Genomic DNA, 72,089 nt, shown 5'->3' with positions numbered 1-72,089 from the left:
CAGACAGAGGAGAGGAGGAGATGAAAAAAAATGAAAACCAAGTAAAAACGTAACACAAAATTAACTTGGACTCTCCTGTACCGTTGCCCAGGAGTAGAACATTCAAAGCTGCTCTAAGTGGTCACCCTGGACACCGATACACTGGTGCACTCGTTGAATGAAAGAATTATTTACTGCTTCCAGTGTTGCCTGCTGAAGAGAATTACAAGCAAGCACGATACGTTCCTGCATGTCCTCTGGAGTTGTTGGAATAGCGACAGAAAACGTCTTTAAGACATCCCCAAAGAAGAAAGTCCAGAGGATTTAAATCATTAGACTTAGCAGGCCAAGTAACTGTTTCTCCTCCACAAATCCATCTGACAGGTTACCTTCGGTTCAGAACAGAACGTGTACACCAATCATTATGTGTTGGACATCCATCGTGTTGATATCGCATAAGCATTCTGGTTCTTAGTGGCACTTCACCCAGAGGAGGAGGAAGAATTCGTCTGAGGACGTTGGCGTACGCTGTGCCGTTTAGACTACCATTGATGAAATAAGTGCCAATAATTGTAGTACCAAGCATACGACACCAGACGTTAACTCTCCATTGACGCTGATGATCCGCATGTGTTCGGGTTGGTGAGTATTTGCTGCTGGGTCCACTGACAGAACTGTACACGATTCTGGAAATCATTGTCATGCAATTCTTGATGCAGGTGTACACGGTAAGGATGGAACCGGTGAAGTTGACTGGTTTTAGGAATGCCAATCTCGTGTTCAGGAACAGTAGTTTCGGCAGCTCCGTATGTGCGAGTGTTAGACGATTGTGTTGTCGTGGGTTGAAACTTCCCATTTCCTGAAACGTCGCAACAAGACGAGAAAACATCCGTTGGGAAGGTGAGTTCTTGTAAGGATGTCACTCTCTGTACAGTTCCGCTGCCTTCGTAGCATTTCGGATACCTTCAACAACAACAAAAAGAAACGTTTTGTCGTTGCAGTTTGTAGGAAGGACAGCCTTTACTGTACGCCTACTCTACACAACAGTGAAAGGACTAAACTACTGTACTAAATATACCCATACATAAGAAAACAGTATTGCAAATTACTGTTCTGCTAATTTATAATCCCCATAGATGAGTAGCATTTCTACCTTCTCTTCGTTGGTGAACATTCTACTCACACAATTCTTCAACTGAATATGTTTGACGGAATGACGGGCGTGCATTCTACATATGCTTACATTTGTCCTCTGTCAACGTCAGCACGTGGATGAGTTCCATTACCCCGAGTACCTGCACTAAGCGCTGCGAGCGTCAACGTCAATGTTGTGTTATGTAATTAATAATTTGTGCACTGTGATACATTTTTGAGGAGATAAAATGAATTACCGAATAAAAAATACTGCGTGCCATTTAAAAAGTTCATACCGCTGTTCATATCTTTGTAAAAAAAAAAAAAAAAAAAAAAAAAAAAAACAAGGCTACAACGAAGGCAATCATGCTGAGTGATGTCTCCCTGACGGCTAAAGAGCATTTGCTCGAAACATTTTGTAATTTGCATCTGGACACAGTTATTTAGGGTAGTCGAGATAAATGGGACACCCTGTATATAAGCGATTGTGATGGAATAAATATTATACAAACAATGTGTGTTGTTCCTACTATACCGTGTGTACGGATAATAAGTAAAATTTCGTTAAATCCTATCGTTGTTGGTGTAGTTTCTACGGGCCATCAGTGTAGATCGATCCGAAGGGCATAAGAGATACGCGGACATTAGAGGCCGAGAGGAGGTGAGGATGGCGCGGCGCCTAAAATATCTGGCGCTCGGGTGTCCAAACGGTGGGCCGGCAGGCGCCTCCTCAAAGCGGCGCCGAACAAAAGCGGCAGTTGCGCGGGCCGAGGCGGCGGCCGCGACAAATTGGGCGATGGCGGGGCGGAGCCACGGCCTGCCGTGCTGCGGCACCGGCGCAGCCCGGCCGACGGCGCCGGGAACAATGCGCCGGCTGAGAGCAGCGCCGCCCCTGCTTCACGGCTTAAAGTGGACGCCCGCACACCGGCGCCCCGCTGCGCACTCCTACGCCACAGCTTCCGCTTCCGCTACCCACGAGTGGCAGGCCGTTCCAGTAGCAGATCCTACACAATACTTTCTATCGATTACATTAACTTTATCAGTACCTCGACGACTTCAGAAGTAACGATAACAGGCGTGACGTGAAATAAGACGTACGTACCAATTTTTAAGCAATTTCACGGCTGTATCTGTCTTATTACGTATGCTATAAAAATATATGCAGGCCACAGGTTGTGCGGTAACTACTTTCTTTAATTACACGTCAATTTAACGTCATCATCAGATAAATCTGGAAAAAAAATTCACAAGGAGCCAAAATTAATACGTAGTACATAATAGTAGTTACTGATCACTAAAAATCAACTGGGAATACGCCAGATTACTGTGTGAAAGCAAAACCTAGATTTGGGTGAACACAGCATACATAGGTAAGGAGTCATCCATCCTATCCATAAGACAATACGAAACTGAATCAGTACGGCACTTGCACCGGTCAGGAAGGCAGCTAGGTGACCAGGAGGCAGTACTGATGAGCATCAAACTTAAGACGTAAATACAGTTATTAGAATCGCATGAAAATGATGAAGATCGCAAACAACCACAAAAAAGAAAAATATCAAAAAACATAAAATAACAACTATATTAGACACAAAATCAAATCCATGTAGTAGAGAAGGTTAACATATGTGTATTTTAATATGTCTGTTTCTTTCATAAGTGTTTCGCAATAAAAAGTTTATTCGCATAATAAAATGAAACACGTGCAGCAGTCGTTTTGATGTCATTATACTGTAACCAGTTTGGGTGCCTCAAAACACCATCTTAGGCGTTTAACTGGATCTCCAGTTCGAACCTTCGTCATTTTCAATGGGATTATAACAACTGTATGTAAGTGTTCAGTATCAGTGCCCACTAGTACTGCCACCTCGTCCCATAGTAGTCTTCCTGAGCGGCTTAAGTGCAAATGGTTCAAATGGCTCTGAGCACTATGGGACTTAACATCTATAGTCATCAGTCCCCTAGAACTTAGAACTACTTAAACCTAACTAACCTATGGACATCACACAACCCCCAGTCTTCACGAGGCAGAGAAAATCCCTGACCCCGCCGGGAGCGGCGTATGTGCCGCACTGATTCAGTTTCGTATTATCTTATGGTAATATAGATGACACCATACCTATCTATGACATGTTCACCCAAACCTTGGTATATTTTCACATTGCGTTTTGATATACACACATCAATAAAAGTTTTACATCACCTGGGTTCATAGAGTTCCGGAACGTGCACAGAAAATTGGAATAGAGATCAACATAAAAATCATTTTCGCCCTTTTTATTGCTCATGTAAGCCACACATTGTATGCTGTACCACCATACGGTGAGATCTTCAGAGCTGCTGGTCCAGATTGCTGTACACACCGATATCTCTAATACCCAGTAGCACGTCCTCTTGCATTGATGCATGCCTGTATTCGTCGTGGCATACTATCCACAAGTTCATCAAGGCACTGTTGATCCAGATTGTCCCATTCCTCAACGGCAATTCGGAGTAGATCCCTCAGTGTGGTTGGTGGGTCACGTCGTCCATACACAGCCCTTTTCGATCTACCCCAGGAATGTTCGATAGGGTTCATCTCTGCAGAACACACTAGCCACTCTAGTCGAGCGATGTCGTTATCCTAAAGGAAGTCATTGATAAGATGTGCACGATGGGGGCGCGAACTGTCGTCCATGAAGATGAATACCTCGTCAATATGCTGCCCATATGGTTGCACTATCGGTCGGAGGATGGAATTCACGTATCGTACAGCAGTTACGGCGCCTCCCATGACCACCAGCGGCGTACGTCGGTCCCACGTAATGCCACCCCAAAACAGCAGCGAACCTCCACCTCGCTGTATTCGCTGGACAATGTGTCTAAGGGGTTCAGCCTTCAAACACGTCTCCGACGATTGTGTGGTTGAAGGCATATGCGACACTCATCGGTGAAGGGAACGTGATGTCAGTCCTGAGCGGTCCACTCGGCATGTTGTTCAAATGGTTCAAATGGCTCTGAGCACTATGGGACTCAACTGCTGTGGTCATCATTCCCCTATAACTTAGAACTAATTCAACCTAACTAACCTAAGGACATCACACACATCCATGCCCGAGGCAGGATTCGAACTTGCGACCGTAGCAGTCGCACGGTTCCGGACTGCGCCCCTAGAACCGCGAGACCACCGCGGCCGGCGGCATGTTGTTGGACCCATCTGTACCGCGCTGCATGGTGCCACTGTTGCAAAGATGGAGCTCTCCATGGGCGTCGGGAGTGAAGCTGCGCATCGTGCAGCCTATTACCACCGTTTGAGTCATAGCACGATGTCCTGTGGGTGTACGAAAAGCATTATTCAACATGGTGGTATCTGTCTCTGAATCTCCTCAATGTTCTAACATCACTTCGATTCGCTCCCATACGCCTGGATACTCCCCGTATTTAGAGCCCTTCCTGGCAAAAAATAACAATGGGAACGCGATCGAACTGCTGAATTCGCCGTCTAGGCATGGTTGAACTACAGACAACACGAGCCGTGTACCTCCTTCCTGGTGAAATGAATGATCGACTGTTAGACCCCTCCACCTTATAGGCGCTGCTCATGCATTGTTGTTTACATTTTTGGGCAGGTTTTGTGACATCTCTGAACAGTAAAAGAGATTATGTCTGTGATACAATATCCACAGTCAACGTTCGTCTTCAGAAGTCCTGGGAACTGGAGTGATGCAAAACTTTTTTTGGTGTGTGTATTTCCTATGTGTTTTTAGTGTTATGCACTATGTATTATTTGTGGTTCTTTGCGGATTTTTTCAGATTTTTCTGAAGATAATGTAAAAATCGAATTGTGTAATTAATGAAAGTAGTGACTTCACCATATGTGTCTAGCATGCATTTTTGTAGCGTCCCTAATACAACTTTCAAAAGGTATCGACACCAACACATTCTCAAAATACTGCCTGCTTCTGCATTTTTAAGCTTTCCTTGTAGACAGCAGGTCTTACTTAAACTTATGGAAACTGAATGTGTTAGACAATGAACTGCCTGAGCAAGAGCAACCAAACTGATACAGCAATACTTGTATGCCTGGGGAATGGGTTGATTAAAGTTTCATACCTAAGCTAGCTTGTTTTTCCACAGAAACAAGCCATTCCTGTAGTTGAGTGTTGTCGATACTTGATGTCTATGAGGTGTGTCCAACTTAACTCGAATTTGTCTCAGTGCAGCAGACGTGTACCTGTCTCTTATCCCATGTTCTGGACATTGACAGTGTGTCATCTCTATTCTTTTGGCAATACATTGCTGGAAGATCAGTTGAGATGTGAAGCTGCCATTCGTCGTTTATCGATGACTCTGTACAACAGACAACAGAGACTTGAGTGCTGCAGAGGTGACTTGTCCAGGAGTTGGCTGTAGCCTGCATCACATGGGACGGCGCTTCCGCACGTAGAAGCGGAGCCGTAAGGAAGCGTGGAAGAATGAGATCTGCGCATGTGCGGCAGCCGAGAGCGGGCAAAGTGAGTCCAGGTTGCCGGACTGTATTGCTGCGGACAATAGTCAGGCTCATTTGGCTACGCTACATCGTATTATACGTTCAGATCTATGAGGGAAATAGTTAATATTCTAACCAATTTAAATCAATCGTCATGAGAGAAATATTATTTCACATTTTGACAAAACTGTATCCACTACTCCACAGATTTACTCAGCGTGACGTTGGGTGGCGACAACAGCTGACACAAGTTTGTGAAGACGTGAAGTACCATTATTCTCGAAATGACAATTGTCTAACGACAAGATCTGTTTGCAATAATTATCATTTATTGAGATTTGAACTGTATCATAAGTAAAAATTTAATACTCAAGGAAATTAACTTCAAGCACAAACTTAAATCATTATCAGGAATGAGATTTTCACTCTGAGGCGTAGTGTACGCTGATACGAAACTTCTTGGCAGATTAAAACTGTGTGCCAGGAAGTTTTTAATCATTATATTTGAATGACAACTGCTTCTACTCAACAGAATTTTTAAAAACGTGTATAAGGTGCGTGTGTAGATGTGTTTCACTGTATTTAAGTGTAATCACTGTGCATTAAAGAATTAGTGGTAGAAAAGACTAATGTAAAAGACTATCATAAAAAATGGTCAGAAAGTTGTCATATTTTCGCTGTTAATGAGCATTACGAGTGTAAACTAACTCGTTTGACATTACTGTGAAAGACCGCATTTATGTATAATCCATTGAACAAGCAAACAATTAACCATCATCTGCAAATAACTCCAGGGAATGCTGACCGATAACATCGGAAACCACCTATATGTCACTAGTAACAGTAGGGCCTTATCCAGTTCGTGCCTGGAAAATGACAGAGGAGGAAATATCGGACTTTTGACGAATTTGTACGACTGCATTCTTGCATGTTATCGGAACATACAACATGGTGGGAGAAGCTTAACTTCTCCTTGGGCAATACGTTGAACATTATGGTCTGCATAATTCAAAGGACAGAAAGTCCTAATCAAAAAGGCTAGGAGGTTCTCATTATTATGTATGCAACTGATACGTTGACAAACACATTTTTTAAATCAAAGGTGTTTAAAACTAAAAAATATTATTATTTTGTTCCAAAGTCTACATCGTAATACTATTGTCACATCTATTTGAGTCTATTTCCGAACGATCTGATTGTAAATTTACGATGATGGGTCAAGGCTTATACCCGTCATCACTTCCCTGTCAAAGTCTTCTTTCTGATTCTTTTCAGCATGCCGCACAAACTGTGCACGCACTACAGGTGGGCCGTTGTCAACTGCTTCATGCACAAGCGATCCAGTGTGTGTTAACTTGAATATTGAGTTTTTTCTCTCACATAGCCTTAACCCTTTGCCCAAATCAATTCTACGGGGCTACACTGACGGTGACACGCGATTAAATGCAAAACTGTGTGACCTCATTGACGTGCAAGGAATGTTTGTTCGCTCTGTACCGTGACTTGTGTAAATTAACGAGCTGCAGGAGATCGGTACGAGTCTGGTTTAGACTGCGCTTAATCGGTGTTGTTATTTTGCTTAATCGAAGTATGTGAATTACCAGTTTGCATGCACACTTAACATTTGTGCGCAATCAGTTTTTAAACCACTTACAGGGGATAACTGTTCAATTAAATTACAGGGTCAGCACCCAAACCCTTCCTAACATACAAGCAAAGACTCAACTTGAAATTACCGGACAACCTGTTCAAAGGAAAAGATAATAAAATTTCAACTGAAGTGGACTCGATAAAAACCAGAGTTCATAATACTGTTAAGTAAACTCGAGTAATTAATCAGTCACGTGTAAATTTGGCACATTAGGACTATGCGCTTCCTCTCTCTGGGACTATTTCTTTGATACCATTGACCATTTGTGCATCGTGTAAAACGAGGCTAATATTTAAACGAACAAAAGCTGCAAGTCGGGTAGCTATTTGGTCTGCTATAGCGAAGGTAACAGGACACACGGTAGGAGCTTTCACTAAACATACTTATTCAAAGACAGAAACTAAGAATTATGGTTGGACATCCTTTCAATATTCTTAACTTGTAAGTGAACATGAAATTATCTTTTTTGATACGATGAAGTTACTTTGCACAATTTAACTACGCGTACGTGAAGGAAAGGAAAGGATAAAGAACAGTAAACACACAACTTCGTTCATCCGGTCTAGATCCATGCGAAAAAGATGAAGTTCATGGGAATAAACCACCACTATTGCACTAGCCGCAAAGAGGTTTATACAGACTGCACCATCCTGTTAGCATAAATACACTACATGAAAATTCGCGCACAGAACATGAAAGAACCGAACTGACTACGTGGTGGATTGAGAAGCACGTCTAACAGTTCCAAGTAGAAATAAATGAAAATCACCAAATGTATAGGAACAATGAGGGAACAAGTTTACAAGAATGAATAGATCAAGAACCACCGGGAACTGATACCAAACCAGAAAGGCGGAAAGCTCCAGTGGTTCAACGAACGCGTGGTCCTGACTAAACAAGGGCAGTTACTAAATGTTCCCAAAAAAAGGCGAAAATGCTATAGCTCAGTTAATTCATCTTGCACTGATCAGTTAAACTATACGGATTCCTTATTGAGGTGTAGTAATGGAACGGAAGCCTCACAGAATAAAGAACACGTAGTGGGACAACATGACAACAAAGCAAACAATAGAACAGGTGAAAGAGAAGTACAGTAAAGGATAAGAAATCACTCTCTCTCTCTCTCTCTCTCTCTCTCTCTCTCTCTCTCTCTCTCTCTCTCTCTCACACACACACACACACACACACACAAAGACACAATTGCTTTCGCATTCCTGCAACTTTAAAAGCAGTTAGTCTGAGCCTAACTATATTTCTAGGAGCTCACTCCACAGCACAATGTTCCTAAGGATCAATGCAGACTACGACCACTGATAAAATCATAAACGTTCGTGAGCAATGCATAGCACATCTCAAAGAAGTTAGGCTGAAGAACTTAAGTATTCTCGACCACCTAACGCATAAAGACGACGGTTAAAGCTACGACCTATCTCATCACTGGTAGCAAAAGATTTACGTAAAGAGCTAGGAAGCACGGCTATCAAAAGCCAGCAGCAGAATGCTGGTTCACTCAGAGCAGCCAGAAAACCCACAGGTGAGTGGTCGTTTCCGCCGCCAACCTAACAACCAAGCAACTCACATAGGACATACAAAATTGGTTATCCTGTGCTCCCAGCATACGGAAAGCAACCCAACTACCAAACACAAGGCAGACTGGAAATGACACATAAAAACACCCATTCACTCACATTCTAACACACACAAGGTAAGATAAAGGGGATTACACGTGGAAAACAAACGGATCATATAAAGTGTTGACATGCTGATAGGAGACACAAGTTGCTTGCATTTAACGTCAGATAAACACTGAATTTTAATCAACTCCACTGCTCACTCCTCAGGGAGAGTTAACAGAACCGTACTACAGACAAGCTGTGCAGAGAATGATCACATGGGACAACAGATTTATAAAGCGACTCTGCGGTGACGTTTCACAGTTAGAACGACACACACACTGTGTGACAGGCAGTTGCGTGACAAACTTCACAATGAAGTAAGTCTCATAAGCTTGTATGGAAATTCTCCTCAACATACATTTCTACGACGTTACAAGTTTTTAGCTACCATCATGTCGATGTTTAGACCAGGGTACGTGTGCCAGTAACATTCTTTTGCAATGAAGATAAGGAAATCTACCCACAGAAGCTCACTCGCAGATTTGCACTTAAAAGTGTAAATAGGCTGTTTAGGTTTTTTTATTGGTAACGCCACGTAGCGCTCTGTATGAAGATCACTGGCTGTGCTGTGTGCAGTGTGTGGCTGGTTGACATTGTTGTAATACTCGCCATTGTAGCGTTGGGCAGATGGATGTTAACAACGCGTAGCGTTGCGCAGTTGGAGGTGAGCCGCCAGCAGTGGTGGATGTGGGGAGAGAGATGGCGGAGTTTTGAAATTTGTAAGACTGGATGTCATGAACTGCTATATACATTATGACTTTTAACACTAGTAAGGTAAATACATTGTTTGTTCTCTATCAAAATCTTTCATTTGCTAACTATGCCTATCAGTAGTTAGTGCCTTCCGTAGTTTGAATCTTTTATTTAGCTGGCAGTAGTGGTGCTCGCTGTATTGCAGTAGTTCGAGTAACCAAGATTTTTGTGAGGTAAGTGAATTGTGAAACGTATAGGTTAATGCTAGTCAGGGCCATTCTTTTGTAGGGATTTTTGAAAGGCAGATTGCGTTGCGCTAAAAATATTGTGTGTCAGTTTAAGCACAGTCTTGTATAATTTTTCTAAGGGGACGTTTCAAAAGCTTATCTTCGAATTAGCGTTGTCATGTAATGGTACCAGATGTTGACGCTTTAGTGAAAAGCAAAAAGAGAAGCATTCATTGACATGTTTCACTTGTGAATAAAATAGTTACAAGTTGATGTCAATTTCAACCTTCCAATAAGCGCTCGTATGTGTCAGAAACGCAGCGGCAGTGTTTCTTACCTCTTTTTGGAAAGCGGGAGGGAGTGACCCCCCCCCCCCTTTGCTCTAGCCTTTTCATTCCACCCCACCCTACTTCAGTCCTGGTAGCTGCCTGCTACAGTAAACAGCAAGCTAGTAACACGTGTTTCGTATCTGAGGAATACGCGCGACCCACCGTGTAAGTTTTAACTTTTCATTTTCCATTATTTATTGTTAAATGTTTAATGCATACTAGTAATATAAAGTAGCGTACAGGGTGAATTTACATGTGTGTCGAATCAACAATGAAATTAAACTAAATTGTATGTGTCAGATACTTTCAATGCTTGTTCATGTTATTTATTCAGTTTCATTTCACATTTATTTCTTAGATACTATGGGGGACAAAGAGATGTATAATTTAAACAATCCTTTGGGTGTTGAAGCTGTGATAAATGCAATTCTACGTGATACCGAAGATGAGGATGAACAGTACAACAGTTTTGTAGAGGGCAGTGACACTGATGAAGAAGAGCACGTATCGGAAAGAGATGGAGATTCTGATACGGAACTGAATGCTCAGTCCAGCTCAGAAGATGACGAAGATGAGAGCACCAAATCGACATTTCAAGCTGTTCAGAGAAAAAATTTAAAAAAAAATCGAATTTTGATCATGACAAAAAAAGTCAAGGAACAGGCAAAGTCGAGCTAAAAATAAATATTTTACTTCATTTGCCCGAAGTAATCGGACCTGCGAAAATCGTGGCTAATATTCTAGATTCAGGGAGAAGCCTAATTTCTGACACAATGATTCAACGTATTGTAGAAAATACAAACAAATTTAGTCTTACAATACAGGATAACTATTCTCGTTCAAGGGACGCTCAACAGACAGACACAGTGGAAATGAAAGCCTTATTCGGGCTGCTTTCTCTCGCTGGGGTGTACCACACGAATCGTCTGAATTTCGACGACTTATGGCGGATGGATGACTTCCTAACCGTCGTGAGTATAAAAAGATTTCAGTTTTTAATGCGATCTACTCGTTTTGATGATTTGGAAGCAAGAGGAGAACGAAGAACTGACCACCTAGCTCCTATAAGAATTAGTTTTGAAGAATTCGTTGTGAACAGCCAAAATTGCTATTCACTTGTTGAAAATATCACAATCGATGAAAAACTCGAGGCTTTTGGAGGCAGATGCGGTTTCATACAATATATGCAACAAAAAAATCAAGCAAGTATAGCATAAAAATTTATGCTATAGTCGACTCTTGGCTATTTTATGCATATACTATGGAAATATACGCTGGAACCCAACCAGAAGGTCCCTTTAGTGTAAGTGTTAAACCTTCCGACTTCCGAAAAGGTTAGCAGCATCCATTTTCTGCAATGGGAGAAATATCGAGGCCGGCAATTGGTTTACAGATTACGATTTGGTAAAGGAATTGGCACAAAGAAAATTTTTAATACGTTGGCAGTTACGTAAAAATAAGCCTCAAATTCCTCCGGAATTCACAGCGACCAGAAAACGAGAGCCCCGCTCAAGTATGTTTGGTTTTTGTAAAGACGCAATGCTTGTTTCATACGCGCCAAAAAGTGCAAGACTGTTTTGTTGATATCCAGCCTTCACAATGATGGAAAAATCGATAAACGAACAGGTGATCTCAAGAAACCAGAAATTATAACTTTTCATAATCACACAAAAGGAGGCGTTGACACGATAGACAAATTTTTTGGGTCTTTCACCGTTGTGACAAACACAAAGTGATGGCCTCTGGTGGTGGGTTTTTTTTTTTCGATGATGAACGTTGCTGCCTTAAATTTATTTATAATCTGGAAAGGAAACACCAGCAATAATCTCATGAGAACAAAATATCTCAGATATCTTTCGAACGAACTTGTGCAGGAACATGTAAAAGGAGCATTACTAAAGTAACTGGGGATCTTCGTGCAAAAGTTTTAAATGTGTTGCACACAGAAGACGAACACCAACAGCAACAAGAGAATAAGATCAACCTCAGGAACCTGTCAAAGAGAAAGATATAAGCCATGTTTAGTCATTAAGAAAACGGGAATCACCCGTTTCAAATGTGAAATATGTGGACAGTTTCTTTGTTTACAGTACTTAAGAAATGTTTGCAATGATCGTATTTCAGCTTCTAAATAATCACCTGTTTCAAATGTGATATATATATATATATATATATATATATATATATATATATATATATATATATATATATATATATATAGGGTATGTTTTGTATACGTCATTCAAGAAATGTTTGTATTGATTGTATTTCAACTTCCAAATAACTTAAGTATATTGAGAAACCCAAGTTTCAAGCACAATCCTACATAAATTAGACATTCATACATGGAAAGTAATTATTAGTACCTCGAGAAGCTGTGGGAAGAAAATGTGTGTCTTGAAACATAACTTTATTTTTAAATAAATTTTTTACCTTGCTTTCGTTTGCATAACCCATGAATAATACCTAATATTACTTTTATAATAAAATTTGATGTTTAAAAAGACAAAGTTTATTAACAACAAAAGGTACCTGCGAGATACGCGCGACCATCCTTGTCTGACTAGAAGGTGTGCCTGTCGGAAGGTTGACTACGTTCCATCCGGTAACGACTTCATCCAGAAACGATATACATCATAAGGTTGCATTAATCATAACAAATACCATTTTTTATACTTAGTGCTGATGTTCTCCACTTCATTTCATTGTTATTACTCATCAATGTAACAAAAATAAATTTGCCACGAAAGGCATTAATTATCCACCATGAAGCGATACATCTCCGCAGAACTAACATTAGTGACCGTAGAATAGTTAGAGTGACAACAGTTTCCCGTGAGAACCTGTCCTTACTTCCCACTCCGAAACTGTTAAGCGCTGTGAACAGGACGGTTGTTCACAGCTGTGACGTGAGCTCGAGCCAAGTAAGGGCTAAGTGGGACATGGAGCAGTAACCTCTGGTATTCAGTGATGTTTTCGTTCTGTTTGTAGCGGTCGCATCGGTGCCAACGTGTCCGTACATGATGTGCTCAAAGGTCGCACGAAGTACCGATTATCGAAACCCATACCTCTCCAGTTCCCGAAATCATGGTTTGGGGAGCTACTGGATATGACAACAAAGCTGATTTGGTAATGGTTAAAGGGAGGCTGAAAGCTCACCAGACTGGTGACCCTTCGGGTCAGATCTGCGAAAAAGTGTTCATAATACAAAAAATGTTCCGAGTTAAGAAGTTTCGTTTAACGGGCTGGTTAGAATAACGTTGGGGCTATTGAATCCCGGACTTACAAGCGGCCAACCGTTTCTTCCAAAGAATGACTTTTGTTCGCATGAAATATTTTTGCTCAGCGAAATCATATCGATTTTTTTTTTCAAATGGACGCTATTCCAGAAAGTATTTACTTAATTGCAAATACTTATTTCATTATTTAATCTGTAATTACCAACTGGAATTCGTTTACTAATTTCTTAACGGAATGTAAGCAAAAAATTTGTAGAGCGCGGTCGACGAAAAGAGACACGTTTTAAATTCCGCGACATTTCGCTTATCTTTCATTCCGTCCTTAAGAATGTACTATTATCTTCCATTATCAGCTTTAAAATGCAGCTACTAGCCGTAACTGCAGTTTTCAACTGTTTTTTAACCGACAGCTGCAAAATGCAACTATTTACGTTGGGAAAATTGAATTAAAAATTTTACTAAAATATAAATAAAGCAGATATGCACACATAATAAACCAGTGGATATTTCTATAATATTGGTGAAATGAAATGATGGTCTGGCATTGATGACCAGGAGTCCCCGCTCTTGGAAGATCGTCCGACGACTTGTAAGTCTCTTCAGTTGACGCCACGTTGGGTGACATGTGTATCAATGATGATGAAATTATGATCAGCACAAAACAACACGCAATCCTCGAGCGGAGAAAATCTTCGAACTAACCGGAAATCGAACCCGGGCCCATTTCGTTTCAGTTAGACAGGCTGATAACACTGCTAATAATCGATCACAAAATAAAAATATAATTACTAAACGTAAAAATATATATTTGGAATATATTAAAAACATAAAAAATTCTAATTAAATGATTATTCTATTTCACATCAGTAAACTCTTCCTTGATGAACTTCATTTTTAAAAATTATATTTTACTATTAGATATTTCTTCTTTGCGAATATCATATCTGAGGAAAGTGAAAAAAATTTGCCGTCGGAAGCTATTGTCCTTGTGGTACCTGCTGCAGAGGGTTACGAGGAATCGGATGCTGAGGATGACGAAGAGGACACAAGATCGGTGTGGAAGAAAATGAGGTAAATACAGATAAAGAGACAAGAAGCACAAGAGGGAGAAGACTACAGACAGTTGTAAACCTTTCAGTGTTTGTTACTAATTTGTTATTAATTTTCTGTAATGAAGACAATAATAGAGGCAGTTTTGTAATAAATTTTACCATTAATATTTTAAATGTTCATCGAAAGCGCTTTTTTTTCTTGTTTGGTCCACTTCATCAATTTTTTCCAGATTATTTTCGCCGTATTGGATCCGCCATTTTGAATTTTTCAGTTGTGATACAAATATCGTTACCAGAAGGGTCAGAAATGTTTATACCCATTTTTGGACATATTGGAGCAGATTCTGCAATTTCGACCTGGTTTTCAGGCTTCTGGACTACTGTGGACCATAACGGCTGAGATCGCACACGTCTTGCTGATACACAACGAAACGGAAACTTAATAACATAATTTCGTTCCGTGATGAAAGTCTCCTCAAAGTTGGATAAATAACTGGCTATTAATTTATGGTGTAAAATTCTCAGTAGCTTTCGGTGTAGAGGACGTGGTGAAAAATGGAAATTATGGTTTGTTTCCATGAACCGTCTTGAGAATAAATACATAAATAAGGACTAAAGAGCAAATATTCCAAAGACCAGCAATCTGTAGGCGTTGACATTAATTTTTATTTTACTCATCCACGCATACCATTATTATAGGGTATAATAACAAATCTTCTTAAGATAAATGACCTATAATAAGCTTTTACTATTCTGAATACTTGGCAAAATAAGGAAATTATGCTATGTTCCATGATCCATTTTGATTATGTAAGTAGCTCTGTTCCCCCTCTTTCCGTGCCTCCCCCTTTTTCCCGTCCTCTTCCACTGAACTTGCAAACGTCGTTTCGTCCGTGTGCCAGAGCTAGCGCGGCGAGACTCCATGCACTGCTGACAAAGTGCGCACCGCGTGGCCAATTACACGAGACACGCCGCTACACGGATTTAATCGGAATATTTTATTAGTGGACACGGCTATGTAACATCAGGATAAATAAGGGTCTTCCATGGTGAATCGATCCGCTCCTGATTTTATAGTCAAATCTCTTATTTGGATAGAATCATACAGATGCCCTGATTTCAGTAAATAGATTCCTTGGAACAGTCATGTAAAAAAAATCCACCAAATTTATTAAGTAGAGTGTGAGACACCAGTGGGTGAGGCATGAAAAGATTCTTCGAGTTAACCAGTATCACACCGAGTGTAAGTGAATAGCCCGTGCATGTCGTGGGCGTCCAGATAGAACGGTCAACACACTGCCTCACGGACCGCTATGCGACCCCTCCCTACACTGTACTGATTGCGGCAACCAAATCAATTCATCTGTTGTACGGACACAAGTGTGTGTAGTCGCTGCAACACGCATATTTATGTAAACCTTTTTTTTTTTACTTGACGTGCCTATATATCACAGTCTTCATGTTCCTGGAATGACTTTTACGATCTGACACGGGGTGCTGTATATATGATCGAGATGAACTTAGGTGTATTTGTGGAAGATCCGAAGATGGCTATATAGACTGCCACTGTCGAAACCGATCATCAAAATAGAGTTGGATTTAACGATCTTAGATGTATGAAGTTTTTACTTCTATACTTCATATTACACAAAAATGTAGAAAATCATATTCTTTTGTTAAATCAAAAAACAAACCTTTTGGTTTCAAATTATCATTTTGCACTGCTGGTGCATCACGCTATGGCAATTCTCCAGAGTCACTCGTCGGGAGTATTGCCTTTCTCTGTGATACCACAGATGGCACGTAAATGTCCCCATCTCTACTGGAGTAACAGTACGTGCAAGGGGCAACAAAGAAAAACGCAGAATTTTTCATATGTCTGCCAACCTGTGATGCCGTCGTCCCAGCACACAGGTAGCATGCAGATCCTGACTTGGCTTCCATTTGCTGCGGTGTTTTATTGGAAGTGCCGCGAAACGCTACGGGTCTCTCTTACGAAATAACGAAGTTCGTAGTTTCTTGGTATGCCAGCTATGTCTTTTATTGTGCACATATCTTGTGTTAAAATAATAAACTGGACAATAACATTGCATGGTAATTCGTGCGCCTACAGTAATCACACTCAAAGTTATAATCATTATTACTTGTCAAAATACAGTTCTTTTTCACTTCCAAACTCAGTAGTAAATATTATTAACATTTCACTTCAATTTCCTAGACTTAATAATAATCTGAATTTCTTACGAATTCCCAATCTAACACGTGTGTTGTAATCCATACAAATTAATGGTGCTCCCTTCAACTTAAAAGTGAACAGTTTGGCGTGAATCACCTCACTAATCGGTCATCCGACGTGAAGCCGACAGCCCCTGAAGTGATTCGCCTATTTTTAGTTATTCGTGTGATATTTAGAAGTTCATAGTAAACCAGCCAAGTATTAACATGTTCTCCATATTATTACAAATAAAATCCAACTGTTAATTTACACTTGATTCAATTTTATTTTTCTCGATCCCTTTACTTGTATGTGACGTAATTGCCTCTGAACACCGACTTTTGAACGTTCAGCTTTGTATTAACTTGGCAACTATCGCAAGTCATCCTTATTAAATGTTTAGGACAATTCTGCTGTATCACTAGCTTCACTCTCCAAAAGAACAAATCTGATATGGTGAGCATCCACTGACAGTCTGATGACATCTGATGCAGCACTCTGTCGCTCACCTCTCCCTACCGTTGCGTACGAAGTAGTGCGCAACGAACGGTGTTTATACGTACTGGTGTTCACAGGAACAGGGTTTAAAGCTGGCATAGTTAATAGGTAATTTTTAAACCGCTGGAGACCCAATGAGGAATGGTTTCTGAAACAAACAAAAAAACAACAACAAAAAACAGACCACTTCCTCTCGCATATTTGTCCAGGCCAAGCTTCTGCTGCTTCTCTAATCACCTCAACATAGACGACACGCTATGCACCGACAATCCTTCCCTATTCCCAATGGGTTTCTACGATTTGTTCATTTATATTTTACGATAGCAAAATAACGTATGTAGCTGAGAGTGTTTGGGAAGACATACAAGAAAAGCGTTTCTTCACAGCTGTCAACTGTTCTACAGACACGGAAAATAATCTAATTATTACAACTTAGGTTTCATGAATGTAAACTGCAGTATCACAAGAAAAAAAATTACACAATTACTAGCCGTAGCAAGAACAAGCACACGTTTCGTGAAATGTATAAAGGAAAAATAATTTTATACTATTTTTATCACGTTTTGAGGTCACAGTCTTCTAGTACTTTTCAAATGAAAGCAGACTAAACGATCTGGACGGTCAAATGAAGAACTTTTATTTAAAACGTATTACATGCCTATGGCTCGAAACCGTTGTTAAATTATCAACAGTTTGCCTGGTTCTCAGTTTCCAACGTACGAAAAGAAAACTGATTAAAACGACTGAATGTATTAAGTTTAACGTGCAGGACTAATATCATCTTCCCGAACGACATGTAGATTATATCTACTTCAGGACCAGAAAAACTTGCTTTTGACTGAGGCACATAAAAATGGCGAGAGGCCGAAATCACGACTGTACAGTAGAATAAACGATACATACAGTCAAAAGATGGAACTTCAGTTTAAAATGTATTATACTAAAGGCAGCACACTTGATCAGATGGAATATGTTCTTGATACTGAATACAACACTGTTACTAATGACAAGGAAGTTAAGTTACTTTGTAAAAACTTGCATCTCTGTACAGACCAGCATTTTTACAACACCTCTATGCGACATGTGAACCGTTATTTATAACTAGCTTGCCATTAGTCATTATCCCTGCAATAACGAAGCATAGCACTACCGCTACACAAGTATCGTATTACGTATCCCAGTAGATGAAAAATAATTTAAAATAATGTGTATAGAATAAAAATAACTACATAAACAGCTTCAATCATACAACTTCTTTCCAGTTTTTCAAATTTGATTCCACTCTGTTAAAAATATGAAATAGATTACCAACTGAATCATGTGCTCTTTTGTTCGAACCCCTGAACAAACTGAAAAACTGACTGAATTGTTTTCAATATTTCTCTTGAAATTGCCGACAATTCTTACTTTTTACACTTACCGTTTTGTCCCTGAACCCCTACTACAACTACAGCTACCTTAAAACATCCGAGTCTCTGTAGCATTCGTTAAATTGAGTGCCTCTCTTAATTTGCTGCAGTCTCAGTAGCTCGACAGAAACGCTGCTCGGATCTCCTAACTGGTTTTACATTTATGTCTCAGCCACCCTTCCGCCCCAACCTCACCCCTCGCACGATCCGTCCTAATTTCTCGTCGCCAATTCAGTCCAGCATTCAGAACAGGCAGAATGATTGAGTTCATTTTTCAAATTAATACTAAGTTCTTTCTAGCGATGTTAGGGATGCAATATTCTAATTCTTCCATAACACAAAAGAAGAGGAATACACTGGAATCAAAAGAACAAGCAGTTCTGCTGTGTGTGTGTGTGTGTGTGTGTGTGTGTGTGTGTGTGTGTGTGTGTACGGGTGAATATGTGTGTATCTGTGTATGTATTTTTCTTTGTACACGGATTATCGATTGCCTGCATATCTCCGTGCAGGTCAGCATTTTTACGATAACACTTCTACACCATATCTAAGCCGTCTTTCCGGACTATAAACGATTTTCTCATGGTGCAACAAAGCTTTCTGTGTCGTTATTGGTACTGTATCCACCACAGCCTTCTGAGTAACAATATTGTTACACATCTTCGAGATCTCCTCCAGTTTATAAGCTGTTGTTACTTGAGTCAATGGTTGTATAGCGTTCTTGGCGCTTTTTGCAATATCTGATTTATGGAGCAACAATGCAGTGTGCTAGTTTGCAGGAAATAGAGGAAATCTGGTTCAAATTTCTGAACTAGCAAGCATGCACGTACGATACTTTAGCTGAACGCTGTGATACGATTCATTATCCGATTCAAAAGTAATAGTCAGTCAATTGAAGATTTCCCTTGACCAAGAAGGCTGTGGACATAAAATGGTGGCTGTCACATTCAGAAAGCAGTCTGAAGCGCAACAACTATCGGCTGACTGCAAGAGTACTTGCTGGAGAAGTCAGAGTCTCAATTCACCCGTATCAGATTTTAATCGAAAAACTGAACATGTGTCGATTTGTAAGGGGAGTTCCCCTTAAGATAACCAAGGATTATTAGGGACATCCCATAGTCTGAAAGGAATTCTTTTAACAATTTTCCGACCGTCAAATATTTTTGCAAAGTTTCATAGCAGATGACAGACGGGCACTAAGTTTGCGGCTATAACATATTCTGAGAGGAACGCTTTGTCATCATAGCTTGTTGGCAAATTATCTTCACGCTCAGAAACGAACGCCACTGTCGATCGAGTGTTACACTGATGGTAATGTCTTTTTCCATGTCAGTCAACAAATAGCCATAATGGATATTTTTAAAGTTTTCTTTTCGGCCGGGCCTGCAGCATAGAATGCATCATAATATGACATTTTATAATGAATAATTCCACGTAAGCTGCAATACTTTAATTAGTATTGTTTCTTCTTTACTACAATTTTGTTTTGGCTGTAGCGGCATTCTCAAATAAACCTATAGATGCTACATTTGGTGATGTGAGTGCTCTTACGTTTATGAGAGGTGTCGATAAAGATCAGTTAACATAAACACTTACTTCTAGTTGGAATAGATACCCATATTGCACCACTGAGTAAAATGTCGACTGTCCACTTGTTGCTAGATTGTTAGAGTCAGAGAAGTTATATTCATGCAGAATATTTTCGTGAAGTACTTTTGGCACCTAGATTGTCAGTTTATTCTCGTTGATGATGTATGTTTAGAGTGTAATCTTTGCTGGTCAGTGATGTTAGTTGTTTCCTTGTTATTACAGTTTTGTTATGATTTGTATCTAAGATTGTCTTTTATTTTTTGATTACTGTGTTTGTAGTGTTGGGCAGCGGCAGATGGATGCTAACAGCGCGTAGCGTCGCGCAGTTGGAGGTGAGCCGCCAGCAGTGGTGGACATGGGGAGAGAGATGGCGGAGTTTTGAAATTTGTAAAAATGGATGTCATGAACTGATATATATACTATTAAGGTAAATACTTTGTTTGTTCTCTATTAAAATCTTTCATTTGCTAACTATGCCTATCAGTAGTTAGTGCCTTCTGTAGTTTGAATCTTTCATTTAGCTGGCAGTAGTGGCGCTCGCTGTATTGCAGTAGCTTGAGTAACGAAGATTTTTGGTGAGGTAAGTGATTTGTGAAAGGTATAGGTTAATGTCAGTCAGGGCCATTCTTTTGTAGGGATTATTGAAAGTCAGACTGCGTTGCGCTAAAAATATTGTGTGTCAGTTTAAGAACAGTTCTGTATAATTGTTCAAAGGGGACCACTGGAATCTTCAGATTTTTTCTTGAATTTGTGCAATTAGTGTAGCGATTGTTTATTGTTAGCGCGTAATTGTAGAGAGAATCTCCTTTGTAGTTGCAGTCTTTCATTGTTGTACAGTAAAACAGTTGTGGCATGCATGTAGATTTGCACCAAGTATTTCGCAGCTGCACTTGCTGTTAACTAGATACTATTTTCAGTGCTATGTTAATGTGTTCTCTTATTTTTGCTCTTCAAATTGTAGTTTTCTGTGTTATCGTGTGAAATATTGTGACAATAATGGCGTGTGAAAAACGTAACACTAGGCTCCAAAGTAAACTGAGAAATAATAGTGACGACAAGCGTAGCTTACCAGGAGCACTGTGTAATGAATTAACAGACATTCAAAGTAGTAATTTGGTAACTACGCATAGGGAAATGGAGCGGGCTGCAAATAATGGTGTAGGCAGTGAAAGAATTAGCGAACAGAGAAGCATTATCATTCGATCGGTCGGCAACAGCTCGCCTCAGGATTCCGAAATGACAGGACACAATCTTGCAAATACTGTAGATTCAGATTTGGCGCCCTCACCGTTTTCTCAAATAAGTCAAGACACATTTTCTGCTTTTCAAACTGGGAATATTGCCGGTTCAAATGCATTGCCGAATAGCACTGAGGAACATGTTTCAGACACCAGTGCATTGTTATTACAATTAATGCAACAAATGGGACAAAAGCTTCAAAATTTAGACACAATGGAACAACACCAGAGACAAACACAGCAACAGTTAGACACAATGGAACAAAATCTTCAAAAGTTAGACACAATGGAACAAAATTAGACACCACGCTTGAACAAACACGTGAAGATTTAACAAATGAGTTACATAACATTGAATCGAAATGTCAAAAAGTCTGTAACGACGTAAAAACACAAATTTGTGAGCATTTTCAACCTATTTTTTTGCGGCATGAAAATGCATTACAGAATCACAAAGCAGCCATAAAAGAACGGCAAACTATTGTTCATGAAAATCATCAGACCTTGCAAGCTAAAATTGACTCAGTTGCATCTACCGATTCGGTTACGCAACTTGCAAAAACTCAGGAAAACTTAAAGGACACAGTAGATACGATTTCAACACAAATGGACACCCTGAAACTTGGTTCAGAAAAACACACAGAGGAAATAATTTCACTATCTGATAAAGTAGCTGAACTTTCAGATCAGTTCACTAACTTATCTACAAAGGTAGATGATGATCTGAATGACACAAAACCTGTAGCCTTCACTGACACTGAAGAGTATGAACAAATTAGAAAATTCAAACAGAATGAAAATCAAATCAACACACAATACAAAAGAGAAATGCGGGAAGTACAAGAACAGTTGTCTCAAGTAATACAAGAATTACATATTTCAGAGGACACTCGCGCCCCAGTACGGGAAGAGGGACATAGAAATACAGAACAACCACAAAATAATAACACAGGACATTTCGGAAATCATGAAAGAAATTGGCAAGGTACACTGAATTTTGAGATGGAACCGCCGAAACTATGTATCAATGACCGACAAGCGACTCGCCGACATGATGATTTTAACTATAAGCTGTTCATTACTACACGTAAATTCAAAACATTTAAGAATTCTGGCAACGTCATTCATCCACAGGCGTGGCTTCATCAATTCTCTCATTGTTTTCCTCCCAACTGGTCATTAGAGCACAGATTAGAATTTATGTGTGGCTACTTGGAGAATGAACCATCTGTAAGAATGCGATCGGTCATTCACAATTGTCACAGTGAAAGAGAATTTTATCATGCCTTCCTCTCAGCATATTGGTCTCAAGCTACACAAGACCTAGTAAAACATAACATCATTATGATGAAACACTTTGAACAATCTGAATTTTCCAGTCTTGTGAAATATTTTGAAGACATGTTGCACAATAATCAGTACCTGTCAAACCCATACAGCCCCTCAGAACTCATCCGCATTTGCTTAATCAAATTACCTGAACATTTACGACATATTATTTTGGCAGGACGTTGCAAAGACGACATTGAAGCTTTTCAGGGACTGTTAGAAGAACTGGAAACTGACACTGACAATCGCGGAACGCGAAAACAGGAGCACAACAATTACAGGCCACACTTGTCACAATTCCGCGATGACAGAAATAATACACGACAAGGCTATTCTTACAATGTAAATCGTGACCAAAACAGACACCACCCGTATGACAACCGTTGGCAGAGTAGTAATAATTACAGAGAAAGATCGCATCTCCGTAATAATGAATATGACAGAGAAAACCAGGGAAACAGACAATATGAAAACCAAAATAATTATTATCACGGGAGACAGAATAACTTCAGGCGCAACGGTCCACCGCGCAGTTACGATTCAGGGAGAAATTGTCCACCATGTGACCGACAAGAAAGAAACTATGGAATCTATCGACATGACGACAGACGATATGATCGTAACGACAGGCCTGAATTGCAGCAGAACTGGCGGGATTCAAACAAAGCATGGCCCTTTCGACAAGGTGAATTTGTAGGTCACCAAATCCCAATAACGACGCACGCCAACAAGGAGATAGCAGACAATGACTAGCACTGCAAGCAGCCACGTGCGCCGGCTGGCTCAGAGAGAAATAACATAGACGCTAACCTTGAGCAAATTTTAGCATTCCTTATCGACGTATACAACATGATAATTGCTTCGAAGTTGAAACTTTGCATACTAGGAAGAGTAAAGGTTTAAACCACATTTCACATGTAAAACCGTTTATTGAAAGATAATCTGCTTTTTAACTTTGTCTTTGCCATAAAACTTTTCACTTCATGTTACTAGTATGCGTTGTCACACTTTGAAACTGTTATCATGCAACAATGTGTTGAAGTTAACTATCCAGTCTAGAACCTACGGAACATACAGTAATTACCACTGCATTGTGATAGTGAACAGAGGACACAGTGTTACTGTGTGTGTACATTCTTGCTTGATAGTTGCACGATTACGAACGACTATAAGGCTTACACACTTAGAACATATACTGCTAATGAGATTTTAATGCAACATTTTGGTTTACTTGAAAAGACATTCCTTATTTCAAGAAGTTTTTGTGGCATTCAAGATGACTTAGTATTTGGTTTATTTGACAGCTTCACGATTTTATCACGACGCTACTAATGAGTGACCATTAACAACGTTGCTTTTGCGGTGTTTCTGTTTTATATCTGCACAGTTTTTCTGAATTCTCCTGGAAAGGAAAACATATTCTAGTAGTAACTTTTGTGGTATACCTACAATAAGACGGCCTTTTTCGTAGCACAACAATACGTTACAGCACAGTACTTTCTTCATCACGGCAATAAGCGTAATAACTAAGATATTTGTACGCAAAGCATGTCACTTCTGTTTATCATGAGGTAAGTACATTGACTTCTGCAGAACTTAGCTATCGGAGGACGATAACTACGACACTTCCACAGAGATTATATTACAACAAAAGGCACAGTTTAGCGCTACAGTACACGCATTTGAGTGATTAATGTTGTACTTAAAACATTTATTTTTAAAGATATTTGAAGTACAATGATACAAAGGTATTCCGTGATACATTTCATTCCATTGCTGTAATTTGTAACACCTGAGGATATAATTACATTAATCCTCAGGGGGTACATGATTACTTTGTGTACCAAGTGTGTGGCAAGCACAAGGAGCCCTAGCTAATATGGTATTTGCTTATACAACTTTACACATCGATACCATATTTCTCTAACACAGAATTACACAGCTATCTGATCATTTAACAGAAACAAACATTTTTTTACTACGTCAGTGACAGATGTTTACGTAATTACACAGTTGGATAACTTCACACTTACGAAATTGTATTTTGTCTGTACTTTGTGAAATGTTCATATTTTTTCAGAACCATTGTGATACTATGAGAGCTTTGAATGATGTGTTTGGTATGGGATCATGATTTTTAAAGTACGTTTGAGCAGATGACACTTTTGACATGAGCAGAGCAATTTTTTTTAGGTTTTGAAATTATTGGAGGAAGTTACGACGATTTTGAGAGTTGACTGAGGTGTTATGATGTTATTATTACGATGACTATGTGTATTATGCTGCTGAGGTATGTTTATGATCAATAAGCTGATGCTATATGAGTTATTTGATTATGCTACTTATTTGTTATGATGAAATATTGAAGAAGTGTCGACGAATATGTATATGTGTAATAAGGTAAGGAATAATGAGTAGTGGTTAGGGACTCTGGTTTGTGAAAAAGGTGGTTGGAAACCAAGAATCGTACTTTAAGAGATGAAATGTATGTAAATGCGTGAATGTATTACAATGGTGACGGAACTTTTTTGGACACTGTTATATCAATAGGATTTTGTTTCTACAGATTAGTAACGCAAATTCTTGACCTGTGAACTTTCTTATATGAGACTGCCACTGTAGCGGAAACTGGTGTCGTAAATATTTCGGTAAGAAAGTTAAGTGACCACCTGCACGTAATGCGTCGTGGGCACCCAGATGTGCGACAGCCACCTGAAAACAAGCCATTAGTGTGTGCCTTTCTGAGGCACAAGGAAAAAAGGGCCATTATCCCCGCTATTGACATTTCTTTGTAGAAAGCGTCGCAAATACGACACGTTCAAACTTGAAAACATATGATTACACTTTGGAGTTCTTAATTTATGATATTTACTGAAATGAAATGATGAGAAACATTTCATGTCTATTGTCTTGCTAGTTGGAAGATTGTTTACTGTATTATGAAATGACTTATAGCTAGCGAATGGCGTTTCACGCCTTGCTTTGCCTATTTTGTTTAATATCTAGTTTCTAGCTGTACTGCAACATGGGTTACAGTAAAATTTAATGGATGTACTAATATAGATATTTATGCCTACAGATCCAGTAAATAATAACTTTATGATGTACTTAAAAAGGAGCACAAAGACTTCCCTTCACAGGAACTGCATACATAATTTTCTTTTCAAGTACATGGTAATTTTTATGGTAGAATAACTTCTTGTGGTGCACCACTTTAATGACATAGATATTAATATGTGAATAGACATTTCCCTTTTCTGCATTGTTGTCTTTACTGTAATATTTTTTTCTGCTTGAGCTTTGTCATGTTCAGTTATAAGCTATTGCATTTGCTGCTGCTGTGTGCCAGGCCTAATGTTACTGAATTTGACTTTGTATTACTCTGTTAAGCCAGTTTTACCATGGATTTATTTTTCTTGTTTGCTGCGCATTGCCTTATATTAGTTTTAATAATGCTGCTTGCTTTGACAACTTCCATTTTTTTCTTTGTTGTTTGCATTAATTGTTTTGTGATGCTGCATTGCCTCGTCCCTTAGTTTAGCATCTGAGCTCAGTAGCTTTAAGTTAGCTTAAGGTGGGGTTGGCTATAAAAGAGAATGAGTTGTGATGAATTGGAAGAAATGCATTGAGAAGCTATAAGAAATGATTTGGCCAAAAAAGTAGTGTACAGTGGAGAAAAACTATTTTTGAAAGAGGATGTAAACAAAATACAGAAAGCATGCTTGGATAGGATATTTTTGGTGGAAACAAATGTTGAGATATGACGAAAGATCTACAGAATGAAGTTTTGGGTTGGACTGCAGTACCAAATGTTACACTGAAAACAAACCCTGTCCTTTCCTTCTGTTATCCCACTATATGTTTGTGTACCCGTGTGTATTTATGTTCTACTAGTCTTTATATGTTTATCTGATAAGACTTATGTTGCAGAATTTTTCTAATACTCAGCTACATGAACTATGATGAGGAATACTGTTGTCCTCAAATATAATTTACATTAATAATATGTTATTTACTTTGAGTTCTGATCTGTTTTAATGCTCATGTGTGAAGTTTATGTTTCAAAAGTTATTCTGATCTTTATGTATGTACTTATGTCATAAGTTTTGTAACACTGATGTGCATGTTTATTTCTATTCTTTTGTAAAGCCTGTTTTACTACAAAAGTTATCTGTACTGTTATGTTCCTTAATGCTGTATTTTGTGCCTCTGTAATTGTATTTTTATGTTTTAAATTTATAATTGTATAGACACCACTTCTTCAAATTAAGTATCATTTCACTGCACACATTTCTGTTGGTCATAGTATATGGATAATATGTGAGAAGTAGGGACTGTTAGTGTTTGCACATGTGCTGATAATTCAGCAAGGGACTGGTTAACAGCATTGCTGGTTCTAAGGACAATTCCAAAAACTTTGTGCGTGTACAAGTGGTGGTTGATGGACTTGCTATATTCTCTGCAAGACTCTTCGATAGTGATTGTGCACCTGCACAGTCGCAACAGATGGCTGCTGGCTATCTCTACAAGGACTGCAGTGGGTCTGCACCTCTGGTGGCCCACAAATACCATAATCTCTACCACGACTACAATGGGTCTACTCTGTGTTGACCTACCTACCAATATTCTTCAAATCTTCGACTGACTCTGCTGTGGGTTTGCTCTGTTGTGGCCCATTACCTGTCTGCATGTCAAGAGTCAGCACTGTCTTTCCGTTGGAAGGACAACACTACTTCTTCAAGACTGCATGGAAATCCACTACTTCTGTGTGCATTTTCTTTTACTAGTCAGACTTTGAGAAAAACACTGCAATTTTACTTTGATGAATGATCAGAACTGTCTTTATGGACTGTGAGAAAATTTTAGCTTTTGACCAACATTGTATCGGTAAGTGTGTACATTTCATTTCTTTGTTATTGTAATTATGAAAAAAAATTTCAAATCTGTATTGGCCACTGCCCAAAACAATTTGTAAATTTTTGTGGGGAGCATTGGGAATATGTAAGTAGGCTGTTCAGGTTTTTTTATTGGTAACGCCGCCGCCACGTAGCGCTCTGTATGAAAATCACTGGCTGTGCCGTGTGCAGTCCATGGCTGGTTTGCATTGTTGTCTGCCATTGTAGTGTTGGGCAGCGGCAGCAGGATGCTAACAGCGCGTAGCGTTGCGCAGTTGGAGGTGAGCCGCCAGCAGTGGTGGATGTGGGGAGAGAGATGGCAGAGTTTTGAAATTTGTAAGAATGGATGTCATGAACTGATATATATATATTATGACTATTAAGGTAAATACATTGTTTGTTCTCTATTAAAATCTTTCATTTGCTAACTATGCCTATCAGTAGTTAGTGTCTTCTGTAGTTTGAATCTTTTATTTTGCTGGCAGTAGTGGCGCTCGCTGTATTGCAATAGTTTGAGTAACAAAGATTTTTGGTGAGCTAAGTGATTTGTGAAAGGTATAGGTTAATGTTAGTCAGGGCCATTCTTTTGTAGGGATTATTGAAAGTCAAATTGCGTTGCGCTAAAAAATATTGTGTGTCATTTAAGCACAGTTCTGTATATTTGTTCAATGGGGACGTTGGGACGTTTCATGTCAATAAAATTTTCTACATAATTTTTATGTTTGAACCGGTTTGTTCATTAAGAATATCGTATAGATGACCTTCTGTGTGTTTATATATTTCTGACCCTTCCAAAATGTTCCTGGCATGTCCCATTGACATTCTGTGTAGAACTGTAGCACATGTTTGATATGTTCTGTTTCGTCGGTTTCGTTTTTGAGATGCAAGTAAAACTTGGTTGAGTGCTGTCGCAATAGCTAATGCTTTCTTTGAACCTAATGCTAAAATTTTTTCCCGTTCGATGGATAAAGAATTTTGGGTGGTCGTTACAAAATTTTGTATATACCTGTCTTGAAAACTCAATCTGGAAAAACCAGAATCCTGGCTTTTGTCAACCCAGGCATATACTAAAATTTGTGTAATGAGTGCGCAAAATTCTACATCGATCAAATGGGACGAAATTTTGGTATTAGATTCAAAGGACACAACAAGAAATTCCAACAAAGTCAATCAAGCTTTTACCTGCGTCTCAAAAATTAAAACCACAAAGCAGAATGTATCGAAAATGCCTTACAATTTCTACACAGAATACCAAAAGAACATGCCATGAACATCTTAGCAAAATTAGAAATATAAAAGCACAGAAAAGAGATCCAAATTATATTCTTAATGAACAAACTGATCCCAAACGTAAAAATGTTTAAAAAAGTTTTTGACGTTTTGGAAAACGAGAAAGGACAAAAAACACATTTAAAAAAAAGATGACTATACATACAAATCATAACCAAATTACACGGAAATGCCAAAGAAACCGGTGGTGACACCCAGATTCAACTACAAAATGGTTCAAATGGCTCTGAGCACTATGCGACTTAACTCCTGAGGTCATCAGTCGCCTAGAACTTAGAACTGATTAAACCTAACTAACCTAAGGAAATCACACACATCCATGCCCGAGGCAGGATTCGAACCTGCGACCGTAGCGGTCGCTCGGCTCCAGACTGTAGCGCCTAGAACCGCACTAGAACCGGCCGATTCAACTACAGAGATGTGTAAACAGGCAGAATACTGCGGTGCGGTCGGCAACGGGTATATACGACAGCAAGTGTCTGGCGCAGTTGTTCGGTCGGTTATTGCTGCTACAATAGCAGGGTGTCAAGATTTAAGTGAGTTTCAACGTGGTGTTATAGCCGGCGCACGAGCGATGGGACACACCATCTCCGAGGTACGGATGGAGAGGGTATTTTCCCTTACGACCATTTCACGACTGCACCTTGAATATTAGGAATCCCTTAAAACATCAAATCTCCGACAGCGCTGCGGCCGGGAAAAGATCCTGCAAGAACGGGAACAACGACGACTTAAGATAATCCTTCAACGTGATAGAAATTGCTGCAGACTTCAATGCTGGGCCATCAACAAGTGTCAGTGTGCTAATCATTCAACGAAACATCATCGATATGGGCTTTCGGAGCCGAAGGCCCACTCGTGAACCCTTGATAACTGCATCACACAAAGCCTTACACCTCACGTGGGCCCGTCAACATCGACATTAGTCTGTTCATGAGGTCGGACGAGTCTCGTCTCAAATTATATGGAGCGGATGAACGTGTACGGGTGTGGAGACAACCTGGTGAATTCAATGTCCCTGCATGTCAGCAGGGTACTGTTCAAGCTGGTGGTGGCTCTATAATGATGTGGCCTGTGTGCAGTTAGACTGATATGGGACCCCTGACACGTCTAGATACGACTCTGACAGGTGACACGTAGGTAAGCATCCCTTCATGTTCATTGTGTATTCCGACGGACTTGGAGAATTCTGTCTGAACTATCGACACCCCCACACGTCTAGAATTGCTACAGAGTGGCTCCAGGAACACTCTTCTATGTTTAAACACTTCCGCTGCCCATCAATCTCCCCACACATGAACATTATTAAGCATATCTGGGATGCCTTGCAACGTGCTGAAGAGGTCTCCTCCCCCTCGTACTCTTACGAATTTACGAAAAAGTCAATTCCCTCCAGCATTACTTCAGACATTAGTCGAGTTCATGGCAGTTAGTGTTGTGGCCCTACAAGATATTAGGCAAATGTACCAGTTTCTTTGGCTCTTCAGCGCATATCAACGAATCACAAGTAACATCACTGACTAGCAAAGATTACGCTGTAAAAATGAAGCATCAACGAGAATAAACTGTCAGTCCTGTTGTCAAATGCATTTCTTGAAAATGTCAAATAGAAATAAAACTTACCTGAAGATGATAATCTAGCAACAAATAGACAGCCGACAGTTTATTCACTGATGTAGTATGGGCATCTTTCCAACTAGTTGTAAGTATATATTTAAACTGACCTTTATATACAACTTTCATAATTGTAAGTAGGTTCACCACACCAAATGTAACGTCTGCAGGTGTACATGAGAATGCCTCTATAGTCAAAACGAGGTAGTAGTAAAGAAGTAACAATACTAATTAAACTTTTGCAGGTTATAGGGAATTATTCACAGTTTTGCATGAAAAGTGTACCACGTTGGTCAACTGAAAACTCATGTATCTGACACCCCTCTTCTTTCGTTGTACATCTTGATCTGACGTCTGTGCAGCTACTTTCCTGGACGTTTCTCGACGGCACAATTCAAGGCGACAAAAATGGTGTTATACATTGAAGTGTACCATTGTAATCAACCAATGACGAGCCCAGAGCTGGTTTAAGACTTAAGGGACACGAGCCTCCACTTGGGCGCCATGCCGAGAGGGATACCAGAGGCGTCCACAACTGTGAGGTTTCTATACAAGAAGTAAAGTATCACGATTAGTGGGGTGCAAAGATGAGAGCGGCACCCAAGTGCAAGATTTGCATGCATATCGTAATTAGGATCGAAAACTGGCACGGATGAAAGTGTAAAAGGAGAAAGAGAGGGAGGGGGGAGGGGGGGGGGGGCGGAAAATGGTAAGTCACCTGTGTGAACAAATGTTCTCGAACCAGCCTTGGGTGAATCGAACCACTTGACTTCCCCTCACGGCGATAATGGATTCCGCCTTGTGTAATTGCGAGCACATGACGCGATAAATAAAGAATACAACCGTAGCAGAGGCGAATTGAAAATCGTTATAGCGACAACATTGGGGGTAAATGCAGAAATCCACTAACCTAATTGACAAAGAGCAGGTTGTTATTTACCGGCACAAGGGAACTCCAGTACGGCACTCGTGGCTGCCGCATCGCGGTCGCGAAGTGGGGCCGAGGCAGTTTCAGATAAGGTTTTTTCAGTCTGACGATAATTTATGGATCTGTAGTTTTAGCTTGACGATGTCCACTATGGACAAATGCAGTTACTGTTATTCTGAAGAAGGTTGGGTTATCCCGACTGAAACCTAGGTAAATTCTAGGTAAACGGTGCAACTGAGGCTACTGATTATTAAAATTAAAATTAATATGTATAGAGTTGCTGACAGGGCCGCGGAATGTTGAAGAAATATTAAAGCATTTTTGTACCTTGAGTGCGCTTTCAGCATTCTCTGTCTTCTGCCCGGCTAGTAGTCTGCGCTGTTGAAATTGTTTAGCACACGCCCACCAACTCACTGAGCCTTACCGCGAAGATCGATAGCTCGCGCCACGCTCCTGGAGTCGAAAGATTTTATTTCCGAGAGCGTCGCTCGCGAGGTGGCCCGCATGGCACGCCGGGCTCGCTCTGCGTGACTGCAGACCGCGCGAAGTGGACAGTCTAGAGTAGAGCACGCCGGCTTCAAGTCTGCAGTACACCTTTATCAGCCCAGCTGGGACAACGGACAGGTGTTCGAACACGGATGACCACATCGGCGCGTATCGGGCCAGATCCCAAAAGTGGTCACAAAGAAAAGTTCGGAGTTAAGAAGTTTCGTTTAATAGAGTAATTTTGGTGACTATTGAATCTGGTGTTAAGAGCGGCCAGCTGTTTCTTCCTAGTGTTGAATTTCACGTCGAATGCGGCCTTTATTTCTGAGCCACGCGCCGAGCAGACAGGACTGTAAAAGTACTGTTCCGTTCGCATGAAGTACTTTTGTTCAGAGGAATCAGATCGATTTTTTAAATAAAATTGCAGAATCTACATACTTAATTACGAACACTTATTCCATTATTTAATCATTAATTAACAATTTATTTCTGTTAATTTACTTCCTGCTGGAAGCGAGCAAGAGAATTGTAAAACGCGATCGACAAAGAGTAATAAGTTTTACGTTCCACTAAACACCGACGTGTTTTCATTCCATCTTTTAGTATGTACCATTTTCTTCGCGAATCAGCCTTAAAATCCAACTCCTAGCCGCAACTCCCGCTTTGGGACATTATGTCAAATGGTTCAAATGGCTCTGAGCACTATGGGACTTAACATCTGAGGTCATCAGTCCCTAGGGCTTAGAACTACTTAAACCTAACTAACCTAAGGACATCACACACATCCATGCCCAAGGCAGGGTTCGAACCTGCGACCGTAGCAGTCTCGCGGTTCCGGACTGAAGCGCCTAGAACCACTCGGCCACAGCGGCCGGCCAGACATTATGTCAAAGAGTACTCACGGTACAATATGCCAAGAAGAGTCAACAGGCTAATGATCCCTGGACTGAACACAATTGCTTTTATATTTTTAGCAATCGGTCAGCTACGGAAGACGCTCAGGAATCAACAAACAGGTTAATGAGGCAAATATCTCCTAAGCTTTGCCCGAAGGTCATCTCGAGTGAAAAATATGGAGGTTGTGTTCTGGTAACTTCTGGCAACAACTGATCCCTATATTCCATCTTTGGGGAAAGCATACCTGAGGAAAGCGAAAACTTTGTCGACGGAAACTCTTGCCCTCTTGGTATCTGCCGTTGAGGGTTACGAGGAATCTGGATGCAGAGGATGATGAAGAGGATACAAATATCGGTGAGGAAGAAGATGACGAAGGAAATGAAGATGAAGAGCAAGAAGCAAAAGAGGAATAAGATTAAGAAGACTTAAAAAATCAGTTTTTGTTACAAATATGTATTTTCTGTAATAAAGACAAGTAATAAAAAGTAATAGAGACAGTTTAGTAATAAATTTTACCATGAAAATTATAAATGTTCACCGAAAACATTTTTTGTCCACTCGATCAATTTTTTCCGGGTTATTCTCCATGTTGGATCCGCCATTTTGAATTTTTCAGTTTTGATATAAAAATCGTTATCAGAGGGGTCAGAAACCCCATTACACGCCGTCTGGGGAAATTTTTAAATTTTGGTCAGGCTTTCATGATTCTGGGCCCCTGTACATCGCGTGAACAGCACCCCTCAGCCGAAGAGCGGACAGGAAGCCATGTGGATAGCTACCCACAGAGGAGGGAACCGTCGAAAGTGAGAGTACGGTGTCGACACATAATACGAGTTTGCTACCATCAGGAAGGAACCTGCCAAAAGGCTGTAAGGTGTGAGTGCGTTTTTCAGGAAATTTAAAATCGCGGTTGGTCAGCAGCATTGTGCGAACTGTAACGAAATGGGCAGGTCCAGATACCTCGTTTGCCGGGGATCTAATGCTGCGTTTAGCTGCGGCCTTGTGTGCTGTTTGGTTAGCCCTGTGGTAATTTGAAACTCTTAGAAATTCAATGTCTTGATCAGCGGTACAGCTCAATCTCCCATGGTGTGCATTTATTAAGAAATTTCAATCCTGTTCTCTGTATTAAATAAGTTTTTCGCGGTGATCTAAATCAGTATCGTGTCCCAAATGTTACCTGGTCTTTTTCATGCAGTTTTTGCTTCCTGCTAGGTACGCTTCGCTTATCACTGAATAGAGTGCCTGCTCTGCACAAAGAAATCTGCAGAATGTTTGACTCCACCTCACATTTTACTGAACTGTTATAGTGCATTCATTGAACTATGGCGAGGGGGAGCGTTCCCCTGCTACTCGGCACCTGACTATTATTTGAATACTACTATATAATATTGTTTGGGGAGATGTTTATATCTTAATCTGTGTTGCTGTTTTAAGCCTTGAAGTTGTTTTAAACCTTGGATTGAAGGATAACTGACCGCTCTTTCTGAATTGTTTGATCTCTAAGTAGTGAGTGTTTTCAGGTGTATTTGTACTTGTTACGTATGTTTTACGATACAAGAGAAGATCGGAAAGTGATGCACAAAAATGTTATTACCAAACAGTTTAACAGGTAAGAAGACAAAAAATAAAAAAAACACACACACGAACTTGCACCCATTACCTACTTTTCTACATAGTCATCAACGTTCTTATCTCTCATTGTGGTACCAGTTTCACTATGCCCTGCTCGCAGAAGTCTGGTAGGAGTAGAGCCATCTGCGGACTGCTGGTTTCACTTCCGCATCTGTCACAAAGCGTTGGACGGCCAGGAATTTCTTCAAGGGACCAAACAGATTGAAGTCCAACGGTGCAAGGTCCCGACTGTATGGTGGATGCTGGAGCGCATCCCATCCAAATTTGGCGACTTCCTTAAGAACAGGAGCAGCAACATGGGAACGAGAATTGCCAGGAAGTAGTTTGACTCCATCAGTATTAATGTTGTGGTGTTAGTCACGAAGGACACGACGCAATTTAACTCAAGTTTTAATGTAGGGTGCAATATTCTCAGTGCTCCCGTCTTCAGCAAAGTTCACCAGTAACACACCATGCTTATCCCAGACCACTGTTACATGCACTTTCCTAGCAGAATGAGTAACTCTGACCAGCATGTTTCCACTCCATAGAGGCCTGCTTGGTTTCGGGCGTGTAGTGGTACGGCCATGACTTATCACCACGGAAGTTTCACCCTTCTGTAGTGTAACGCTTGAAGTGACCCCCGCTTTTCATCGTTTGCTTGCCCTTGTGGTTGTCTGTCAGGTGCCTGGGCTCCCACCGAGCACTAAATTTGCGAAATGTAAAATTGTCGTGAACAATATCCTGCACCGCATAATAGGAAATGTTGAACTGTTGCAATTTCACACGCCGGTCGTTCAAAATTTCTGCCTCAATGGCTGCTACCGCCCGCCGAAGCGTAGCGAATCGCCTAGGTTCACATGACCCTCTTGGGAGAACACACAGTAGGCTACCTTCTTGTGGTCCATAAAGTCAATACACGCAGCGCATGGTCCTGTACATATCCCTCGATTTATGCCGTTTGGCCCACAAATATCGAATTACACTTCATTGCTCTTCACACGTTGACTACAGTAAAATGCGCGCCATGTTTGTTTCGTAGTTCAGGTTTCTCTCGCAAGAGCTGCGCATGAAAGCAAAATAACTTCTGTGGAGCAAACTTCAAGCTATATCGTCATGAAATTTCAACATTCCAGCAGCAACACCAGAAGTGAAATAAGTTACTATGCCTTTCTTTCCGATCCTTCCTCGTATTTCGTATATGTGTTTTAGAAGTGTCCAATGCTAAGATTAGTGTCTCCATGCATGTGGCATTGCGTCCAGACTAGTGGCTTCGCGGGGGTTTGAGTCCTGTCCCCCTATGTGCTGCTAGGTAGCGGGTAGAATGTAACGCACCAAGCCACCTAATTTGCTAACTGTATTGTTGTGATTTTTATATTATTTACCAACGTATCGCAATACGGTGGCGCTTGATAAAATGTGTTTTCGTTACGAATGATCTCAATTTCCCATTACCCGGTCCTTCTACTCCCAGAGCAATACTGACGGCTGACCACGTATCACTTTTCCTCGAGATTCCTCCTATGAGACGAGCCACGCGGTGGCGAATGGTTAGACTGAGCCTTTCGTTTCCGTTTTCTCTCCGTCGTTCTGTGGTTTACTACGTACTTTACTTGATTTTGTGGTGTGTAGTTCTTTGTGTTCACGTTCTTCATCCTCCGCGTTCTCTCTCAGTCTGAGTTAGCGTTTAGATCTGCCAGATCTCGGCCCTGTGCCATCTTGCGCGATTACTGTATCTCTCAAGCGCCAGTGGACGTGGAATTCTCTGTTCGTGGACGAGAGGCGCACTCTCGGCCGGCAAAGAAGCTGGACTTCTTTTTGTCATATCTCTCCGGTCATTCAGTTCTTCGGATGTAGTTTGGCTCTGAGCACTATGGGACTTAACTACTCTGGTCATCAGTCCCCTAGAACTTAGAACTACTTAAACCTAACTAACCTAAGGACATCACACACAGCCATGCCCGAGGCAGGATTCGAACCTGCGACCGTAGCAGTCGCGCGGTTCCCGACTGCGCGCCTAGAACCGCTAGACCACCGCGGGCGGCGGATGTAGTTTCTTTCGGTATTGGGCTTGCGCTTTCTTTTGACATTGTAGTATCATATCAATGGACCTTTCAGGCTAGTAGTTAATTTCACCTACTATCCGCAATTTTCCGCTCACTGACAGACGACTCTCCTGGTTGTTGCCTATTAGGAGTGATTCGTTGCTGTTGCCTGCCGATGAAGACAACGAAATTGTTGGTGTGGAAGTGGACTGAAGACTGGTACCTTATCTGCGTAATTCAGGAGTTGTATAATATTTTCTGCCACATTAATATGAATCCGGTCCCTGGTCATTACCCACGGGCACTTTGTATGCAGTGTCCCATTGTTCACAAACTGCACACTTGTGCGGCTGCTCTTTGTATATTAATAACGCTTTGGGCCCTTGGATGTATGCGCTTTTGTAAATAGATACGGGCAGTTTGAAGCGCAATTTTTATGTAGAAATAGCTATTTATTTGTCGTTTGAAATCTGCAAAAACATGCCATATGCAGCGAATGGTGCCTGAATTACTTCGAATGAGAGATAATCTATGCGCTGTGTGCACAGTCGTATAGTAGCTTGATTAACGGAAACCCTGCTGATTACTTCTGAGGTAGTTTTAAAATCAGCGACGGTACTGCATTCTGTGACAACACACTCACTGACGTCTTCAGATGTCAATTTGACGTAAATTACTTTGCCTACAAAATCGTACTGAAGACTGAACATTTCGTTTTCGCATAAACATGAATCAGTTCCAAAGACTTTGAAGCGTTGCTGACCATATGGGTAGCCAAAATGCAGAGTCCATCTCGATCGCTGCGGCCATAACTGTTGTTGCGTACTTAGCGGATCTATGCTCACCTTCTGCCTTTCTGTCTGACACCGCTGCCACAGCAGCCGAGAGTTGGCGCGGCGCTATAAACAGGGACCTGCTTTTCCGCTCGCCCGCTGCCTTCGAAAGCTGACAAACACGTCCACTCGCGGCGGCGGCTAGAACTCAACTGTGCGTTATCGACCTTCATTCCATAAATGTGTAAACATAATATTTTTAGTGTTTACACTGCAATGGTACGTTCAGGAAAAAAGCTGTTGCACGTCGTACGTTCAGTGTACCACTACACGCCCGCTTGCCGTCTCCTATGCTAGTATCGGAAATAACCGCAATGAGCCCAATACTCGGAGCCTCTAGCGCCAGGCAACCGGTCCTGCTGATCAGCTGTAGTTAGCAGTGACGATTAAAAGTAGATGATGTTGTGGATATATTGCGTGCCATGGGAGCGTCCTTACTATTCCGCCTGAAAATGAGGTATGAGAAACGCTGTTTTAACGTATTTTTCACTGACAATTATGACAGCACACAAAAATTTTACATTTTGTCCATTATGACGGTGGTAAAGTTGCGACGGATTCCTGCTATTACAGTTTTAAATCAGTTGTTTGACACGTATAATTCTCAAATTTTCGGATGAATTCTTTTCAAATGGTTTATTCCTATGAGCTGCAATTTCTTGAAATTTATTCTAAGGCGATGTTCTAAGGACTGACTTAAACATATTATCATCATTATACAAGTAATATTAATTTTTTTTACACATTTTATTCTAACTGAATGATTATTGTTACTCTATTATTAGATTTTGTATTTTTATTGTTGTAAGAAGCCCTCAAAAAGTTTCCATTTCAGGCCGTTGCTGCAGTGCATATGTAACGTCACGCCACTCCGATGCGGGTAAATAAGCACCGACATGTAAGCAAGGGATTAGCGTGGAATTCGTGTCTTTCCGATGTTCGTGCGGTGATTGCGGAAAAGTGAACTATGGCGACGTTATTACCAAATGCGTCCAAACAGGACCAACATAGTGTTATTGTTTTCTCGGATGAGAAGGACAAACATCGGTGAACATCCGTCGGAGAATGGAGAATGTGTACGGGCCAGCACTTCTGTCGAAAACCACCGTTATGGAATGTTGCTGGTCGAGATTCAACACAAACCGCCCCCTTATCGCAAATGTCATAACGCAGTAGTTACGCCAACTCAAGAGGGTGACACCTGAGCACCCGCCCTGTAGCCCTGAAATGCCCCATCTAATTACCACGTCTTCGGTACCTTGAAGGGCCGACAATTGCTGTCAGACGCTGATGCGCAACAGGCAATAACGGACTTCTCCACGCAGCAGAACACGATGCTTTTTTTTCCAAACGGCTATCTTCAACCTCGTGCGTCGATTGGATGGATGCTTCAACGCTCATGGCGATTTTGTCTGACTGACATACCGATTCTGGACTGTACGGCCTCGGAATGGAAACCCTTTCATCGCTCCTTTACATTACTGTTAAAATTGTCTTCATCTGTTCCACGTTAAAACTCGAACTCATGACAGTTTACATTAGGGAGGTGGGGGAAGGAGATAGTAACGAACTGTTATCCTCTCTCACCCCTACTCCGCCCTCTCAGAATCGAGCCCTGGACCAGCACCTCCCTGCCTCCCAAGCTAGCTAGCAATAGGTTACGTTATACGAGTAGGTCTTTCAGTTTTCTATCGTCATTCTGAGAATTAACTAAATCCCACGTAGATACTCTGCAAATAACTGTGACGTACATAGCAGAGGGTGCTTAGTGTGGTATCGATAGCCACGATGCCACGGCGTAGGTTGGCACGACGAGACCGACACCTAAGCCAGCGCCCTCTAGCCGGTGATGTGCTGTGCGAGCTCCGCTCCAGTTTCAGCCCATTTGATCAAGAGCAGACGGCCGGGACACTTCGCTTCACCATCACGCCTCTGTACGAAGTTATGTATGCCTCTGTATACATCCAGGCTCCAGTAAACCACTTTTACTTTCTTGCAGTACCGACGTGTATTACCTTTTCCTGCTCCTACCCACGCGCCGCCTTCCAGGCGGGATACAAAACTTAGCAAGGTGTTGTTGTTGTCTTCAGTCCTGAGACTGGTTTGATGCAGCTCTCCATGCTACTCTATACTGTGCAAGCTTCTTCATCTCCCAGTACCTACTGCAACCTACATCCTTCTGAATCTGCTTAGTGTATTCATCTCTTGGTCTCCCTCTACGATTTTTACCCTCCACGCTGCCCTCCAATACTAAATTGGTGATCCATTGATGCCTCAGAACATGTCCTACCAACCGATCCCTTCTTCTAGTCAAGTTGCGCCACAAACTTCTCTTCTCCCCAATCCTATTCAATACTTCCTCATTACTTATGTGATCTACCCATCTAATCTTCAGCATTATTCTGTAGCACCACATTTCGAAAGCTTCTATTCTCTTCTTGTCCAAACTATTTATCGTCCATGTTTCACTTCCATACATGGCTACACTCCATACAAATACTTTCAGAAATGACTTCCTGACACTTAAATCTATACTCGATGTTAACAAATTTCTCTTCTTCAGAAACGCTTTCCTTGCCATTGCCAGTCTACATTTTATATCCTCTCTACTTCGACCATCATCAGTTATTTTGCTCCCCAAATAGCAAAACTCCTTTACTACTTTAAGTGTCTCATTTCCTAATCTAGTTCTCAGCATCACCCGACTTAATTCGACTACATTCCATTATCCTCGTTTTGCTTTTGTTGATGTTCATCTTATATCCTCCTTTCAAGACACTGTCCATTCCGTTCAACTGCTCTTCCAAGTGCTTTTCTGTCTCTGACAGAATTACAATGTCAGCGGCGAACCTCAAAGTTTTTATTTCTTCTCCATAGATTTTAATGCCTACTCCGAATTTTTCTTTTGTTTCCTTGACTGCTTGCTCAATATACAGATTGAATAACATCGGGGAGAGGCTGCAACCCTGTCTTACTCCCTTCCCAACCACTGCTTCCCTTTCATGTCCCTCGACTCTTATAACTGCCATCTGGTTTCTGTACAAATTGTAAATAGCCTTTCGCTCCCTGTATTTTACCCCTGCCACCTTTAGAATTTAAAAGAGAGTATTCCAGTCCACATTGTCAAAAGCTTTCTCTAAGTCTACAAATGTTAGAAACGTAGGTTTGCCTTTCCTTAATCTTTCTTCTAAGATAAGTCGTAAGGTCAGTATTGCCTCACGTGTTCCAGTATTTCTACGGAATCCAAACTGAATTTCCCCGATGTCGGCTGCTACTAGTTTTTCTATTCGTCCGTAAAGAATTCGTGTTAGTATTTTGCAGCTGTGGCTTATTAAACTGATAGTTCGGTAATTTTCACATCTGTCAACACCTGCTTTCTTTGGGATTGGAATTATTATATTCTTCTTGAAGTCTGAGGGTATTTCGCCTGTTTCATACATCTTGCTCACCAGAAGGTACCGTTTTGTCGGGACTGGCTCTCCCAAGGCCGTCAGTAATTCCAGTGGAATGGTGTTTACTCCGGGGGCCTTGTTTCAGTGCTCTGTCAAACTCTTCATGCAGTATCGTATCTCCCATTTCATCTTCATCTACATCCTCTTCGATTTTCATAATATTGTCCTGAAGTACATCGCCCTTGTATAGACTCTCTATATACTCCTTCCATCTTTCTGCTTTCCCTTCTTTGGTTCGAACTGGGTTTCCATCTGAGCTCTTGATATTCATACAAGTGGTTCTCTTTTCTCCAAAGGTCTCTTTAATTTTCCTGTAGGCAGTATCTATCTTACCCCTTGTGAGATAAGCCCCTACATCCCTACATTTGTCCTCTAGCCATCCCTGCTTAGCCATTTTGCACTTCCTGTCGATCTCATTTTTGAGACGTTGTATTCCTTTTTGCCTGCTTCATTTACTGCATTTTTATATTTTCTCCTTTCATCAATTAAATTCAATATTTCTTCTGTTACCCAAGGATTTCTACTAGCCCTCGTCTTTTTACCTACTTGATCCTCTGCTGCCTTCACTACTTCATCTCTCAAAGCTACCCATTCTTCTTCTACTGTATTTCTTTCCCCCATTCCTGTCAATTGCTCCCTTATGCTCTCCCTGAAACTGTGTACAACCTCTGGTTCCTTCAGTTTATCCAGGTCCCATCTCCTTAAATTCCCACCTTTTTGCAGTTTCTTCAGTTTTAATCAACAGTTCATAACCAATAGATTGTGGTCAGAGTCCACATCTGCCCCTGGAAATGCCTTACAATTTAAAACCTGGTTCCTAAATCTCTGTCTTACCATTATATAACCTATCTGATACGTTTCCACTGAATCGCGTATGGACTTCGGAAAGAACGACTTCTTAAATGTCTCTCTTCGTTCTGTAATTATTCTTTTCTTCACGGCCCCAGGGGTAGCGATTCGTCTGGAAATGCAAAATATCTCTGTATTGTATAGTTAGTACAGGTTGTTGAAACTTTGTAAGCAGCCTTTCGCAAGAATAATGATGGCTATTTGTCAGAGTCTGAAAGTTCAGGTATTTGAGCATATCCACGAGTCAAATAAACCTGTGACCATTCGCCTCACCATTCTTTGTATACGTACAGTATCCCGCATTAATACTATTTCGTATCGACCCCACGAGCAATGACTGAGAAGGGGACCGCGTCTACTTGTTATGACCGATTCCGTCCAGACGTATGGTGTATGCAAGGCTTGAACAAAACTGAAAGCGACAGAAGTGAGAGCTCCAGATGGCCAAGCTTTTAGAAGCAGAACAGCACTCTTGGCGCGGGTGAGCCGTGATGTGCACCATGTGTAACAGCGTAGCGTCCAAGCAGCGGGTGGCACAGTGGAGAAGAGTACAGAACGAAAATCCGAAGGTCATGAAGTCGAGTCCCTATAAGGAACTATATTTTTATTTTCAATTTTTATGTTGTATGTTGTATGTTAACTGGGGACCTAGAAACGACGGAGAGACCGCGGCCGCAGTGGTTTACAACCTCACGACGACTACCGCAGTCCACTTCACTCCTTCGTCGCCCCACACCAAACCCAGGGTTATTGTGCGGTTCGGCCCCCGGTGGAACTCCTCCTCCCCCCCCCCCCCCCACCCCACCCCAAGGGAACGTCTCGCACCAGACGAGTGTAGCCCCTTTCTTTGCATGGTAGAGTAAAGGTAGTGTACACGTACATGGAGAACCTGTTTGTGCAGCAATCGCCGACATAGTGTAGCTGAGGTGGAATAAGGGGAACCAGCCCGCTTTCGCCGAGGCAGATGGAAAACTGCCTAAGAAGCATCCACAGACTGGGTGGCTCACCGGACCTCGACACAAGTCCGCCGGGCGGATTCGTGCCGGGGACCAGGCGCTCCTTCCCGCTCCGGAAAACAGTGCGTTAGACCGCTCGGCTAAGCAAGCGGGTTATTTTGACGTTACTTACACAACAAATAAACAGAAACGATTCTCACCATATTGTTTTTATTAATATTTTCATAAAAGCCATGAAAGGGAATGAATAAACTGCAAGTAAATTGCCGGAAAGGTATTGTAACGCATAGAGGAGAACTCCGTGTATAAAATTAAATAATTTTAATATTTTACAGTTGATGATTTGAAAATGTTGGAGTGATAATCCTCGAGAAAAATTAAGATAGTAACTTTCTTGGTGGTATATTGAGTGGATTATAAACGCCACATTTTTTACAATTACATTGTGATTTTAAAGTTTCTATAGAAAAACAAACATGGTTTACATTCACAAAAGGCTCTCTCTCATCGCACAGTACGCCAGCAAACCGCGCGCAAAGCGTCGTTTCACCAAATATTGGCAATGAAACGTAATCTGTTGCAGTCTTCTCAGGATGTGATGTCTTTTTCTCTCTCGATGAGATGAGAGCTGTTTAATCAACCTACTTTACTTGACGATACATCTACATCTACATCTACATGATTACTCTGCAATTCACATTTAAGTGCTTGGCAGAGGGTTCATCGAACCACAATCATACTATCTCTCTACCATTCCACTGTCGAACAGTGCGCGGGAAAAACGAACACCTAAACCTTTCTGTTCGAGCTGTGGTTTCTCTTATTTTATTTTGATGATCATTCCTACCTATGTAGTTTGAGCTCAACAAAATATTTTAGCATTCGGAAGAGAAAGTTCGTGACTGAAATTTCGTAAATAGATCTCGCCGCCACGAAAAACGTCTTTGCTTTAATGACTTCCATCCCAACTCACGTATCATATCTGCCATTCCACCCCAACTCGCGTATCATATCTGCCACACACTCTCCCCTATTACGTGATAATACAGAACGAGCTGCCTTTTTTTGCACCCTTTCGATGTCCTCCGTCAATCCCACCTGGTAAGGATCCCACATCGCGCAGCAATATAAAAGTAGATAAAAGTAGACATCGCTCGGCTATACTAGCGGATGAATTTGGGGGGAGGGAGGGAGGGGAAAATAATGATTTTCATAGTACTTGATAGTAATCCTTCATCCTAAGAAAAATCTCGTTACATAAATGTGGATATGTTTGCTCCCCCCCCTCCCAAAAAAAAGGTCAGTTAACAGAGGAGACTTGTTCTCTAGCACATACGGCTTCATCACTACATGCAAAAAGAGCTGCTGTATGTTTCTCTGATTTTGTGACATTCATATGTTTTGCCAAGTACTCATCCACCATGCTTTGCTTTGCTTAGTAAATACAATATACTGAGCGTTATTTCTGTTTGTTTTCAGCGTATCGGTAGATTCCACAAAGAATGTCGACCCCACGACCCTTAAATTACCGTTTCGTGGTCTTTCCACTGCTCCTAACGCCACACGGAAACTATGCTAACATATGTGACCGATACCTCCTCCGACAGGCGCAAAAAATGATAATTTTTTCCTAAACGCTTGGCCATCTCGAGCTCCTACTTCCGTCACTTCCATTTTCTGCCAAGACATGGATATGCCATAAATTTGGACAAAATGGGTGATTACAAGTAGGCGCGGTCCCGATAGCAGGCACTGTCCCGTTGTGAGTAACTTTTACAAAAAAAGTAGCCATTGTTGCCTCCCTGGAGATTCTATCTTGTAAACCTGAGCGAGTTCCGTAAGTCAGCCAGCACATAACTCTGAATTAGCTTTTTCTTTCGAGCCTGTCGCCTAAGCGTCCTGGCTGCTTAAGCACGCAAGAGGTTATTAAGAAATACTGCTCTCGTCTTGGGGGCCAGCAGAATTGCAACAGGCGGCCAGACCGGTCAGCGAGTGAACACACAACGAACAGGTCTGGGCGGCCGAGCCGCTCTGGCATAACCGAGCAACTGATTTCGAGACGAGCGCTGCGTAGTGTGACGGGCGTCTTCCGCTGACAAATGTAGCGCGCCCGTTCCGAGAGCAGAGCCGTGGCTGGCCGCGCCTGTTTCACAGTGCCTGACCGGCGTGTGTGTGTGAGGCTGCGCCCGCGCCAGCTAAAGTGGGTCGCAGCTGACGGGGCATAACTCGCCGTTGCATCGCTGTCCCACACTCTGCCATGGTCCGCCTCACTAGTTTGTTTATTTTTTTTTTACCCTCCCTTAGTGAGTTCGAGAGTAAAGGTCACCACGGCTTCGTACGTCCTCCACGTGGCACTACGCGGAAACGCATTCCCGAGAAAAAGCTATTAAACTCGCCATTTTGCCCTTTTAAACTGCAAAGCGTCGTCCAACTGTTCCAGGAAGTTCCGACAGTTCCTCGTCAAATACAGGGGAAGGACAGAAAAATACGGAAACAGCACAAACACAACACATTACCGTGCCTAATACGGTGTAGGAAAATTGAAAACAGATTCGACTCGCAATGGACTGATACGTGTCCTGTACGGTTTTTCCATGGGAATCTTATACCGTTCTCCCTGGAAAATAGAGATGATGGAGATGGACAGCGAACACGCACCCTTCTCTCCAAAGTAGACCACAAAGCTCAACGGTGACTGTGGTTGCCAGGGGACATGTGACACTTCACCCTCGTGCTCACAAGAGCAGTCCTGGATGACCCGAGCTCCGTGAACAGGGGCCTAATCGCCTCGGAGCACAGCATCACTATTGGGGAACAAACACTGTAGTATGGGATGGGCCTGATCAGCCAAAATGGTCCCATAATCCTTGGTATTAATACGACCTTGCAGTGTAACCATAGAACGCGTCGAATAGCACGATATCACTGCCAAAATCACCACCGAGACCCCACCGTGTTCCTCTCACGGGACGTACACTCGGTCAGAAGTTGGAAACAATGTGTAACAACATACATACGGCCAGTTGACTTTTTCCATTGCTCCATAGTCGAGGTTTTATGTCTTCGGCACCACGTTTTTACGTTGCGGACATCTGCATCACTACTGTGATTTTGAAATTCTAGCTTGCTCTGCAGTTGCCACCTTATAGAGCTCGCGTTGTGTTGTTTTGATGCTAACTGGGTTCCCGAGTGCGGCATTCAGTTCCGCAGTGACTTTTGCAGCTGACGTCCTCCTATTTTTCGTCACACCCTCCACACTTACCGTCTGTCATGTTCACGCACTACACACATTCGTCCGCGTTGTAGCTTGGCGGATGATGTTTTCCGCTTTCCCTGTATATGGTATAAACCTCCGACAAGATACCTGTTTAAATACAAAACATTTCTAAATACAACAGTAGATCCTGCAGGATTAGCTAGCATCTGCATTAATGTTCAAGCACACATCACTCGCTGTATTTCCTTATTTTTGTCCAATCCATCTGCATATAGTTCACCTGTGTTCACAAGTGCCACATTTTACGACAAGTGTCTTCGCAATACTTTTGTCGTAAACACTGGTACAATATCGCCATATTTCCGTGTGGACGGTCAGTAGCAATGGAGGAAGCTGTTGCAGGTAGTGGCCGACGTGAGGCCGTAGTGTTGCGAGTGTTGTCTGCCAAGGTCATATCCGCTTCTGTCTTTGTAAATGCTTACTTTTCACGAACACCCTTTCTTCCTTTTCGTCGCGTTACAGCGCTGAGCTGGAGAGTCAACCTACGACATCATTTCAGTTCGATAGCTGGCGTAGGTACGAAGCAGCACTCCATTTGTTTCTTGGCGACAGGAATGGAGAAGTGGTCCAACGAGAGAACTACGAATTTCATATACATTGTACATACAGGGTGGTCCATTGATCGTGACTGGGCCAAATATCTCATGAAATAGGCGTCAAACAAAAAACTACAAAGAAATAAACTTGTCTAACTTGAAGGGAGAAACCCGATGGCGCTATGGTTGGCCCGCTAGATGGCGCTGTCATAGGTGAAACGGATGTCAACTGCTTTTTTCTCAAATAGGAACCCCCATTTTTTATTACATATTCGTGTAGCACGTAAAGAAATATGAATGTGTTAGTTGGACCACTTTTTTCGCTTTCTGATAGATGGCGCTGTAATAGTCACAAACATGTGGCTCACAATTTTAGACGAACAGTTAGTAACAGGTAGTTTTTTAAAATTAAAATACAAAACTTATGTACGTTTGAACATTTTATTTCGGTTGTTCCAATGTGATACATGTACCTTTGTGAACTTACCATTTCTGAGAACGCATGCTGTTACAGCGTGATTACCTGTAAATACCACATTAACGCAATAAATGCTCAAAATGATGTCCGTCAACCTCAATGCATTTGGCAATACGTGTAACGACATTACTCTCAACAGCGAGTAGTTCGCCTTCCGTAATGTTCGCACATGCACCGAGAATGCGCTGATGCTAGTTGTCAGGCGTTGTCGGTGCATCACGATAGCAAATATCCTTCAACTGTCCCCATAGAAAGAAATCCGGGGACGTCATATCCGGTGAACGTGCGGGCAATGGTATGGTGCTTCGACGACCAATCCACCTATGAAATATGCTATTCAACACCACTTCAACCGCACGCGAGCTAAGTGCCGGACATCCATCATGTTGGAAGTACATCGCCATTCTGTCATGCAGAGAAACATCTTGTAATAACATCGGTAGAACATTACATAGGAAATCGGCATACACTGCACCATTTAGATTGCCATCGATAAAATAGGGGCCAATTATCCTTCCTCCCATAATGCCGCACCATACATTAACCCGCCAAGGTCATTGAGGTTCCACTTGTCGCAGCCATCGTGGATTTTCCGTTGCCCAATAGTGCATATTATGCCAGTTGACGTTACCGCTGTTGGCCAGTGACACTTCGTCGCTAAATAGAACGCGTGCAAAAATCTGTCATCGTCCCGTAATTTCTCTTGTGGCCAGTGGCAGAACTGTGCACGACGTGCTGGTGCTGATGCTTAGATATATGGTACGGGTGCAGTCGATGTTGATGTAGCATTCTCAGCACCGACGTTTTTGAGAGTCCCGATTCTCACGCAATTTGTCTGCTACTGATGTGCGGATTAGCCGCGGCAGCACCTAAAACACCTACTTGGGGATCATCATTTGTTGCAGGTCGTGGTTGACGTTTCACATGTGGCTGAACACTTTGTGTTTTCTTAAATAACGTAACTATCCGGAGGCGAACGGTCCGGACACTTGGATGATGTCGCCCAGGATACCGTGCAGCATACATATCACACGCCCATTGGACATTTTGATCGCAATAGCCATACATCAACACGATATTGACCTTTTCCGCAATTGGTAAACGGTCCATTTTAACACAAAGCAAACAGCGTCCGCGCTGGCGGAATGTTACGTGATACCACGTACTTATACGTTTGTGACTATTACAGCGCCATCTATCACAAAGCGAAAAAAGTGGTCCAACTGAAACTTTCATATTCCTTTACCTGCTACACGAATATGTAATAAAAAATTGGGATTGCTATTTAAAAAAACGCAGTTGATATCCTTTTGACCTATGGCAGCGCCATCTGGTTTCCCCCTTGAAGCTAGACGAGTTTCGTTCTTTGTAATTTTTTCGTTTGATGCCTATTTCGTGAGATATTTGGCCCGGTCGCTATCAATGGGCCACTCTGTATACAATCTGAGCTAAGAGACATACAATAGAAAGTAATACATGATGTCAAACATTTTTTATAATAAAGCAATCCCAACAGCATAAAATTGTTTATTTATTGGTGTCGTGTCGGGCTTCGACCAGTGCTCTGGTCATAATGAGACCGCGTACTCCATGGGAGTCTGCTGAAGCAGGCACGGCCACTCTTTTGAGCAGTGGTTAGGTGCCTCCTAGAGTGGCGCCCGTGCTCCGGCAGGGTCAGGGAGTACTCTGTCTGATGATGACCAGAGCACTGGTCGATACCCGTCACTATTAAGTAAACATCTAACTGCAGTTAGGACTATCTTATTATTAAAAAAAATAATATTTGTTATAACCACAAGCAAAGTAAAGTGTTTCAAAAAATTTTAATGTAGGGTTACTCAAATTTCTATTACAGGCTTCTAAGGTTTGCATAGTCGACCATGTAGGTGAAGCTTTGTTAGGGAACCCATGTCCCGGAATGTACCATATGGATATAAAATAATTTTCAAGCTCTTATCACTTTCAAAGCTCCTACTTCGCGGTTCACACACAGTGTGAGAAAAGTCCCTGTTTTAATTATGACTTCACGTAGACCTAACAAATTCGTCCGACTAAAACGCCAGCGGGAGACAGGTACGTTCGAATCTAGGAGGGTTTATTGTGATGCTCTAAGGAAGCGCTGCACTCTCGATTTTGCAGAGAAAGTCCTTCGTCACGTAGAAGAGAACCCGGCGGCGAGTGCTCGAAACACTGGCCATGCCTTAGGCTGCTGTATGCGTACCGTAAAGTGGGAGAGTTATTCGATCCTCAAACTGATTTGGCAGCCAAACGGTACGTTTCCGGACACGGGTTCTTTATCAAAATTCATCTACGAAGCCCTGTCTACTGCCCCTTGAAGCCTGTAATACGAATTTTGAATCAGCCCCCGTACGTACAAAGATCGCAACATGAAAAATGACAGTTGGCCAGTTGCTGCCTTTGCTCAGGTTTACACGTAATGAAACGTACAAAAAATTTCGAAGTCTTCGTATCAATTGAAAATGATTACACGCGTCGTATTTGTTGCGTCTTACGTCCTGTGACTTGTTCGTAGAGGTATCCTTTTTATGAAATTCGTAGTTCTCGTACTGTATTTGTCATCCATACAATATTAACATAGACATTTAATTGCTATTTCAAACTTACTTTAAGGAATTCCTTGAGTCCTCTACATTGCATAGTTCTGACATAACGAGCGATATCTATGCTAAGTGCACTGTAAAAAACTAAGTCAAAATGATTATGAATCACCAGTAGCCAAAAAAAAGTGTGAATGACAAATTTTAACTGGTATAGAAGGTCTCATACTTGTTTTGGTCTAGTGGATTATCGGGTCATTCTGATGAATTTATAGGAAGAGAACATATCAAAAACCGTTTCACGATCTACGGTTTCGGAAGCCTTCGCTTAACTGAAAAAGAATGCATCGATAAAGCCCAGCTCTCCGTTTCGTGCAAATATTTTTCCTTGTGACATGCAAAATCAGTATAGCCGCACAGCCGCACTTGCTTTCACTAGTTCGTTTTTCTCCACGTGGCAGAAATATTGTGCCCCATGCAAACACTTCTGCCGCGGCCGGAGTGGCCGAGCGGTTCTAAGCACTACAGTCTGGAGACGCGCAACCGATACCGTCGCAGGTTCCAATCCTGCCTCGGGCATGGATGTGTGTGATGTCCGTAGGTTAGTTAGATTTAAGTAGTTCTAAGTTCTAGGGGACTGATGACCTCAGAAGTCCCATAATGCTCAGAACCATTTGAACCATTTTTTTGATACACTTCTGCCCCGGAAAACTTTTGCTGCAAACATTGCCGGGCAACTGTGGCCAGCACCGTTTCCTAACATGTAGCTGACACTCGTGTAGCGGGTAATATTGGTGGGCAATACTGTAGGGCCATACTGTCAGGAATATGCCATTTACATGTTCTGCACCTTTAGTTAATTGTTAACTAGTTCAAAAATACAACGATATTACCTATATCAGGTGAATAAACAATAACGTATAATTAAATGTTAGCAAATATGTAGACTTATATTTCGCTATTACTAACTTATCACATCTCGTCACTGCTAATTTTACATACACACCTTTTCTGCTGGCGTTAAGACTACGACGATGCCGCTGCTTCTCCATTACATTCATTGTGTGTTCCTATTTGTGTGTCTGCAAAACTCAGTCAGGATGCCTTCACAATGGAGATGTTTTACACAAGAAGAAAGGCCAACAATTTTTTTTTTCGTGAAATGTGTTTCAGCAATTAAACACTCAGTTCGATTTACCGAAAAAAATTTATCGATGTTATTTGTTGCTTAGGAAGAAAACAAGACAAAGTGTAAAGCCGCTATTTACTGCCTTCTCCTTATTGTTTTACGCATTTGTAAATGTATGCTGTCTCGAGTTCATAAATGTTATTTTTGAAATGTTTGGACGACACTTTACCTATTCTTTCAGTTATTAGGAGTGTGGTAGAATTTACCACAAGATCTTTGTAAACAATATCCACTAGGAATTTTGCTTTGGTAATTAATAAACGCTGCTATTATGGCCTGTTCTCATATTCAGTTCCTATATTTTGATTTTTTCGTAAAAAGTGTGCCCCCCCCCCCAATTCACTTTAGAAGCTAAACTTCGCATCAGACAGCTCTCAGATGATACGCAATTTTGGCCCTTGCGTTAACGAAAACGACGATTCATGATAGGCAAGACGCACTATACGCGAAGATATAGAACGAAATGGGCGCTGAAGAAATATCGTGCCACAAGTAGTCGTTTGAGACAAGAAAGTGTAAAATTGACTTCCATCCGGATAGTAGGACCGGTGTCCGGCCGGTGCGCCACCACTCTCTGTCACTGTTTCGGCCACGAGGCGCGTATTCCTCCACGGACTGCACGGTGCAGCGCGCGCTCCTGTAGCGAGGGCCGGGACTGCTGCGGTCGACGCTTTTTGTCGTCGGCAGCCACAGTACTCGTCATGCTCCGAGGCCGCCGTCTGACTCCAACGAGTGCCCACTTCCGCGACTTCCTCCAACTCAGCCCCTTAGACGGTTTAACCAGAATTTTTTGGAGATTATATTCGCCTGACTTCCTCTGGCTGGTCACGAGGGGCTGGATAAATTTAAAGAACGTCAATTCCACCAGGCCACTACCAAAAATTACTACTTTATTAAACATTAATATTAGTTTTGCGTTTATCACAGGTCGGCAAACGCACGCGGAAACATCTTCGCCATAATTAAACGTCAAAAATATTTTGTTTGCCTTTTCCAGGTAGTTGCTATAAGTAACTTACACACAACTTGAAACACGTTTTCGAGACGTGTTTTCGGCTACTTGATGTCGTTTGGTAACATGTTTCGAAACACAGAAACATCTAACATTAGCAGCACCGGTACAGACCAGAGAAAACAATGTTTCAAGTCAACTACTACGTGCCACTAGGGAATGATTATGAGTCACATTGTCTCGTCCATTCTATAAAATTATTACACTTTTTTCTTTTCCTTTGCTGTATTAAATTTTTCCGAAACGTAGATTTCTTGTCGTTGTACTAGGCTGAGGACTCATTGAGAATATATGAAGCAAGCGTAACAAGAGTAGGAACAAAAGACAAGAAGCTCTGCAGAGAATTGCTGCTATATTTGGTAGAATACTGATAAAGACTGCGTAGAAAATAAAATAAGGACATTTTCTCGTAGCTTTCTTCGAAATGTGAAATAAATGCTCAAGGTTCTGAACGAATCTCTTATTCTCGAAAAAACTAACGCTGGATTTCCGGAAGGCCTTTGACACTGTTCCACAGAAGCGGCTTGTAGTGAAATAGCGTAATTGTGGAATACCGTCTCAGTTATGTGACAGGACTCTTGACTGCCTGTCAGAGAGATCACAGATCGTAGTAATTGACGGAAAATCTTCGAGATCAACCGAAATAATTTCTGGCGTTCCCCGAGGTAGTGTTATACGCCATTTGCTGTTTCTTAACTGTATAAAAGATTTGGGAGACATTCAGAGCAGCCGTCTTCCGTTGTTTGCAGATGACGCTGTCATTTATAGACTAGTAAAGTCGTCAGAAGATGAAAACGAATTGCAAAACGAATTAGAAAAGATATCTGAATGGCGAGAAAACTGATAATTGACCTTAAATTACGAGAAGTGTGAGGTCATCCACATGAGTCTACAGGGAATCCGTTAAACTTGGGTTACACGATAAATCAGTCAAATCAGGCCGTAAATTCAACTAAGTATCTAGGAATTACAATTACCAACAACTTAAATTGGAAGGAACACACAGAAAATGTTGTCAGGAAGGCTAACAAAAAACTGCGTTTTCTTGGCAGGACATTTAGGAAATGTAACACATCTACTAAGGAGACTGCCTACACTACGCTTGTCCGTCCTCTTTTGGAATACTGCTGCGCGGTGTGGGATCCTTGCCAGATAGGACTGACGGAGTACATCGAAAAAATTCAAAGAAGGGCAGCGTAATATTGGAGAGAGTGTCACTGAAATGATACAGGTTTTGGGATGAACACCATTAAAACAAAAGCGATTTTCGTAGCCGATCAACCTTCTCACGAAATTCCAATCACCAGCTTTCTCCTCGGAATGCGAAAATATTTTGTTGGCGCCGACATACATAGCGAGAAACTATCACCATGATAAAATAAGGGAAATCAGAGCTCTTACGCAAAGATACAGGTGTTCGTTCTTTCTGGGCGCTGTATGAGATTCGAATAGTAGAGAATGTGAAGATGGTTCGATGAACCCTCGCCAGACACTTAAATATGAAGAGTGTCAATGTAGATGTAGATGTAATAGCATGTCTGGTGAAAACTGCTTTCCTTAAAGTTGTGTTTTATAATGGAGCTAACACATTTGCCAGAAATTCAAAATCTTGAGGCGATATCCGAATAAAATTACGGAAGCTAGAGCTGTCTTCCATACCAACTTCCTGTAGCAAGTTATTTCCACCAGTTCTACAACATGTTTTCGTTCACCGACGACAATTACTGTATGCAAACCCGTAAATCGATTTCTTACAGTATTTTATCCGATGTAGATTAGTAGACTAGTAGAACATAAATACACACGGGTACACAAACATATAGTGGGATAACAGAAGGAAAGGACAGGGTTTGTTTTCAGTGTAACATTTGGTACTGCAGTCCAACCCAAAACTTCATTCTGTAGATCTTTCGTCATATCTCAACATTTGTTTCCACCAAAAATATCCTATCCAAGCATGCTTTCTGTATTTTGTTCACATCCTCTTTCAAAAATAGTTTTTCTCCACTGTACACTACTTTTTTGGCCAAATCATTTCTTATAGCTTCTCAATGCATTTCTTCCAATTCATCACAACTCATTCTCTTTTATAGCCTACCCCCTCTTAAGCTAACTTAAATCTACTGAGCTCAGATGCTTAACTAAGGGACGAGGCAATGCAGCAGCACAAAATAATTAATACAAACAGCAATGAGATAAAAGTGCAAGTAAGCAAAGCATGCAGCAATAAATGTAATAACTTATATCTAAACATGACAAACCCACAAACAGCAAAAATAGTCCACTAAAGACAACAACACAGGCAAGGGAAATGCATATTCACATATTAATGTCTATGTAATTAAAGTGGTACACAACAAAAACTTATTCTATGAAATAAATTACCATGTACTTGAAAAGAAAATTATGTGCGCAATTCCTGTGAAGGGAAATGTCTTTTTGTGCTCCCTCATTTTTTTTGGAAGTATATCACATTATTATTATTATATATTGGATCTGTAGACAGAAAATATTTATATTAGTACATCTACAAAATTTTTTTAACCAATGCTGCAGTGCAGCTATAAACTAGATATTAAACAAAATAGACAAAGCAAGTCGTGAAACGTCATTCACTAGCCATATGGCGTTTCATAATGCAGTAAACAATCGTTCAACTAGCAAGATAATAGACGTGAAATGTTTCTCCTCATTTCATTTCAGTAAATATCATAAATTAAGAGCTCCACAGTGTAATCACATGTTTTCAAGTTTGAGCGTGTCGTATTTGCGATGTTTTCTACAAAGGAATACCAATAGCAAGGTTAATGGCCTCCTTTTTTCTCCACCTGTGCCTCTGAAAGGCACACACTGATGACTTTTTCTCAAGGCGGCTGGCACACCGGGCCACTCACAACGCATTACGTCACGGTCACTTACCTTTCTTACCGAAATATTTACAACAGCAGTTTCCGCTACAGTGACAGTCTCATATAAAAATTTCACAGGTCGAGAGTTTGCGTTACAAATGTGTAGAAACAAAATCCTATAAATATAGCAGCGTCCAAAAAATTTTTGCCAGCATTGTGATACAGTTACGCATGTACATACATTTCATAACTCTTAAAGTACGATTCTCGGTTTCCAACATCCTTTTTCACAAACCAGAGTCCCTAACCACTACTCATTATTCCTTACCTTATTCGTCGACACTTCTTTAATATTTCATCATAACAGATACATAGGGTAATCAATAAACTCATATAGCATCAGCTTATTGATCATAAACATACCGCAACAGCATAATACATATCGTCATCATAACATCATAAAACCTCAGCCAAATCTCAAAATCATCGTAGCTTTCTGCAATAACTTCAAAACCTAAAAAATATTCTCTGCTCATTTCAATAGTGCCATCTACCTCAAACGTACTTTAAAAATCATCATCCCATACCAAATACATCATTAAAAGCTCTCATAACATCACAATGGTTCCGAAAAAATATGAACATTTCACAAAGTACAGACCAAATACAATTTCATAAGTGTGAAATTATCCAACTGCGTAATTGTGTAAACATACGTCACTGACGTAATAAAAAAAATGTTTGTGTCTCAGTTAAATGATCACATAGCTGTGTAATTCTGTGTTAGAGAAATATGGTACCAATGTGTAAAGTTGTATAAGCAAATACCATATTATCTAGGGCTCCTTGTGCTTGCCACACACATGGTACACAAAGTAAGCGTGTAACCCCTTGAGGATTAATGTAATTATAACCTCAGGTGTTACAGATTACAACAATGGAATGAAATGTATCATGGAAAAGCTTTGTATCATTGTACTTCAAATATCTTTAAAAATAAATGTTTTAAGTACAAAATTAATCTCTCAAACGCGTGTACTGTAGCGCTAAACTGTGCGTCTTGTAAGATAATCTCTGTGGAAGTGTCGTAGTTATCGTCCTCCGAAAACCCGTAAATCGATTTCTTACAGTATTTTATCCGATGTCATCAATCATTACGAACTACTGTGCTAATCTTCCTTCATAAAATAATATCGTAGTTTTAACACTAATTATGAAATTCGTTGATAACTGCAACCTTCTACGGTAAAACTCGAAAACACTGAAAGATGGCTGCATTGCCTTCATTCAAAAAGTACAATAAATAAATAAAAGAAGAAAAATCGACGACGACGTCGGAGCCTTTCATTTTCTTTGCGTGAACCTTCGAGTTGTAAACCTAATAACACTGCAGCACATATTACAATTTCCTCGTCTGTAGAGATGAAGTAGCTGATAATACGAAAACACTATGACAAATTGCGCTGCAGACGATGCGAATAGACTGAGAAACGTTTGCTACCAGAGTGGACATAAACAGAGACAAGAAGCAAAATAGGAAACAGTTGCAAAAAAAATGCAGGAAACAGTGTGTCCAACTAAAACATGTTTCCAGGGGCGCTGTAGACGCGGCTTTGTCTTCTCCAATGCCACATTCCCATCGTTTCCTGGTACATTCTGTCTGTATGCCACAGCGTTGCGGACTTGGACAGATTTTAAAGCACCATAGCCCGTCACATAACTTCCAACGGCATCATGATCATACTAAAAACACTTTGAAACGTCACCTTAGAAAAATTATACATGACTGTGCTTAAACTGACAACACAACATTTTTAGCGCAACGCAATCTGACTTTCAAAAATCCCTACAAAAGAATGGCCCTGACTAACATTAACCTTTACGTTTCACAATTCACTTACCTCACAAAAATCTTCGTTACTCGAATTACTGCAATACAGCGAGCGCCACTACTGCCAGCTAAATAAAAGATTCAAACTACTGAAGGCACTAACTACTGATAGGCATAGTTGGCAAAAGAGAGATTTTGATAGAGAACAAACAATGTATTTACCTTAATAGTCATAATATATATATATCAGTTCATGACATCCATTCTTACAAATTTCAAAACTCCGCCATCTCTCTCACCACATCCACCAGTGCTGGCGCCTCACCTCCAACTGCGCAACGCTACGCGCTGTTAACATCTAGCTGCCGCTGCCCAACACTACAATGGCAGACAACAATGCAAACTAGCCACAGACTGCACACAGCACAGCCAGTGATTTTCATACAGAGCGCTACGTGGCGTTACCAATATAAAAAATCTAAACAGCCTACTTACAACTTTTGTTCGACTTACCAATGATACACGCTCGTCTACACATGGAGAAATATCAGCGCTTACGATATGTGGGTATTCAACTGACAAAATGTAGATTGCAACTGAATATTGTATGTTTTGTGCGATATTCCGTTCATTGTGTGCAACTGATTTTTCGATAAACACTCGTGTGGTATACTGACAAACCATAACCTTACGACCACTGGCCCAACAGCGAGTTGTTCCACTTTTGGAACGCAATATAGCAGCGACTCTGTGTAGCATGGATTAGACAAGTCCTCAGTAGTTTTCCGGAGGCATGAGGCAGCAAATGTCTATACACAGATGAGCAGTTCCCGCAAATTAAAAGTCGGTGGTTTGGGGCCGCGAACCTGGTGCTCGGTAGCGTCCCATTTGCGTTCAGCAGTTTTCGAATCCGGTAATTTGGTGACCAAGTGAGTTCACTGTCACACTTCTCAACCCTCTGCATCGCTATTCGGGCAGTGCGATGTGACACACTGAAACGTTCCCTAGCGAGAGACAAAGTTCTGCAATGGAAAAATCTTCCAACTAGACGAAATTAAGAAACACGAGTGATTAAAAAGTGTCACGTGCGTATTTTGTCGCGTCAAGCAGGCACATTCCAACAGTGATGCGTTTTTCACTCTGTCGTATAATCGGCATTAACACCTTTCATAATTAACCTACCATAATCTGAAAAAATAGGAGATATCTTTAGGCTTCCGTTCATTGAAAATAAAAAGTTTCACGTTTCAGGCCAATGTGTTTTGACTGTCTGCCGTCATTTTTCAGTGACACTCGATCATGAAAGTTTAGTAAAATTATTACACTGAAATAACGTAGGAATTAAGATAGTCGGACTTCGATACTGCTTAAGATAGCTTCTTTAAGAGAATAAGAGAATGACCAACGAAAGAGAAAACCAGACCTCGAATCATTTGGTCAATGGACAATTCGGCTCCAATCTTTCTTTTTTTTTAAAAAAATGAAAAAAACGGCATTTGCAAACATAAATAATGCAATAACGCACAAAATATTACGAGTAGTTCAAATAATGTACGTCATCTGGTCTTAAGAAATGAAATACAGCTAAGTAATTAATTCTTAACTTATTATTTCGTAAGGAACAGACACGTTGGCTCTGCAACTATCCGACACAGAAAGGCAACTGTTCAGAGAAAAAGAAATGAAGGTAAAACAGTACCTTAAGGATCAAGATAACGTCATGTTTTCGGTAAAAAATATCGTTTTGTCACATAACATCGTTCTGCGATTCAAAGTAATACTATATCGGGCAGTCATTAAGTAAAGGAAAGAAATTTCTTATGAGTGCACGGTATTTTGTTACGTGACAGGATAGCAGCACGTGTTAACACGCCGCTTCGTGGGTTAGGGAAGGCGTGCAGGCCACGGATCGAATCCACCTGGCGTGTTAACGACGAGGACCGGTGTGTAGGCCAGCCTGGCTGTCATTTTCAGGCGATCTTCTGCACCAAAGTAAGTAAATAGTAGGCTGGCACCCACGTCACGCCACAGTTACACCATTTTCATACATTTAGCAATTTAAAATGGCTAACCCTACATACAGACAGTTGGGATACACCAGTTTCACCTCAGAGGCTAAATGGGTGGCAACAGGAAAGGGATCCGGCCACCCTTTAACATTAACAACACCAATTCCAATAACTAACATGCCAACCTTGTGTGGACACCGGATAAAAGCGAGACAAAAAAGAAAATGAAAAGTCCATATCTGGATCGCTTAATACAGGGTGTATGGGTATTGTTACATACAACCTCATACACAACGTTAAGGAGAGATGGACTACAGAGTGAAGTGGCAACAGTCATCCTATAAAAGATAGACAGGAACAAAAATGATTAGCGAACAGGTTAACACAGCAAACAGAGCATTTACTTGCATTTCTCCACGAAGAGTCATTGTAGATAATGCAGCAAGAAATAAGTCCAGCTCTTAATGTCAACAAGGATGGGGCACTCTGAAGTAAAGCACGAAAGTTGGTGTCAGAGCCGGAACTAGGTGGCGTCTGCGTAGCGTTACATAGAGAACTGTCTGCGACTGCATGGGGGCTGTGCTGCCGCCGCTGACTGCGGTGTATCGTGGTGGCAAAGGGCGCTCGTGGTGAAGAGCCGCTGGATCCCGTACGACTGATCGGTGTCTGATGGAAACTTGCAATTTCATTGCCATCTTTATGACGCCCGTGGGGTGGTATCGATACATGATACCACAGGTATAGATCCAGATATTTCTATATTCAGTGCCTTAATATGTACACACATCAGTGTGTTCCTTTTTTTTTTTTCTCTCCACTGAACGGCCTTCTGGCAAACATTTCACAAAATTTACTACCTGATGTTTTTTGCATGGGTGTACCTGCATCACTATGTGGACTACACCTGACAGTATAGCTTAACCATTTTGTGTCCACACTTCTACGCCTGATCTACTGCCCAGGAGAAAATAAGCACCAACGGCCTGGCCTTGCCACATGGACCTGGAGGCATTAAACGACCTAAAAATACTACTTGTAATAGATATAATTATTAGTCTGCGAGTAACGTAAACACTGATGTAACATTGTTCAGTACACCGTCCCCAGTGACCAATAGAAACATCTGCACTTATATCCAATAACTCCCTGCTGTTGTGATCTTCAGTCTGAAAACTGGTTTGAAGCAGCTCTCTTCACTACTTTATCCACTGAGTCACTTCATCTCTGAATAACTACTGCAATCTACATTTTTCTGAATCTGCTTACTCTGTTCATCTCTTGGCCTCCCTCTTCGATTTTTACCCCCAACACGTCCCTTCAACATCAAACGTGATCGCTTGACATTTCGAAAGGTTCTATTCTCCACTTTTCCAAACTGTTTATCGTCCATGTTTCACTTCCATATAGGACTACACTCCAGACACATACCTGCAGAAAAGACTTCCTAGCACCTAAATCTACATTCAATGTTAACAAATTTCTCTTCTTCTGAAATGATTTTCTTGCCATTGCCAGTTTTTCATTTTATATCCTCTCTGTTTCGGCCATCATCAGTTATTTTGGACCCCCTAATAGCAAAACGCATATAGTATTTTAAGTGTCTTCTTTCATAATCTGATTCCCTTAGTATCGAATGATTTATTTCGACTACATTCCATTATCCTTGTTTTGCTTTCGTTGATATTCAGCTTAAATCCCTCTTACAAAACACTGAGCATACCGTTCAGCTGCTTTTCAAGCCCTTTACTATCTCTGACAGAATTACAACGTTATCGGAAAACCTCAAAATTTTTGTTTCTTCTCCTTGAACTTCAAATTCTACTCGAAATTTTTCTTTGAATTCTTTTACCCCTTGATCAATGTTCAGATTGGATAACATAGGATATGGTTTCATCCATCTCACTCCTTTCTCAACCACTGCTTCCCTTCCTTTCGCAACCCTAAACTCTTATAACTGCCATCCAGTTTCAGTAGAAGTTGTAAATAGCCTTTCGCTCCCTGTATTTTACCCGTGCTACCTTCAGACTTCAAAGAAAGTATTCCAGTCAACATTGTCAAAAGCTTTCTGTAAGCCTACAATTGCTAGAAACGTAGGTTTGCCTTTCCTTAATCTATCTTCTAAGATAAGTCGTAGAGCCAGTATGGCCTCATATGTTCCAACATATCTACGGAATCCAAACTGATCTTCCCCGATGTCAGCTACTACCAGTTTTTGCGTTCTTCTATAAAGAATTCATCTTAGAATTTTACAACCATGATTTTTTGAACTAATAGTTAGGTATTTTTCACACCTGTCAGCAGTGGCTTTCTGTGGAATTGGACTTATTACATTCTTCCTGAAGTCTGAGGGTATTTCGACTGTCTCAAACATATCGCACACCAGATGGAAGAGTTTTGTCATGCCTGGCTTTCCCAAGGCTATCAATAGTTCTGACGAAATGTCGTCTACTCCTGGGGCCCTATTTCGAATTAGGTCTTTCAATGGTCTGTCAAATTCTTCTCGCGGTATTGTAGCTCATATCTCGTCTTCATCTACGTACACTTCACTTTTTATTATATCGCTTTCAAGTACATCTCCCTTGCATGCACCCTCTGTAAACTCCTTCCACCTTTCTGCTTAACCTTCTTTCTTATGACTGGTTTTCCATCAGCTGCTGCTTTTCTATCCCCTAAACGCCCCTTTAATTTTCCTATAGGCGGTAGCTGTCTTTCCTCTAGTGAAATACGCTTTTAAATCCTTACATTTGTCCTCTAGCCATTCCTGCTTACCCATGTTGCACTTACTGCCAATCTGATGTTTTAAACGTTTGTATTCCCTCTCGCCTGATGAATTTACTCAAATACTACATTGTTAAATTTTATCCTTTCGTCAATTAAATTCAATATCTCTTGTGTTATCCAAGGTTCTGTACTGCACCTCGTCATGTTACCTATTTGACCCTCTGCTGCCTTCACTATTACATCTCTTACAGCTACTCATTCGTCTTCTACCCCATTCTTTTCCCGTATTCTAGTCAACCGTTGACTAATGCTCCCTCTGAAACTCTCAACAACCTTTGGTTATTTCAGTTTATCCATCTCCTTAATTTCCTACATTTTTCCAGTTTCTTCTGTTTTAATCCATATTTCATCATCAATAAATTGCACTTACGCTCCATATCCGCCCTTGGAAATTTCTTTCTATTTAAGATCTGGTTCCGAAATCTCTGTCTTACAATTATACCATAAATCCGGTGTCTCCACGTCTCTTCCACTCTCACAACCTTCTTTCATGATTCCTAAACCAAGTGTTAGTGATGATTAAATTATGCTCTGTGCCAAATTCTACCAGGCTGCATCCTCTTTCATTCCTTTCCCCCCAAATCATCTACTACTTTTCCTTCTCTTCCTTTTCCTACTATCGAATCCCAGTCGTCCATCACAATTACATTTTCGACTCCTTTAACTATCTATATAATTTCTCTTATCTTACCATACAGTTTTTCAATGTCTTCATCTGCGGAGCTAGTTGACATGTAAGTTTGTATTACTGTGGTGGGTATGGGCTTTGTGACTATCTTGGCTACGATAATGTATTCACTATGCTGAACATTGTAGCTTACCCGCATTCCTATTTTCTTATTCATTATTAAAGCCACTCCTGCATTATTTATAACCGATATTCACCTGACCAGAGGCCCTGTTCTTCGTGCCACTGAACATCACTAATGCCCATTACATCTAACTTCACGCGATCCATTTCCCTTTTTAAATATTCTAACCTACCTGCCCGACTGAGGGATCTACATTACACGCTCCGAATCGCAGAATGCCAGTTTTGTTTGTCCCTATGACGATATCCTCCTAAGCGGCCCCACCCGAAGATCATAACGGGAGACTATTTTATCTACGTAATATTTTATACAAGAGGATGCCTTCATCATTTAACCATGCAATAGAGCTGCATGTCCTCGAGAAAAATTACGTATGTAGTTTCCCTTTTCTTTCAGTCGTTGGCAGTACCAGCACAGCAAGACGTTTTGGTTGATGTTACAAGACCAGCTCTGTCAGTCATCCAGATTGTTGCCCCTACACCCACTGAAAAGGCTGTTGCCTCTTTTCAGGAACCACACGTTTGTCTGGCCTCTCAACAGATACCCGTCCGTTGTGGTTGCAGCGAAGCATGCAAGACTCCCCACAGTCGCCAAGGTCCATGGTTCATGGGGTATATATGTCTTTATTTATCATGTTATTTTCGCTACTACCATTTTCAGATGTACAATTAAGATTAAAGGACAAGAGGAGTTTGTTATACATTATCAAAAAATGAACGTTTTGTTGACAGGGAATCAGAAACTTATTAGTTTCCTTAAAGTGTTTATTAACGATTCTGTCAACACTTGCTGTATTATATTAGGCGACTAGTTCGGAACCTTAGAGGTTCATTCTCAAGCCTGTCCTACTCAGGCTGCACTGACAGTGCCTGATCAGTTTGATTTTGACTTTGTCAGAGGCATGTGTGGACTGTTTGATTTTGACTTGGTAAGAGGCATGTGTGGATGGTGGCATTCAGTCTGTAAAGATTTATAAAGCATGTTTTGCCATTTTGGTTTTTATTATTAAGATCAGACACTGTCAGTGCAGCCTCTAAAGTTCTAAAATAGTCGTCTAATATAACACTGCTACTGTTGACATAATCACTAATGAGCGCTTTAAGGAAAACATGAAAACTTAATAATTACAAAATTTTTAAAATTCCAGTCATGAAAACCAAGGAAATATAAAATTAGAACTTGTAAAGTATCAATGAAGCTTGTGCCTAATCAGGACGTCAACTATCAACTAACTTTGCTGAGTGAACGTTTGAAAAATTTTAACTTTCTAATTTTTAATCTTTTGTAGAACGATGGAATATAAAACATGTCTCTCGTTCTGTATGTTCCTTTAATCTCAATTACAGATCTGTTGATGGCACTAGCTGGAACGATGTTATAAATATAGACTTATATTAAATGTTGTACACGATTATATTCACAAAAGAACGTGAACAGTTACCTTGCTGGAAGATAAAGTTCGGTAGTGTGTGACCGTCGTTCCACATGTGATGCCATAAAAGGCTACTGCGAGTAATGCGGACTTACAAGAAATGAGGAGGTTTTCGAATGAATACATAGAAAATATTGACTAGAAGAAGAGATAGGGGTAACTTACGTGATACTAGACGGAAGCAGAGAAGGCAAAAACTGTACAGCGACTGAACTGTATCCAAACAAATAAATAAAGTGTTACATGGAAGTGCTTCTCCCCGATGATGATGTTGGCACAGGCAGCGAGATAGACACATGTTCGTTCCATCTAGAAACTTGTGTATCCATCAGGCTAGTCAACACAGGAGGTCCGACAGATGTTGTGTAGTCGTCCAGGCTATGCACGGACCACCGACTGATGTACCTGTCGTTGGTACTTCATTTGGTGTAAAATTAAGACAGTCATTTCTTCGTCTACAGCAAACACGTACAGACCTAAGGCAGTGCGACTTCCCACCTCTCCCGAATCGTGAAACATATTGTCTGGACACAGAATGTTACATACCTCGATTCAGACGTAAATGAGAGAATCCGAGAGGAATGAGCGCGCCTTGGACACTGAGACAATAGTCTCCGTAGAAAGGTGTCTGACTGCGAGGTCTCGGAGGATTCCATGGTTTGTTCAGATACCCAACCGAAAAGGTTTCGTTTCCATGAGCAGAATGGTTCCTCTCCGTCACAAAGTGTGAGTGTTGTTTTTAAACACATAAATATAAAATACGAAGCTGACTTTGGCGAGTGGATTTAGAGTTTAGTCTAGTGGCTATGTTGTTAATGACAACGAAAGAAAGAGAGAGAGAGAGAGAGAGAGAGAGAGAGAGAGAGAGAGAGAGAGAGAGAGAGAAAGGAGCAGATCGAACACAGTGCTAGCAAATAGTTTGCTTCACTGGAAGAGCAGCAAGCGCTACAGATCAGCACCAACGGTGTCATATGCGCTCACTCCACGAGTTTTTGTCATAATTTTGAAATGTAATTCATAAGAATGACCTGGAGCCTTAGGCCACCACCTCTCTTCTCGTTCCTGGCCAAGTAGGAGCGATGCAGATTTCTTCCACCATCAGGATTCGAACCGGCTACCTTTAAGTCGAGCGCCGCCGTGCAAGCTTGCGTCAGTGACCACAGCTCAGAAGGGTGCCAAATCTCCCTCCGCGTCATGGGCTATCGCTCAGCAGTCACTGATCAATATTTGTCAATGACGTTTAGTGTAGTGGTTGTATCGTTTACGACGATGAGAGGTTCATGCAAAATTAAGAAAGAATAGTACTTAGTGTCTTCTCACTGATAATGCCATTAGTGAGAGCGCACAAGCTCAATTAGGACAAGAATGGGGAAATGGAGAATGGAAAAAAATGGGAAAAGTTCAAGCAAGACTTGAGCTTGAGCGTTATGTGCGAACTTCATCATGTATTTAGATAGGTGAGCTATGGGTTTCGATGAGTGAGTTTGCGATGTCGAAATATGTGACATAAATGACATTATATTTTGACTGCATTGACTTAGTTGCTTAAATGCTTTACATCACCAAGGGCCCGTACACTTTAGTATTTGACATAAATTCCAACTTGGTTCTTCCAACCGTTCCTGATAAAAAGTGGTCGTAACAGACAGATACATAGATGAACAACAAAGTGATCCTATGAGAGTTTCGATTTTAACGATTGAGGAACTGAACCATAAAAAGGTGTACTATATCCTTTTCAAAGGAAACACCCCTGTATTCCATGAAGTTTCAGGATTGCACCCAGATTACGTCGACTTCTTGACACGATATTTTTGCTGACAACCGTTAACCTATCTTCAGGTGAGTGCTTTGCACTCCAGTACTTGGTTCAGCGCAGTGCTAAGCCGGTCAACGTGCACAATCACTTGAAGATGGATGAATGGTTGTCAGCCGAAGTATCGTGTAATCCTCCTGTAATCCCGTAACTGCATGGAATAATCTTCGCGCCGGAAAAATTTCAAGAATCACAACGAACACCCCCGCTTTCGTATCAATGAATTAATGGAAACGGAGGAAAACCTAAACAAATGTGGATGGCCAGTAGGGAATTAGAGCCTCAATACCTCACAATGCAAGTTCGGTGTCTATAATCAGTGCCTGCAACGACCCATGTAATGACGAGTCGCAACCACCATCCGGGATAAAACGGGTGCTGCTAGAGGTGTGATCATCGGTGTACATCACAGGGTACACAAACACGGAATTTTAATTTTGGCTGTGACAACGTCCTTAAAGAAGGAACATGTTCCAGAAATAAATTAATACGGTTCCAGTACTCCGGTTCCGACCAAGGTTTTCAGGAGGTTCCCCTCCCGTGTTATATAACTTACATTTTTTTCCAGTGTTGCTTCACACTGCCCGTTGTGACCTGGTGACACAACCTACCCGTCAAGTGCAGAGCCGTAGCTGGCACGCACTGACTCCACGCAGCTGCGTGGTGACCCTGTTCTCGGCTTGATTCAGCGCAGCGCGAAGCCGGTCAAGGTGGGTGCCTCTGTGCTCTGTGCCGGCGCTTCTTGTCCACCAGTCCCCCTCATACCTCACCCCCGCACCGTGCAGTAGGTACTCCTCACTGCGTGGTGCAACACAGCCAGCGAGAGTCGACGACTAGCTCTCTACGTACGTGAGATGACTCGGCGATGCAGCCAGCACTGCAAGAAAGACGCGACGTCCGTCCCGCATTGTTCCTGCAGTAAAAGGGAGCGACGGAAACTGCCTGGCTCTCAGACGAGAGCGTCTTCTACACTGCAGCTTTACCGTAGGTGCTCGGAGCATGAACCTAACAGTTTTCTAGAACGCGTTGGATACCCTACGCCTTACGTCACCATTAGGTGAATGGACGGCCCTTTCACCTTGTGAATGACAAATCTGGATGCAGTGTGCCACTTCGCGCAACCGGTCGCCGTTAGCCATAGTTCAGCTGTCGCATGGTGGCTGCCGTCCGTGGCGTATTTCTTGTAGAACTCTTCAGTCACAAAAAATATCACGCGTGTGTGGTGGACACCGTTGACACATTATCGTTTCGGCGTAGTGCAAAATACGGGAAAGAAGGGGCTTAAGTCACCCACCGAATAAACCAAATAAATTACTGGCCGTTAAAACTGCAAAATCACGAAGGTGGCAAGCAAAAAGTCAAATTCTTTTACTATTATCTGTGATTTAACGCCGGCACACGATCATTTCACAGTGCCACAATCGGTTTCAACCAACTAGCGGGCGCCTTCAGCCTATGCTGCAAGCACTTTGCATTATGAAATCCTTATGTGATTCTATTTATCCCTGTCAAAAAATACAACATATTCAAGTGATAGATCTCTGTACCAATGACAGAGACTCAATTCTGCATCATTATACAAATGCAATACGTGAACATCCCCGACACGAGAACAGTGTCCTCTTAAAAGAAATGATGTATTGAATTATCTATTGAAACCGGCACAACAGGCTGTAATCCCACTGTAGGGAATAAATACATTTAATAACAGTCCAAGCACATACGCTGGTCTTTCTGAAGTTCGTCAGATTGCCCCGAAAATAACACAAAAATGACACTGGGCTAAATTACCGTGCTCTTGGAAAATTTCAGAAGTGATACCAATCTGCAAAAACGTTCAAAAAACACCTGTGAAAACTATGCAGGGATTAGCCTCCTAAACACACCATTTAAAATATTTGCAAAAATAATAAATAATCGCATAAAAAACCATAACAGAGTTTCACCTGTTAGAAAACGAAGTGCAATCCGAAAAGGCCGTTCGTGGAGCGATGATATATTTACCATAAAAACAATTATTGAAAAACATGGAGATTTCAGTTTAGAGATATTTTCTATAAATATTATTCAAGCTATAAAAATCGTGTAAAATCAAAAATGATAAAAAAGTTGGCTACAATAAAATTGAAAAAATCACTAGCAGTAAGGGACTTAAACAAGACTGTACCCTGTCACCAACTTTAATTAATATGAATACATATTATCTTATTGAGGAAAGGAAATAGACAGACTAATAGAAATAAATTTTTCAATATCTTTTTGTATGCAAATGATATAACAATTCTGGAAGAAAGTCAAGATGAACTACAAAAAGCGGTGTATCAAGTACGTCAGTTAGGGAAAAGATAATATAATCTTCAGATATCAATAAAGAAAAATAAGGTAACTGCAAATACACCAACCACCTCAAAAGTAATAATAAATAATACTCCATTTGATCAGGTCTCCATCTTTAATTGTGTAGGATGAGATATAAGTTATGACATGGACAAGAATATAGGAAGCCGGCGGTGGTGGCCGAGCGGTTACTAGGAGCTTCAGTCCGGAACCGCGCGACTCTTACGGTCGCAAGTTCGAATCCTGCCTCGGGCATGGATGTGTGTGATGTCCTTAGGTTAGTTAGGTTCAAGTAGTTCTAGGGGACTGATGACCTCAGATGTTAAGTCCCATAGTGCTCAGAGCCAAACTAGGAAACAAACTTAATGAATATCATTCACTATGCCGAATGACAAAAAAACGTCCAAAAACAACACACAGAAGGAAACCAAATTAAAATCTTATAAAACTACATCTGCATTTTTATATAGAGGTTAGTCATGGCTCCTTAAAGCAGGTGACAAGAGTAAAACTACTAGGAGCACAAACGAGGTTTCTCAGGAAAGTTAGAGTTGTAACAACGAATGACCATACAAGAAATGAGGACATTAGGCGCCAACTAGATATTTGTAATAATAGAGAATTGTGAAGGTGAATCGATGAACCCTCTGCCAGGCACTTATATGTAATTTGCAGAGTATCCAAGTAGATGTAGATGTAGCTAATACTAATGAAAAGATCACAGAAAATCAAACATTATGGACACATTACCTACACAGAATGGTGTAGGGAGAAACATTATACACCGAGTTTCTCGTTCAAGAATCTCATTAGAATGTTGGTTGCTTGTGAGATGATGTTATGCCTCGTATAAGGAGAAAACACGTCTACCAGCACGTGTCGGACTTCAATAGCATCAAGATAGCGTTCAGTCGAGGTACTGCTGTTCGAATTGGTTGGGCTCCCACAACTGTCATGAAATATCGAAACTATGAGTTCAGGAGGGCCAAACTCAACGCCATTTTTAAAGTGCTCAGTAAAGGAATGCAGGTGTCAACGATGGTGATGTCGAAAGGATGGTCTTCGAGGAACCCTTTTCAGCTTAATTCACGCATATGTCAAAGTTACACCTCCCCGTTATCACGCCAAAAGAGGTCGCGCAACAGGAGGACTGAAAAAGCATAACATCTTTCGCTGCTTCAGATCACGTACTAATTTCATCTAATGGTTTGTTATGGTCCTTAGTTTTTCCATCCTGTACAACAGAGCGAAAACTGAGGTCGCACTGCAGTCTAAGGGGAGCGGTGTCTTTAGAGGGGGGTTGAATCGACTGGTGCATGTCAGTAGCGTCAAACGTTGTCAAGAACGTACTCCTGTTGCTCATGGCACCGCGAGATGTCGTTTTCGACCGCGATATGTGTGGAAATAAACGCCGCAAGGAAAGGGGTGGTTTCATTGACACCATTTACGCCACCTCTTGTTGCGTTTTCGTGTCTGTTCTGAGCGGCAGTGCGTCAGAGAGGAGGGAAAGAAGGGGTGACATGTGGGTCAGAGGGGGTGACATGACCTTTTTTTTTTTAGCGTCTTCTGCATCTAACTTGAGCGTCGGTTCGGAGTTACGGGGTTTAGATAACGTGATGCTTTAATTCTGTTGCACAGTGTGTGATGGAACACATGAGTCTTTGTTGTGACACGTTAGTTAAACCTTTATTGATGCTGCACTTACACTACTGGCAATTAAAATTGCTACACCAAGAAGAAATGCGGATGATTAACGGATATTCATTGGACAAACATATTGTACTAGAACTGACTTGTGATTACATTTTCACGAAATTTGGGTGCATAGATCCTGAGAAATCAGTACCTAGAACAACCACTTCTGGCCGTAAAACGGCCTTGACACGCCTGGGCATTGAGTCAAACAAAGCTTGGATGGCGTGTACAGGTACAGCTGCCCATGCAGCTTCAACAGGATGCCACAGTTCATCAAGAGTAGTGACTGGCGTATTGTGACGAGCCAGTTGCTGAGCCACCATTGACCAGACGTTTTCAATTGGTGAGAGATCTGGAGAATGTGCTGGCCAGTACAGCAGTCGAACATTTTCTGTATTCAGAAAGGCCCGTGCAGGACTTGCAACATACGGTCGTGCATTATCCTGCTTAAATGTAGGGTTTCACAGGGATCGAATGAAGGGTCGAGCCACGGGTCATAACACATCTGAAATGTAACGTACACTGTTCAAAGTGCCGTCAATGTGAACAATAGGTGACCGAGACGTGTAACGAATGGCACCCCATACCATCACGCTGGGTGATACGCCAGTATGGTCATGGCGAATACACGCTTCCATTGAGCGTTCACCGCGAAGTCAACAAACACGGATGCGACCATAATGATGCCGTAAACGGAACCTGGATTCATCCGAAAAAAAAACGACGTTTTGCCATTCGTGCACCCAGGTTCGTCGTTGAGTACACCATCGCAGGCGCTCCTGTCTGTGATGCAGCGTCAAGGGTAACCGCAGCCATGGTCTCCGAGCTGATAGCCCATGCTGTTGCAAACGTCGTCGAACTGTTCGTGTAGATGGTTGTTGTCTTGCAAACGTCCCCATCTGTTGCCTCAGGGATGGATACGTGGCTGCACGATTCGTTAGAGCCATGCAGATAAGATGCCTGTCATCTCTTCTGCTGGTGATACGAGGCCACTGGGATCCAGCACGGCGTTCCGTATTACCCTCCTGAGCCCACCGATTCCGTATTCTGCTAAGAGCCATTGGATCTCGACCAACACGAGCAGCAATGTCGCGATGCGATGAACCGCAATCGCGATAGGCTACAATCAGACCTTCATCAAAGTCGGAAACGTGATGGTACGCATTTCTGCTCCTTACACGAGGCATCACAACAACGCTTCACCAGGCAACGCCAGTCAACTGCCGTTGCTTTCCTCATGTCAGCACGTTGTAGGTGTCGCCACCGGCGCCAACCTTTTGTGAATGCTCTGAAAAGCTAATAATTTGAATATCACAGCACCTTCTTCCTGTTGGTTAAATTACGAGTCTGTAGCACGTCATCTTCGTGGTGTAGCAATGTTGATGGCCAGTAGTGTATTTAGTAAAACACATTGGTTAAGTTCAATACATATTGCCCCCATCGCTGCCCAAAACAGAATAGCTTTCTCCGTGCTGTACCATCTGCGGTAGATGGATGTGAAGACACAGAGACACCTGTGTCGTCATATCCACCTACAGCGAAGGTGCGATCATTAGCCAACTACAACTATGACTATTATACCGCACATTAACTACTCATTTTAAGTACTAGAACGCAATGCCGAATATTGTCACTTACGCGTCCAACCACGCACATAAAAATTGGTCGATTTCCATAAATCGCTTAGGCCGTATGCGAGAATGGTTTCTTTGAAAGGGCAAGGCAGCTTTCCTTCCCCACGCTGAGGTTGCGTCACATATCTGATGTCACCGTCATCAACGGGGCGTTATATTTTGGTCTGTCTTTTCTTAAAGACGTTCTTCCAAATGGTGAACACAGACATGAGAAAGTGTAGCTAAAATATCGAAAGTGGATCTGACTTTCCGGTAAAGATATAACAATTTTCCTCTACAATACAAGAAAAATTGTATTACAATTGTTAGCGTTTATTTCATATAAATACAAGGATTTTCTTATTTTGAATTCCATACTCATCCGTTACAACAAAAACACAACCATAGTGCACAATCGTCTTCACTTCCATCTGCGAGTGTGATATCGCACGATGCCACGGAAGCTTCAAGGGCGGACTAAGGAAACATTTCACCTGGCGACAACTTCGCAAGGACTGGAAATCGTCGCGCGATACCTACTCGTACATTACCGCCAACGCTACAACATCCAGCAGCATCTGCTCTGGAAGCTGTCACCTGGAAATAAGCCCTACGTTTTTCTTCCGATCTCTAGAGCACGAGTTTAGTGCGAAACGTTGACAGTTGGGTGTACTTTTCTTTCTGTTTCCTTATTTTTGCCAGTGGTAACTTTAAATTTTGGGAAATTTGTGGTAAGGTCTTATGGGATCAAACTGCTAGGTCATCCGTCCCTAAGCTTACGCACTACTTAATCTAACTTAAACTAACTTATGCTACGGACAACACACACATCCATGCCAGAGGAAGGACTCTAACCTCCGACGGAGGGAGCTTCACGGGCCGTGACAAGGCACCCTGGACCCCTCGGTTACCCAGCGCGGCAGGTAACTATAAAATAAGGTTATGAAGATGGAGAGTAATCAGAGAGATTCGCTGCGGCATAATGAGCAAAATGAGTAGCAGGCATGAGGAAATGAAAAGAAGGAAATGGAAAGGGAAGAGAAAAATGAGGGTGAGTGAGAAGGAGAAAGAGAAGCGAGGGAAAGAGAAAATGGAAGAGAAAAACAAGAAACAAATAATTCTGAGGATAGAAACTTGCGAAATTCTATTTACGAAATTTAGGGACCAAATGTCTTTAAAGATTCAGAACCTGGCAATGAAAACCGAAGCAGAATTCGAAAGGATCTGAAAAAAGGAGAACAGACAGTATAGAGAATCAAGCCGCAGGTGAAATACCAAAAGATG

This window comes from Schistocerca gregaria, chromosome 3 (assembly GCF_023897955.1).
Source record: "Schistocerca gregaria isolate iqSchGreg1 chromosome 3, iqSchGreg1.2, whole genome shotgun sequence".
Lineage (NCBI taxonomy): Eukaryota > Metazoa > Arthropoda > Insecta > Orthoptera > Acrididae > Schistocerca > Schistocerca gregaria.
The sequence above is the reverse complement of the archived record's forward strand: the minus strand, read 5'-3'. Positions refer to the sequence as shown.